We start from the raw sequence: 58,000 nt of genomic DNA on the forward strand, positions 1-58,000 counted from the left end.
AGTGGGGTGCGTTTGGGGGATTAAACTGGAAGTTCTGGGATGGAGCGAGGTGGGTCTTAAGTTCTGGGCCCATAGCTTGGAAGCTCTCTCTCAGCTCTCTTTCTCTGCCTTTGAAGTTTGTCCCGTGATCAGACAACAATGTAGACGGTTTTCCTTTCCGCGATGTGAATCTTCGGAAGGCCATAAGGAATGAGTCTGTGCTCATGGTTGGAAGGAGTTCGATATGTATCGCTCTGGTGGTCATGCATTTGAATACAATACCCCACCGCTTCTCGGTTCCTCTTCCTTTCTTTATATACAACGGGCCAAAACAGTCCATGCCTGTGGAGTGAAAGGGCTTGTCGCCGAGTCGGAGGCGACAGGGAGGTAGGTCAGCCATCCGGGGTATGCTGGGCTGCGCGCGCCACTTTCGGCAGTCTAGACAGGTTCGCTGGAAGCGTCGCACTGCTTCTCTCCCTTGAAGTATCCAATAGCGACGTCTGATCTCCGCGAAGACTCTCTCTGCTCCTGCGTGGTGCACATCCTCGTCGTATTTCTTTATGATCAGCTCTGTGACCTTGTGTCGGCTGTTCAAGACTATCGGGTACTTAACGTCATCCGGTAGGTCGGGGGCTCTCCGCAGACGACCACCCACTCTGATGAGATTATGGGCGTCACTCTCGGGTGCCAGGTGGAGCAGTCTGCTGTCTGATGGGACGGGCTTTCCTCCCTGTAGACAGTCTAGCTCATCGGGGAACGAGTCTCTCTGGGCTCGTTGTAGTAGAAGAAGTTCTGCTTCTTCGTAGTCAGTTGCTGAAATGTCAGTGGTGGGCTGAATCTCTGGGTGGTGCCACAGGAATGTCTTTAGCTGCGCACTCTGTAGGGTGAGGCAATCATCTATGTTGGGGTCTGTGGAGGCAACTGTGCTCAATCCACAGAACATAGGTTTCTTGTTTTCAGCCTCCTCTTTACTCACTTCCCGTGGGCGTAGGCTTGAGGAACTCTGGTCCGTCACTGTAGATGTTGTGACGGGTGAGGTCATCTAGGGACATTCCCCGGGTGATGACGTCAGCTGGGTTGTGTTTGGTGTCCACATACCGCCAGCTTGCTGCTTCTGTTAACTCTTGAATCTCTGTGACTCTGACTCCCACGAAGACCTTGTATCTGCATGAATCAGACTTGATCCATGTGAGTACTGTCGTAGAGTCTGACCACAAGATTGTTCTTTGCACCGGGATGGTGAGTTCACGTTGGATTAGCGTGGCTAGATGCGCTCCTGCTAGGGCTGCGCAGAGCTCTAGACGCGGGATAGATTGTTGCTTTCGTGGGGCTATTCTTGAGCGAGCCAGGATGAAAGCGGTGTGTATCTCTCCTCCCTTCTCTTGGGCACGCAAGTAGGCCACAGATCCATAGGCTACTTCGGAGGCGTCGCTGAAGACGTGTAGATCCATCTTGCATGTCTCTGGCCTCACTGTGGGTGGGAAGTAGCTGCGGCGTATGTTGACGCCTGGGAGTGAGCGGAGTTCCGTCTCCCACTCTCTCCATGTGGAGGCAAGGTGTGCGGGTATTGGGTCGTCCCAGCCCTGGTCCTTGTCCCATAGTGCTCGTACAATCATCTTTGCCCTGGTGGTGTAAGGTAGAATACATCCCAACGGGTCATATTGTCTGGCGAGTGTTCTGTACACACTCCGTCTGGTGGTCGGTATCGCCGTCGACCTTCCCTGCTCCGTGGTCAGGGGTTTGTGTCTATAGTGGAGCGAGTCTGTTTTGAAGCGCCAGACTAGTCCTAGTGTCATTTCTTGGGCTTCTCCTGGGATGGTCGCCATCCAGGTCTCGCTACTGGCTGCCTTGTCCGCGGGGGAGAGGCTGCGCAATACTTGCGGGTCGCTGCTGGCCCACTGCCTGAGATCAAAGCCGCCTTTGATCAGGGAGGCGCGTAGCTTGAGTAGGAGAGCCTCGGCTTCTTCTTGGGTCGAAACGCTTTGTAAACAGTTGTCCACGTAGAAACTGTTCTTCACACTGTGTCGGACCTCTTCATCTGCTGCTGGGTCCTCTGCGACGTGTTTCTGCAGTGCAAATGTAGCACAGCACGGGCTGCATGTGGTTCCGAAGGGGGGGACTTCCCATTGGTAGATGGCTGGGTGCTCATCTCCGATCCTCTCTCTCCATAGGAACCGCAGTAGGGGCTTATCCTCCTCCACTAGTCTCACCTGCAGGAACATCCCTTTGATATCCCCGCTGATAGCCACCTTGTCCTGGCGGAAGCGTAGTAGCACGCCTAGTAGAGAGGGGCCGAGTGTGGGGCCGGGCAAGAGCTCTTTATTCAGATTCTGGGATCCGATCTGGTAGCTGCAGTTAAACACAATGCGATCCTTGCCGTTGTGGTGGACCTTGTGGTGCGGCACGTACCATGATTCGGTCGTCTGATCGGCCTCTTTAATGTCAATCTTCATTACGTGTCTCGCTGTGATTAGCTTCTCAATCTCAGCGCGGTACACACTCTCTTGAGCGGGGTCTTTGGCTAGGCGCCGCTCTGTGTTCAATAGATACCGCTTCGTAGCTTCTTTCGTGGCGTGAAAGGTGGGCATTCCCTCTCGCCTCAGGAGTGGAGTTGCGTATCTCATCACTCCGCCGACTGTGACTCTCTTTGTCCCTTGCTCGAGGAGGTTTATGGCGTAAATGTCTTCTTTAGAACGAATGTCTTTCTTTTCGTTCTTAAAGGGCATTGTCTCTAGTGTCCATAGCCTCTCGACATGCTGCAGGAGAGTGGTGTCTTCTTCTGTCACTCTGGAGTGGAGGCAGCTAGTGGCTGCTGTTCGGTTGAGAGATTTAGCGAGGGGGCCTTGTAATGTCCATCCTAGGCGGGTCTCGACTGCTGCAGGACAGCCTCTGGGTCCTGTATGGACCCGGTCTATCGGGACTATGAGGTCTGCATGGTCGGAGCCTATCAGCAGAGTCGGGGTGGCGCCGTCTATGAGCGGGATAGGTAGTTGACGCAGGTGCACATATTTATCCATCAGTTTGGCGATGGGGTAGGTGTACTGTGATAGTCCTATTTCTTGGCTGGTGAAAGCATTTGTAATCCTATACCGTCTCTCTGGCTGCCCGCTTGCTGCGATAGTGAAGGAGACATTCTCGCCTTTTATCGTCTTTAAATCTCTTCTTATTGTCCGAATCGTCATCTGGTTCTCGCTCCCCCGCAGTCCCAGCTGGGCCGCAGCGGATGCGAGGAGAAGGGTCTTCTCTGACCCGTCATCAAGGACGGCGTAAGTGTCCATGACTTTATCTTGGTGGCTCAATGTTACACGGACTACCTTTAAGAGCACCTGGGCGCCGCTGCTGCTGGCGGGGTCAATGTACATGACACTTGCCTTTGTGCTGCTCGATGGTGCAGGTGCAGGCTTTCTTCTGTTACTGTCGTGTAGGACATCTAGGTGGGCTCCGTCACACCGACTGCACCTCTTCTTTAGGCGGCACTCGGCTGCCATGTGACTGCGCGCACATCGGTAACAGCGCCTGTTGGACTTTATCCATTGACTCACTTCTTCTGCACTCATCTTCTTGAACAGGTCACATTGTGACAGCCAGTGTTCCTTCTCGCAGTACGGGCACACCATCTTCCACTTCTCTTTTCTCGAGGGGGTACTGTGGTTCTTACTGCTCGGTACTGATTCTGATTGGTGCATGACAGTCACTGATCTTCTTCCATCGTTTACTCTCCTAGGTCCCTCTCTGGAGCTTGGTGTGCTCCGCACGAATGTATCCAAGCGTAGGCTGCTGACTTCTCTCGTCAGGAAGTCGGCTAAATCGAGGAGGGATGGTTCGGGACCGTTAGGATCACGGTGGTCTCTTTGCCGCCTAAAGCGCTCTTGTCTGGCGGGCGGCAGCTTCTCTAAAATCCTCTCGACGTTAGAGTTGGCGTATAGCTCGTGCATACCCTTTTCTCGTTGCGCTCCCAGCATCCCTACCAGGGACTGCACTTTTATAGACAGGTCGTCTAGTGAGCGATTGTCTGTTGCTGGGGGTAGGCGGTCAATATGCCTTATCTCTTGGATTACGTAATCCCATATACGTCCATATCTCTGGTCCAGCGCTGCTAGAGCCGCGGTGTATGGGGTCGTAGAGGTGGCATAGGCTAGCGCTATATTGTGCGCTCGGGGTACTTTCAGGTGCTTCAGTAATATTGCATACTTGTGGCGTTCGTCAACGACATCCACCATCATTGTCTCTAAGCACATCCGGAGCTCCGTGTACTGTGCTCGATTCTCATGGGTGAAGTCTGGAAACGTCGGTGTGCCAATGTATGACGCCGTGGATGGCTGGCACATCGGTGAGCGTTGGGAGAGAGGCCTCCTAGGCGAGTATCCTCTTGCGCCTCTCTGTGGGCTGGTACCGGCAGGGTACCATGGCCCGCTGGTCCAGGTGCTGTTCCTCGGGGCTGGTCGTGCGTCATGCTCACCCGTGAATAGAGTCGGGGGTCTGTAGCGCAGCGCCGCAGGGGTATAGCCTGGGCTGTACTGGACCTCCTGGTCCGGTGGAGTACTGTGCTGTCGTCGGGCTTGGTTCTCCTCCTCTCCCTCTTCTTCTTCTGTCAGGTCCTCTAGATCCTGTAGTCGTTTATTTAGCCTCTCCGCAGTGTATGCTGCTCCTTCCTTGTAGCTGGGTCTCGCTTGGACCGGTCGGGGAAGGGGGTCTGCGGGTGGTATAGGCTCTCTCTGGTGGTCAAGTTCAGGGTCGCTTGGTCGGTTAGGGGATGCTGCCCTTGACTGTTGTCTCGACGAGGCCCTTGAACCCCTGGCGGAGGGAGAGGGTGTTGCCTTGGTGATCAGCTGCTCCATTAGCTGCGCTTGTAGTCTGTCGCGCTCGCCCTGTAGTCTGTCGCGCTCGGCTTCGCGCTGGATGAGAGCGATGTCGCGCTCTGCTTCTCTTTGGGCACCGTCAGCGGCGCGCTGGGTGTCGGACCGGTCTCTTGCCATATTCTCTTCCGTCTGAAGGCGTCTCATCTCCAGGCGTATGTGCTCTTCTTCGCTCCGTTGCTGTGTTTGGAGTCGATCGCGTTCGGTAGAGGCTGTCAGGCTGACGAGGAACGCCTGTGACAGCATCCTCTCCGCCTCGCTGGGGGAAGACGCTTGTAGAGGTGAGCCGCTCCTGGCTGTACTCGTTGGGGAGTCCTGGAGCTCTATCTCCTCGGCGCTCTCCTCATCTTGTTCCGTGCCGGGTTCCACCTCTGGAGGGTTGTCTTCCTCCCGGAGCTGGTCGGGGAATACTTCTTCGGTATTGGCGGGGGGTAAAGGCATGTCTGTTCCCTCCTGGTCCCCACCGTGAGCTTGGTCAGTTACATTAGAACCCACTAGGGCCTCTGTGGTCGGGGTAACCTGGTCGTTAAGGTCAGACATAATTTTACTTTCTACTTTTACCGCGTTTACCGTCTGTAGAAGGCTAGGTAGTTGACTGACAGCGTAATCCTCTAAGTACTGAGGTGTCTGTCGTCTGCGCCGCGGGCGTTCTACTTTAGGAGGACCGTTTCGTGGAGTGTTCATCATAGGCCATTTCAATATTAATAACACTATATTAATATTACACTAGTTACCCTCCGGCTCGAAGGACCAATTGTAACTGAGGGGTACAATTCCCTGACTGTATTGATAAGTATGGTATCATTAAACCACTACCGCTTGATGTACTTTAACTTCTGGCCATACAGTACACGATATCTAAGTATGATGAACACTTTCCCACATATGAAATCAGGTCCACACAAATATAACAGTCGAAGGTTTAATATAGCAAAAGGTATATACAACATTCACTTAATTACATTTATGATTTGAATGCACTTGTAAGGCAAATGAGTATTCGTAGGCAAATCAACACTGAATGTCCAATCTCTGGTTACGCAGGAAGCAAGTATACAACCTGGTTCTTTAGGGAACTATAGCGATGGTACTTAAGGATTATAGCGGGATACTAAAGGGGTCCTGCTGGTTGTAAGTCAGTAGGGGGGGGGGGGGTTTGGAGAGCCGTCAGCTGCATCCCATCTGGCCAACGATTCCTGGGGAGAATTCAGGTACAGAACACAGTGCCCGCAGGATCTTGATCCACAGATGAATACACTTGGGCCCTCTTGTAGACGGTAGCTGTAGGCTGTAGGTCCACAACGAAGGAGAAGCGAGGCGGCCTCGGTCTGGGTTGAGCGCCGTCTCACCTGGGCTCCTCTCGGGGGTAATTCCAACACTCACCGGCGTTGGCTGTTATCCGCTCCACAAATCAAAGCACCCAAAGCAAATAGATATTCCATGCCGTATAGGCTCAGCAGTCGTCCGGGTAGGTAATCCAATGTGCAGGTCCCCCTCGGTCCTCGTCTAGAACTCCTCGGATGCAAGCACCACACGTGGTCTGCCCAGCCTGGTTAATCTTCTAGATAACACGAGGAGGCGATGGGGGTGCTACTCACTTTAGAACTCGATACCGCACGATGCACCATACATAATAGACTATTATTAACTTAATAGAAATACGTCCCACTCGACGGTACAGTGCCAAACTATGACAATTCAGCTATGAATTTACACGAGGTCTCAATGCCTATTCTGGGGCCAAATAGGCCATACTGCACCACACGTGGGTCGTGGGTGAGGCTTCACGTCTGTTACTAGGTTGGAGGGTAAAGGACTAATGGACTAAAAGAAAGTTCTACTTTACTTGCGCCATATTTATATGCACGGTGAACAAATAGTACCATTCGTATTTCGGTAGCCGTATTCCTACGCGGAACCGGGGCTAGTTGGGACATGTTCGTCGGCACTATTGAACTTGACTCAAGGGGCTTGTCTGCTGGCGCCAGGTTCTTGTCCAATGAGAGAATGAACTATTATGGGCTGTAGTAGACTAAAGGGATATTCAGTGTATATGTACAAAGAATATACAAGGGATATCAAACGATATACAAATACTATTAAATATATATCCATAAATAAATATATATATTCGGTTTAATCTGATCCTTCACAACAGCCACCGTTGTAAATACCTTCCCCCCCGCCAAAGCACACATTCTAAAGGAGAAGGTATAGAGTCATTTATTATCTTTAAAAAAACAGATGGCGGTTGAAACCAAACCCTTCCCCCACTGGATCATTAGGTCTGAAGGCCAGCTAAGTTAGTATTTCAACTGTTCTTTATGTACTTAGGCCAGGACCCAAAAGGTCATGCAGGAAACCAATTGCTTAAAATAGGTGATTAGATCACAAGTCTAGCTTGAGGGCCCGAGCAGCTGGTCGCCTGCTAGGCACCGGGTACTCCTTGGTTGAGATTTCAATAAAGGAGAAAACTAATTGCCTAAAAGTTTAGAGAAACAATTAACCAGAGAAAAATACATAATTAACTATAAGACTAATCAACTCGGTATAAAACTAAACAAGATACTTAGAGTGTTCTATAAAGCTAAAACAAAGTTAAAGATTACTTTAGAGAATAGAAATATAACCAGTATGATTACAACAAAAGGTTTAACTACAAAGTTACATGGGGACAAAACTCAAGGAAAGACTGTTAGGAACTGTAGTCAAAATAAAGAATAAATCTCTTAATGATAAGGATAAGAAAACCATGACAAAGTACTTTTTATCTGTTAAATCAAGAAGCCACGTATGCTCTATTTCTGTTTAAGGAGAGAGGGCCGTGAGAACTGTAAAACTTCCATATAAGGGGACGAAATGATTGAAATAGTCCCTAGATGTAAATAGGACCGGCCCCTTTAAAGATCCAAAATGGCCGATATCACGTTAAGCCAATAGAAAAAAGTGACGCCCCTAGCTATCGTCACCAGGACGACGCGGGAAAAAGGGGCGGAGATTTGTCTTTATCTACAGACGCTGGAAAGACGATCCTGAGAGAAGAAAAACGAGCGCTCCCAGCTCTGTGCTACAGGATCGCGGAAGACCAGAGTTGCCGGGGGCAACCAGCACAAACAAAGGATCAGTCTCGTGTTGCCAAGGACGACCTGAAACAACCAAACGGGAGAGAGCTGGCACCAGACGATCCGAGAACAGACGATTCAAGATCAGAGACATGAACCAACAGCCAAACCGAAGACGATGATTTTAGATATAGACAGTAAATTCAGTACTTGTTTGATTCATTTAGTTTGTGTTTATTGGAATGAATAAACCCATCAAAACATCTCGTCCGTGCTTCCTTCCTGCAAACGAACCCAAATTGAAACGCAACAAACGCAGAGAGAAGGGTAATTCCACTATACGATCAGAGAGATGTTATACATTATGAATGATACTTCAGCAGGTTAACAGCCCAGGCAACAGGAAGCCTAAAGTAAAGATGTTCCACAATGAATGAATAGGCTACTAACAACAAGGAAGCCTTTTTAGTGTGTGTGTGTGTGTGTGTGTGTGTGTGTGTGTGTGTGTGTGTGTGTGTGTGTGTGTGTGTGTGTGTGTGTGCGCGCGCGCGTGCGTGCGTACGGGCCTTACCTTGGGATAGTGTGTCCTCAATGTAGGGATCAGGGTAGAGGATCTCGTCGGGGCTGTTGAAGGGGAATGCCCCGTGCGCCATGCAGTACAGCACCACCCCCACCTGCCACACAGTGAGCCCCACTGCCGTGTAGGAACTAGGTGGGCGATGCCACTCTGGAGGAATGTACTCACTGGTTCCTGGAGAGAGACAGAGAGAGAAAACAATATGAAGAGAAGCAGAGAGAGAGAGAGAGAGAGAGAGAGAGAGAGAGAGAGGATGGAGGGCTGGGTAGTGAAGGGTCAGAACAGAACAGAACAGTAAGATGGAGGGCTGGGCAGTGAAGGGTCAGAACAGACCAGAACAGTAAGATGGAGGGCTGGGTAGTGAAGGGTCAGAACAGAACAGAACAGTAAGATGGAGGGCTGGGTAGTGAAGGGTCAGAACAGACCAGAACAGTAAGATGGAGGGCTGGGTAGTGAAGGGTCAGAACAGACCAGAACAGTAAGATGGAGGGCTGGGCAGTGAAGGGTCAGAACAGACCAGAACAGTAAGATGGAGGGCTGGGCAGTGAAGGGTCAGACCAGACCAGAACAGTAGGATGGAGGGCTGGGTAGTGAAGGGTCAGACCAGACCAGAACAGTAAGATGGAGGGCTGGGCAGTGAAGGGTCAGACCAGACCAGAACAGTAAGATGGAGGGCTGGGTAGTGAAGGGTCAGAACAGACCAGAACAGTAAGATGGAGGGCTGGGCAGTGAAGGGTCAGACCAGACCAGAACAGTAGGATGGAGGGCTGGGTAGTGAAGGGTCAGAACAGACCAGAACAGTAGGATGGAGGGCTGGGTAGTGAAGGGTCAGAACAGACCAGAACAGTAAGATGGAGGGCTGGGCAGTGAAGGGTCAGACCAGACCAGAACAGTAGGATGGAGGGCTGGGTAGTGAAGGGTCAGAACAGACCAGAACAGTAAGATGGAGGGCTGGGCAGTGAAGGGTCAGAACAGACCAGAACAGTAAGATGGAGGGCTGGGCAGTGAAGGGTCAGAACAGAACAGAACAGTAAGATGGAGGGCTGGGCAGTGAAGGGTCAGAACAGACCAGAACAGTAGGATGGAGGGCTGGGTAGTGAAGGGTCAGAACAGACCAGAACAGTAAGATGGAGGGCTGGGTAGTGAAGGGTCAGAACAGACCAGAACAGTAAGATGGAGGGCTGGGCAGTGAAGGGTCAGAACAGAACAGAACAGTAAGATGGAGGGCTGGGCAGTGAAGGGTCAGAACAGACCAGAACAGTAAGATGGAGGGCTGGGTAGTGAAGGGTCAGAACAGACCAGAACAGTAAGATGGAGGGCTGGGCAGTGAAGGGTCAGAACAGACCAGAACAGTAAGATGGAGGGCTGGGCAGTGAAGGGTCAGACCAGACCAGAACAGTAGGATGGAGGGCTGGGTAGTGAAGGGTCAGACCAGACCAGAACAGTAAGATGGAGGGCTGGGCAGTGAAGGGTCAGACCAGACCAGAACAGTAAGATGGAGGGCTGGGTAGTGAAGGGTCAGAACAGACCAGAACAGTAAGATGGAGGGCTGGGCAGTGAAGGGTCAGACCAGACCAGAACAGTAGGATGGAGGGCTGGGTAGTGAAGGGTCAGAACAGACCAGAACAGTAGGATGGAGGGCTGGGTAGTGAAGGGTCAGAACAGACCAGAACAGTAAGATGGAGGGCTGGGTAGTGAAGGGTCAGACCAGACCAGAACAGTAGGATGGAGGGCTGGGTAGTGAAGGGTCAGAACAGACCAGAACAGTAAGATGGAGGGCTGGGCAGTGAAGGGTCAGAACAGAACAGAACAGTAAGATGGAGGGCTGGGCAGTGAAGGGTCAGAACAGACCAGAACAGTAAGATGGAGGGCTGGGTAGTGAAGGGTCAGAACAGAACAGAACAGTAAGATGGAGGGCTGGGCAGTGAAGGGTCAGACCAGACCAGAACAGTAGGATGGAGGGCTGGGTAGTGAAGGGTCAGAACAGAACAGAACAGTAAGATGGAGGGCTGGGTAGTGAAGGGTCAGACCAGACCAGAACAGTAAGATGGAGGGCTGGGTAGTGAAGGGTCAGACCAGAACAGGGCAGCATACCTTTTAACTCCTCGTACACTCCATCATGCAGGTCGCAGCCACAGCCAAAGTCTATGAGCCTGAGGCGCGGGATGTCAGAACCGGTTTCTACCAGGATGTTATCCAGTTTAATGTCCCGGTGCAGAACTCCTCTAGAGTGGACCTCTATTACAGCCAGAACCAGCTGCCGCAGGAAGACCTGGAACACAGAGAGAGAGAATGTTGATGAAAGAGAGAGAGAGAGAGAGAGAGAGAATGTTGATGAAACAGAGAGAGAATGTTGATGAAACAGAGAGAGAGAGAATGTTGATGAAACAGAGAGAGAATGTTGATGAAACAGAGAGAGAATGTTGATGAAACAGAGAGAGAATGTTGATGAAACAGAGAGAGAGACAATGTTGATGAAACAGAGAGAGAATGTTGACAGAATAGAGAGAGAATGTTGACGAAATATAGAGAGAGAATGTTGACGAAATATAGAGAGATGTTGATGAAATATATAGAGAGAATGTTGATGAAATATATATAGAGAGTGTTAAAGTTAGAGGTTCTATGTAGGATTGCAAGTAAATGTCTAACTGTATATATAACTGTTTCCACTAGAGGGCGCTCTAGGCGGAGCCACTAATGCTGCCACCAGGTGGCGAGTATTTAAGGGGATGTCTCCTCCCCCTCTACCTCTTTCCCCACCTGCCTCTCACGGAGAGGAGAACTCATGTGCTGCTGCTTTACCATGTGAATAATAAACCACGCCAAAGGCTAAAGATAGAAACCATGCCTCTTGACCACATTATTGTCGCCCCATAGCCAGATTCTGTCAACAGGTTATGGGCCCAGATCACGCAGGGGCGAAATAATAAGGGTAGCAAGTTTAGCTGAAGTATAGGCTAGGTTAGCGCCGGGAGCACCGCGTGGCTAGACGCTAGGCCAACAAGAGCTAAAGCTACGCCCACCATCAAACAAGAGGATGGCGACCAAGGGAAGGAGCAAATGGCCCTCATTCAATGGAAAGGCAGAGGACTACAAGCTCTGGGAAGAGCGCATGTTATGCTGCATGCACGGCGTGGGACTGAAGACGACGATCTTGACGGCCCCCACGGCAGACCTGACGGCGGAAAGCACAAGCCCTGGACGACAAGCGTAATGCAGACTCATACTGTGAGTTAGCGCCACTGCTCGACGACACAAGCTTGGGGCTGATATTCCGCGACACTAAAGACAAAGGCAGAGAAAGCCTGGGGGTGTTGAGAGAGCATTATATCGGGCAAGGAAGACCCAGAGTCGTGGCCCTCTACATAACACTAACAGCACTGAAGAAGGGGCACACCGAGACTGTGACTGAATACGTCATCAGAGCTGAGCAGATCATGATGGCATTGAAGAGTGCAGGAGAAGCACCAAGCGATGGGCTAATGATGGCGATGGTGATGAGAGGACTACCGGAGCTGTACAAACCGTTCACACTCCTGGTAACACACGGTTCAGCGGACATGCCGCTGGGAAAGTTCAAACCCAAGTTACGAAACTTCGAGGCCTCAGAATGCAGAGGGAGAAGACCAGGCCCACGGCGGAGCTGGCGTGTTGGCGATGCAGAGAGAAAGGCCATCGGAGAGGCGACTGCACAAAGACTGTCTAGTGTAGCTTCTGCAAATCCACGGGGCACACAGACAGAGCGTGCATGAAGAAACACGACCAGAGCACGGGATACGCGCATGGACAAGATGACGGCCATGGACGAGACGGCGGCTACGGACAAGATGGCGGCTGTGGACAAGATGGCGGCAGCGGACAAGATGGCGGCGACGGTCGACGTGAGACAGATCGAGATGACGCCCGGAGAGTAATGGGACAAGAAGACTTCGCTTTCGGGGCGCGGACAGCGTGCGTCGCCAGGCCGGCGCAGCTGCAGCGGGCCCAGAGAAAGGGACTGATCGTGGACACAGGTGCGTCGTCCCACGTCATCAACGACAGGAGCCGGTTCAAGAACTTTGACAACACTTTCCACCCGGAGAGACACAGCATGGAGCTGGCAGACGGGAAGCGCGCCTATGGGTTGGCGCAAGAGAGAGGAGACGCACAGGTATGCCTCACAGACAGTGGGGGGCGCCGGTGTACAGTGACGTTAAATAACGCTCTCTACGTACCATCGTTCCCACAAGGACTATTCTCTGTAATAGCTGCTACTGCAAACGGTGCCAAAGTATTCTTCGATAAAGGTAAACATTTTCTTGTAGAGCAGGGGTCAGGAACCTTTTTGACTGGGAGAGCCATAAAAGCCAAATATTTCTAAATATATTTCATTGAGAGCCATATAGTATTTTTAACGTATAATAAATTAAATATGTCTTACTTTTAATGCAACTTCTGGTGCTGCATGGTTTTGCTGCATGGTTTTGCTATTATATACACACACACACACACACACACACACATATATAACGGGTACGTCCTAGTACCCGTCACGAAATTCGACCGTGCCTCGAGTGGGAGTCGAACCCCGAGCGTCTGCTCCGGGGCCAGTATAGCAAACCGCTGCGCCAAGAAGGGAATTCCCCCCTAAGCGCTCGGTTTATCTGCCTCTGGGGAGTGAGTTTTACACACTTCTATGTGCCGTAGTCACACTATCGCGGCACATATCCGTTACACATACACAAACACCCATACACAAACACACACTTACACAAACACATATACACACACACACAACACACACACACACACACACAACACAAACCACCTACCTTGGCTTGGAACTCCGGCAGCGTCCCCCCTTCTCTCCAGATGTAATCGACAAGGTTGGTCGACGGGACGGGTCTCTCCAGGACGAGCAGTACCTCCTGCTCCAGGCTGTACCAGTCCAACAGGGCCACGGCTGCGCTCTGTCCCGGCTCCCCTGCCACCCTCAGCAGGAGCTGCACCTCCAGGGGGACCTCATCCATAGTTGAGCCTGTCACCTGGGTGTAGGTGACTCTGTGCTGGGGAATGTGTTTTACCGCCACCTACAGGACAGACACAAAAACACTCTTCTATTGTCTGCAGCACTTAGACAACATAAGGTCAAGCAAACTTTGTGTGTGTGTGTGTGTCAAGTCAAACATGGTAACAAAGGCTGCCAATGAGCAGCCAGGCCTTCTAGTGAAGAGTGGATTACAAGAGCATCCAGTTATGATGATGCTTCTTGAGGTCACTGCAAATGCTGGACAGAAAATTGGAACATTACTAAGGATTTGGATGGTCGACTAGGATTGGCCAAAATTTGCCGTTAGTCGACTATTGGTCGACTTAAAAAAAGAAAAAAAAATATAATATTTTAAAACGTTTTTTTTTTTTTTTTTTTTTACATTTTTTATCATTCCATTTGGGCTGTGGGGGGTGCTTAATGTCTGAAGGAGTTGACTGAAGGCTTCTTGTCCTCTGCAAAAGCATGCAATTGGTCCACTGACGGATACATCTTGATATTGGTCTAGTCTAGTGTGTTCATTAGATGGGTGAAATCCTCTTTCAGTGCCTCTGTGCCTGTTTTCTTAGGCAGTTAGCCTCTGGTATGCGTGCCATTAGCGTTAGCCACGCTTCTAGGCCTCTTTTCTTTTGGAAAAAATGACAAAAAAAATAAAAATTTTAATTTTTTTGTTTTGTTTTTTTTGTTATTATATTCGACTAAGAGGTTGGCCAGTCGACTACGGCTCCTTTCGACCGATTAGTCGACTAATCGATTAATAGGGGTCAGCCCTGGATTAGACAGCATTGCAGATGTGCACAAAAGTGTGACCCCCAAGAGACTGTAGAAACTCTTTCCAGACATATCCCTGGAAGAACTCGCAAGACCCAGAGACATAGATCTTCTCATCAGCCACAGGGAAGGTCGACTAGCACCTCAGAGGATCAGAGTTGTCGGAGACCTCATGCTGTGGGATGGACCACTGGGAAAGACAATCGGAGGAACTCATCCTGATCTCTTTGAGGAGCTCACCATGTCAGCCCACGTGTCCAAAACACACTTTGCAAGGTCAATGAGAGCAGCCGCTGTAAAGTATGAGGAGCTCACCAGAAAGATCCCAGAGCAACTCCCACCAACCAAAGGTGACATCCAGGAGTCAAGGACTTCTTGAGGAACATCATGTACTCCATGATAGCTATGTTGATAACATTCTCACATCCCACAACAACCTTGACCAGCTGAAAACCATCACAGCGAATGTGGAGCGGATCCTGAAAGCTGGAGGTTTCAAGCTCAAACCTTGGGTCTTCTCGAGGCAAAGTGGGAGGAAGGAGTGCATCGACAAGTTGGAGAAAACCATAGTCTTGCCAAACCAAATGCGCAGTGACGACAACAAGGCACTTGGCCGGGGTTACATAGTAGAGGAAGACAAGCTACACGTCATGTCTGCAATCAATTTCTCGAAGAGAAAGCAAAAGGTGCGACTTGGCCAAGACCTCCTGCAAAAGCAAATCAGAACCCAGACACCAAACCCCCTCACATGCAGAGAACGAGGAAGCTATGGCTATCAAAAACTCTTTGCCAATAGGATCGGGGAGATCCAAAGCAATACAAACACCCAGGAATGGTGGTGGATTCCTGCTCCGCAAAACATTACTGATGTTATCACCAGAAGAGCCGGCCCCCAAGACCTAGTTGAAGACTCAGAGTGGCAGAATGGGCCAAAGTTCTTGAGTTTGCCAGAGAAGGATTGGCCAATCAGATCGGCCAAAGAGCTAGCAGCCACTGCCAGGGAAAGCGTCAACAAGCTGCAAAGGAAGGCATTTGTTGCTGTACTGACAAGGGCCAAGGTAAAGGAGCAAGAACCAAAACAAAATCAGAACCAGGTCCAAGCAGAAAAAAGGAGACCAACCCGACTGGTCAAAACTGTCACATGGACCTGGAGGGCAGCGAAAAGGTTCATTGGATGAAGTCCAAGGGCCGTGGACAGCCCAAAGTGGGAGGCTGTCTCACCAGCAAGAGTCATCTCGGGAAGAGAACGAGAGGATGCCTTAAGAGACATTTTCCTTGCTGTGCAAGAGGGCACAACCTTCCCAAGAACCACTACAGAAAGGCTAGTAGTCTACAAGGACCAAGAATCTGGGCTGTTGGTTTGTGGTGGCCGAGTGCAGGCCTTCTGCGGGCCTCCGAGTGCAGGCCTTCGAAGAAGACCAAAAAACAAGCCACCAGACCCCTACTGGCAAAAGAGAAAAGTTCCAAGCCACTATCCTTCACAGGGACGTCCAGCGGCTGGTTGTCTTGCTACCTGCTGAAGAACAGAGTCAAATCAAGTAGTCGCTGTGAAATCTCAACTTGAGCAAGAACCACCAAGTTTGCCTTTGAAGCTGGCGATCTCCCCAATGGTCCATGGAGATATCGAGTGGGAGGTGTCAAGTCAAACTAGATCTCCCAACCTCCTGAACCCACACATGACCCAGTCCTGGCACCCCCCCCCCCTCTCACACACACACACACACACACACACGCACACGCACACGCACACGCACACACACACACACACACACACACACACACACACACACACACACACACACACACACACACACACACACACACACACACAACACACACACACAAACACTAACACACTGTCAGGGCAAAACTGCTCTCACATGGGCTGATTGGTAACCAATTAACTCTCACTGACTGCCACCCCAATCAGGACTCAATCAGCAGCAGCTGGCAGTACTGCTTTTAGCAGATTCACAGTCTGCAGACATTCAACATGGACTGTGCATGTACTCACAACCCGCATAGGCAGCCGGTAAGGATATTTGATTGTGTGTATATATGGGGATGTATTTATGTATGGTTTAACTTAAGTGTTTATTTGGGAATGTATTTATGTATGGTTAAGTATTTACTTTAAAGTATGTTACATTACTAGCCCACATTTAAAGTAGTCAAAAGAGAGTCATTATCTTTGTACATTGCATAGATTTTATAGTGGTATGATGCATAATGGTGGAGTAAGGTAATTAACTTCAACTTCCAATGTGTATTTTATTTCCTGTATTTTTCTGTGTTTTGTTCTAAACGTTTTTTTTACCTAAATTGCTAATTGCCAAATGCAAATAGTAGAACCATATAAAGACCATCTACTGGCAAAAAATGGCTGAAGGAGGTAGTGTAGTATCCTAGGGATATCTGTGTAGCCCATAGCCTACCACAGCACAGCAATGATGCGTGCGTGATGATGTGTTACGTATTCCAGTCATCTGATATGCAGGCGCTGTTCCTTGTGTTGTCATTGCTGCCCGGGACGTGTGAATAAACGGTAACCCAATAAGCAGTCGTCCGATTCTATCATTCCCTATAGACACTAAGAGTGACATTAAGCGGAATATTACATGGTGTCAGAAGCGGGGTCTTTTTCGAACCCATGCCAAGAAAGAGAAAGAGAAAGAAGGACAATATGGAGGCTGCAGCAGTACCAATGCCGACGATGCATTGGGAATCCTCAAACCTACCTGACGCATGGAAAAAATTCCGCCAGCACGTCGAGCTAATGTTTAGCGGCCCGTTCAACGGCAAGACAGAGGAAATCAAATGCAGCTACCTCCTATTATGGATCGGGGAAAAGGGAAGAGACATCTTCAACACCTGGCAGTTGTCCGACGCCGACAGGAAGAAGCTTAAAAGCTACTACGACAAATATGAAGAGTATGTTATGCCAAAGGCGAATCCCATATTTGCAAGGTACAAATTTCAGGAGAAGGTCCAGGGGCCTAGCGAAAGTGTTGACCAGTTTGTTACAGAACTAAGACTGCTCGTGAATGACTGTAATTACCCCAATAGTGAGGAGATGGTTAGAGATAGAATTGTTTTCTCTACAAACTCCGTAAGGGTCCGTGAGAAGCTATTGAGCCACAGGGCAGCGCTAACGTTCGAGAAGGCCATGGACATAGCACGCTCCCACGAGCTAGCCCAGGTGCAGATGAAGCTAATGATTAGCCCAGGGGCTAACGCTAGCCAGGACGTGCACGCGGTCGGCAAGAAGCCGTACGGGGCACGTGCACAGCGCCCAGCCATGGACAAATACAGAAGCAACAGAGAAGACTCGACAGATAACACATGTAGGAACTGTGGAAGAGAGCGCCACACGGAGTCAGAAGACTGCCCAGCTAAAGGTCGCAAATGCAATAAATGCCAGAAATTCAACCATTTTGCAAACGTGTGCAGAAGCCGCACAGACGTGCACGGCAAGAGGAAGGACGTGCACGAGGTATCAGAGGAATGTGCATGTGCGCAACAGGATGACGAATGGTTTGTGGACTCCATCGTAACGGAGCACGCAGACACGAAGCGAGAACAGGCGTTCGCTGAGTTGGAGTCAACAAGCACAAAATAATGTTTAAAATTGACACTGGTGCACAAGCGAACGTAATGCCAACAGCAACCTTCCACCAGATGTACGGAAAAGTGACACTAGGCCCACCATCCAGCCGACTCTCAGGATATGGTGGCCATGCTCTCAAGGTAGAGGGGTCATGCAAACTCACATGCAAGCATAAAGAAAATGTGCAAATGTTGGACTTTGATGTTGTGACCACTAATTCCCCCCCTGTATTGAGTTTAAGAGCATGCCTAGATCTGAACTTAGTAAAAATGATACACATTGTGGATGCACAGGTAGAGGACCCTGTTAACATCAGGCAGGAGTTTGAATGAATGAATGAATGAGAACTTTATTAACAGATTGCAGAATGGGTACAGTACAGTACGGCTCAATACATACAATTGTTAAGGGGATGCAGACCAGAGAAAGACTTTCGTCTTGTTTACATCAGGGTCCCCCATTTTCAATTCATCGTAACATATATGACATACAGATAGACAGTACTGCTACATCTATACATTTATGACATACCAGATTTGCAATTACAGTACTGTTTGTGATACAAAAAGAGTCCAGAAAGAAAAGAGTATATACATTAGGCGTAGAAACCGTACATTGGATTGGGTAGGTGGGGGTGGGGGGGGACTGTACATTGGAGGTGGTTGGGTGGGTGGGGGGGGGGGGGGTTGGGTAGGAGTGGGGGGGGGGGGGGGGGGGGGGGGGGTTGGGTAGGAGGGGTGGGTGGGGGACACTGTACAACTGTACAAACAACACTGTACATTGGATTATTGACAAGACCATACTTGGTAATTTACTGTACATTGGAGGGGGTTGTGTTCGGACATTTACAGGGGCCAGTTTCGAGTTGCAGTCTCCCTTAGGTGTTTTTTGAGAGTGTTTTTGAAAGTGGGTAGTGATTCACATTCCTTTACAGCTTTGGGTAGGGCGTTCCACATTGATGTGGCATAATTGCGAAACGTGTTTAGTCCCTTGTTTGAGCCGAATCTGGGTTTAACATGATTTGTGGAGCTCCCTCTGGTGTTGTGATCGTGGTATTCACTGACCTTTGGGAAGTATTTTGTCATGTACATGGGTACCTTGGTCGTGTAGTGTATCTTGTAGACCAGGCCCATTGCAAGTTGCTGTACTCTGTCGTCTACTCTAAGCCATCCTAGGTTGTCAAAGTGGGCAGGGGTGAGGTGGGTTCTAGGAGTAAGGTCAAGCAGTAGTCTGACCAGTTTGTTTTGAGATGTTTGTAATTTTGTTTTTAGCGCCTTTGAGGTGCTTTGGTACCATGAGGTGCAAGCATAGTCGTAGTACCCTTGAATGAGTGCTCCTGCTAGAGTCTTCAGGGTATTCTTGTTTACCAGTGAGGAGATCCGGTACAAGAATCGTGTTCGTTGGTTGACTTTTTTTATTACATTGGATGCCATTTTGTCACAGGAAAGATGTGTTTCAGGGCATCGGGCTATTCCCAGGCGAATGCAGTATCAGCATAGACCCAGCGGCTACGCCAGTCATATACCCCCCCAGGCGCATTCCATACGCTCTCCGTGGGCGTCTCAAAGAGGAACTGGACAACATGGAGAAGTCAAACGTCATAAAGAAGGTGACAGAACCCACAGAATGGGTCAGCGCCCTCGTCGTTGTGGAAAGACGCGACGGTAGGCTACGAGTGTGTTTGGACCCCCGAGACCTCAACAGGGCGATCCAGAGATCACACTACCCGCTCCCAACATTGGACGACATAACCCCAAGGCTCGCCGGAGCAAAGTACTTCAGTGTACTCGACGCAAGATCGGGCTACTGGGCGATCAAACTGACTGAACAATCATCAAAGTTAACTACTTTCAACACGGTGCACGGAAGATACAGGTTCCTACGGCTCCCATTTGGGATCATCTCAGCGCAGGATGAGTTCCAGAGGCGGATCGATGACACATATGAGGGACTGTCGGGTGTGGCCGCCATCGTGGACGACGTGTTGGTCTACGGCCACACCAGAGCCGAGCATGATGCCAACCTGCGCGCCATGCTACAAAGGACAAGGGAAAGAGGGGTGAAACTCAACCCAGACAAGAGTGTCATCTGTGTGACCGAGGTAAGCTACTTCGGTCACAGACTGACACAGGAAGGCATTCGACCAGACCCAGACAAGGTCAAAGCGATCAGGGAGATGGAGCCGCCAAAGAACAAGGCTGAGCTGGAAACGATCTTAGGAATGGTCACATACCTCTCAAAGTTTGCTCCAGGACTGTCCGACGTGAACGCGCCACTGCGCCAACTCGTGAAGGAAAGCAGTGAATTCCAGTGGGACCCTGTGCACGACCAAGCGTTCCAACAGATGAAAGAGCTCATAACCCGTGAGCCGGGCCCCGTCCTGGAACCCACACGTTGGGGAATATGCAGAGCCCGGGTGCTCGTCGCGTCAACAGCAACTTCCGATTGGCTGACTGGCTGCAGAAGAATGGCAACGCCCACGTCGACCCCGCGACTCTGGACGTCGGAAGGGAGGGCGGCGGCCTCTGTGACGGACAGGTGTTTGAACGGACAGAAGGAGGCCCTCTTGAGGGGAACTCCTCTGCCCTTCTCTCCACTACCAGCACACAGTTCACCACCACCTCATCCCCAAGGCTACCAGTACAGTGCCCAGTAATGCTCTGCACAAAACGGGCACACTGTGGGGCTGCGTGATCCTTTGCCAAATGAACGAGTATCTTAGTGACGTTATCCATGATAATATAATGATCGACTTCTTTCGGTAAATGACAACCACTTTTGCTTGTCATTTCATATGGCCAGCTGCTGCATGATAGCTACTGCGTTTGGAAACCTTGTGGAAACCTTGTTAATGATGGGACATCCATTCTCATTTATTGTCAATAGGCTACATAATACAACCTTCTCCTGCCTGAAAGTGTTTAAATGTTTGACTTTCAATACAAGTCAACTTTCTATCATTGAACTGATCCCAACCCAGGTGTATCTGACTTACAGGTAGCTTGTCCTCTTTGCGATAGCCGGCAAACACGGTTCCAAAGGCTCCTTGCCCCAGAGACTCCTGTTCCTCATACTGGAGCTCAAAAGCCGCTTTGACCTGCTTTGACCATTCCTCCTCTTCCTCCTCCTCATCATCTGTCACCACAAGATGGAGCCAGGGGTGCAGCAACAGCTCCTCTAGGGTCAGTCGGTCTGCAGGGTCTTTAGAAAGACATCTCCGCAACATATGGTTGCGTCCTGGAGGGCGAGAGAGAGCTAGAGAGAGAGAGAGAGAGAGAGAGAGAGAGAGATTTTGGTGAAAATCTTTGCTGTGTGTAATATGTCTGCATTTACATGTTAAGCTCTTATCTAGAGCAACTATAAGTGCTTAAGTGCTCCAGTAAAGTTTGCACAAATGCCAGTATTGGCAACATAGCAAGTAGGCAGAGAAAGCAGCACTAATAGCAGGTTAACAGCCTGAGAACAGGAAGCCTAAAATAAAGATGTTCCACAATGAATGAATAGGCTACTAACAACAAGGACGCTTTTTGCGTGTGTGTGTGTGTGCGTGTGTGTGTGTGTGTGTGTGCGTGTGTGCGTGTGTGTGTGTGAGCGTGTGTGTGTGTGTGTGTGTGTGTGAGCGTGTGTGTGTGTGTGTGTGCGTGTGTGTGTGTGTGTGTGTGTGTGTGTGTGAGCGTGTGTGTGTGTGTGTGTGTGTGTGTGTGTGTGTGTGTGTGCGCCTTACCAATGTAGGGATCCAGGTTGAGGATCTCTTGGATGCTCCTGAAGGGGAGGTCACCATATAGCATGCAGTACAGCACCACCCCCAACTGCCACACTGTGAGCTCCACTGCCTTGTAGGCCTTAGTGAGATGCCACTCTGGAGGAGTGAACAGTCTGGTTCCTGGAGAGAGACAGAGAAAGAAAACAATATGAAGAGAAGAAGAAGAGAGAGAGACAGAGAGAGAGACAGACAGAGAGAGAATCAATATGGAGAGAGATAGAGAGACTACACTTCTTAACAACCTGCCCCCTATACCAAGACATCAGAGACATGCTTCCCACAAATTGCAAACACCCAAAGAGACTTTGAAATCATTGGCAAATAACTCAAAACTCCCATACCTACTGGGAGAAATACAACAATGTGCAAACACAGCAGCGAGATTTGTGAGCTGCTGTGACAAGAAAAGGACATCCAATGGAATGCAACCACCATAAAGACTGTCAATAACACTAAAAAATCCTTCTGTACTACATGTAAACGTATGTTTCCCATGTCAATAAAGCAATAAAGAGATGGAGAGACAAAGGGCTGGGTAGTGAAGGGTCAGAACAGACCAGAACAGTAAGATGGAGGGCTGGGTAGTGAAGGGTCAGAACAGACCAGAACAGTAAGATGGAGGGCTGGGTAGTGAAGGGTCAGAACAGACCAGAACAGTAGGATGGAGGGCTGGGCAGTGAAGGGTCAGAACAGAACAGAACAGTAGGATGGAGGGCTGGGCAGTGAAGGGTCAGACCAGACCAGAACAGTAAGATGGAGGGCTGGGCAGTGAAGGGTCAGAACAGACCAGAACAGTAGGATGGAGGGCTGGGTAGTGAAGGGTCAGAACAGAACAGAACAGTAGGATGGAGGGCTGGGCAGTGAAGGGTCAGACCAGACCAGAACAGTAGGATGGAGGGCTGGGTAGTGAAGGGTCAGACCAGACCAGAACAGTAGGATGGAGGGCTGGGCAGTGAAGGGTCAGACCAGAACAGGGCAGCATACCTTTTAACTCCTCGTACACTCCATCATGCAGGTCGCAGCCACAGCCAAAGTCTATGAGCCTGAGGCGCGGGACGTCAGAACCGGTTTCTACCAGGATGTTCTCAGGTCTAATGTCCCGGTGCAGAACTCCTCTAGAGTGGACCTCTATTACAGCCAGAACCAGCTGCCTCATGAGGACCTGGAACACAGAGAGAGAATGTTGATGAAACAGAGAGAGAGAGAGAGAGAGAATGTTGATGAAACAGAGAGAGAGAGAATGTTGATGAAATAGAGAGAGAGAATGTTGATGAAACAGAGAGAGAGAATGTTGATGAAACAGAGAGAGAATGTTGATGAAATAGAGAGAGAATGTTGATGAAACAGAGAGAGAGAGAATGTTGATGAAATAGAGAGAGAGAGAGAATGTTGATGAAACAGAGAGAGAGAATGTTGATGAAACATAGAGAGAGAGAATGTTGATGAAACAGAGAGAGAGAATGTTGATGAAACATAGAGACACACACACACACTTAAACAAACACACATACACACACAAACACATGTGGTATCCTTGACTGGCATTTCATAATAAATGTGTGTATAATTAGAAAAACCATAATGCGAAAGTCTGGTGAGCCCCTATGAAACCCCCGCTGTTGTTGAACTGTATTTAGGAGACAGTCATTTCAAACCCCCACACTAGCAAATGTGGTCAACTACTAGAACAAAGGAACTCGAAAGTCACACCCCACAGAAGGAACAGTCACTCACCCCACTAAAAGAGATACTCAATTGTTAGCAGATTTCAGAGACCAGATAACCAGCTCTGATAGAATGTTAAGACTGAAACTCATTTTAAAAGGTAACTGACTTATTAGATTTAAATGTCATTTAGAATGTCAATCTGGTTATGAAGGTAATGGAGGGTCAGTTCACTCTGGTTGTAAAGCTTGCTAGAACCTAAACCATTAGAACTATTAATTCAGTATACTTTATATAGGGAATCTGGTATTAAAATATGGACAACTCCACATTGGGTAAATGCTGAATATATATGTAACTCATTACATTAAAGCTACAAATTAGAAAAGGTTGTAGTGTTCAACTGCCAAAACCAAAGAAAAGAGAACTGCAAATCCATTCTCTCTGGGGGGAAGAATATGCCAACTCATCAATAAGCCACAGCACGACGAGGGCCACAGGACCCCCTGGGGCTGCAGGAACCAGCCCATACACGATGAGGAGATATTTGGGGCAGACAGCCCCCACAGAAGAACCTCCTGTTTTTAGAAATCAAGAAACCTAATTGGAACAACTCCATATTTAGAGCTAATTGTGATTGGTTAGAAGGCCGTCTAGAAATTATGTCATATAGCCTATAAATATTGGATCAGTAAGGTTAGTTGACAGGCCAGACACCCACACCAGGGGGGGTCTGCATCTCGCTACCACCCACCCACAGACTGTACTGCTCTTGCCACGATGTAAGTAAACCAGATAGTCACTGTTGGTGATGTTTAGTTTAAAGCGAAGGTCCCTAGTTTGGACCAGGTGATGATTACTGGTTTATGTACATACTGGGTTTGATGCAAACCTTTGTACTACATGTTTTGATGTAATATGAAATTATCCCTGTATGTAAAACAACTTTCTAATTCACTCTGAGCCCTTTGGCAATAAATCATATGAGTTTTAAACTATAGCTCTGTTGTCTGGTTGCACAGCTTATTTCTCTACTGGCTATATTTGAAGTCAGATGAGGAGACCATTCTATCATTATGATCTTTCTTCCTTTCCAGATAGCAACCTCATTGTACTGTAATAATCCTTGGGTATGTGCTTAGAATATACCACAAACACACATACACAAACACACACACAACACAAACCACCTACCTTGGCTTGGAGCTCCGACAGCGTCCCCCCTTCTCTACTGGTGATGTAAATGTAATGGTAGAGGGTGGTGGACGGGACGGGTCTCTCCAGGACGAGCAGTACCTCCTGCTCTAGGCGGTACCAGTCCAACAGGGCCACGGCTGCACTCTGTCCCGGCTCCTCTGCCACCCTCAGCAGGAGCTGCACCTCCAGGGGGAACTCATCCATTGTTGAGCCTGTCACCTGGGTGTAGGTGACTCTGTGCTTGGGGATGTGTTTTATCGCCACCTACAGGACAGACACAAAAACACTCTTTGATTGATTGATTGAAAACTTTATTAACAGATTGCAGAATGGGTACAGTACGTACAGCTCAATACATACAATTGTTAAGGGGATGCAGACCAGAGAAAGACTTTCGTCTTGTTTACATCAGGGTCCCCCATTTTCAATTCATCATAACATATATGACATACACAACATACAGATAGACAGTACTGCTACATCTATACATTTATAACATACCAGATTTGCAAATACAGTACTGTTTGTGATACAAAAAGAGTCCAGAAAAGAGAGTATATACATTTGACGTAGAAACTGTACATTGGAGGAGGTTGGGTAGGTGGGGTGGGGTTGGGTGGGTTGGGGGGGGGTGGGGGGAACTGTACATTGGAGGTGGTTGGGTGGGTGGGTGGGGGTTGGGGGGGGGGTTGGGTAGGGGGTGGGTGGGGGACACTGTACACTGTACATTGGAATATTGACAAAGCCATACTTGGTAATTTACTGTACATTGGAGGGGGTTGGGTTAGGACATTTGCAGGGGCCAGTTTCAAATTGCAGTCTCCCGTCTTCTATTGTCTGCAACACTTAGAGACATAATGTCAAGCAAATGTTCTATGTGTGTGTGTGTGTGTCAATTATTTATTGTCAATAGGCTACATAATTCAACCTTCTCGTGCCTGAAAGTGTTTACATTTTTTACTTTGAATACAAATCAACTTTCTATCATTGAACTGATCCTAACCCAGGTGTATCTGACTCACAGGTAGCTTGTCCTCTTTGCGATAGCCGGCCAACACGTTTCCAAAGCCTCCGTCCCCGAGAAACTCCTGTTCCTCATACCGGAGCTCAAAAGCCGCTTTGACCTGCTTTGACAATTCCTCCTCCTCCTCCTCTTCTTCCTCCTCCTGTGTGTGTATGTCATTGGTGCCTAGAGAAAGAGGAGAATCATAAACACGATGAGTTTTGATGCATGTGACACATCGTTTCCAGGCAGGAGTTACAGCTACGTTGTGAATCAGGAGATGTTACAGATGTTAGTGGATTTTAGTAACATACTCAATTATAACTATAATGACAAACCATTCTCTCAGTGAGACAAAGATAATAAATGTATGAGAAAGGTCATGCAAAAATGGACAAATACTATTGAATGAATTGTTTTCTATATTGTATCTATCATTGTGGATGCAAAATACAATGCCACTTATAGGGCTACATTTTCGGGGGACGAATTAATATCAATTTATGGAAGGATTCTGCAATCATATTATCAGAATAATAAAATGTATGATGTTATTTAGGTTGTGTTATAAATTATGGTAGCATCATACTATCAGAATAATAACATGTATGATGTTATTTAGGTTGTGTTATAAATTATGGTAGCATCATACTATCAGAATAATAACATGTATGATGTTATTTAGGTTGTATTATAATGGTAGCATCATACTATCAGAATAATAACATGTATGATGTTGTTATTTAGGTTGTATTATAATGGTAGTATCATACTATCAGAATCATAACATGTATGATGTTATTTAGGTTGTATTATAATGGTAGCATCATACTATCAGAATCATAACATGTATGATGTTATTTAGGTTGTATTATAATGGTAGCATCATACTATCAGAATCATAACATGTATGATGTTATTTAGGTTGTATTATAATGGTAGCATCATACTATCAGAATCATAACATGTATGATGTTATTTAGGTTGTATTATAATGGTAGCATCATACTATCAGAATCATAACATGTATGATGTTATTTAGGTTGTATTATAATGGTAGCATCATACTATCAGAATCATAACATGTATGATGTTATTTAGGTTGTATTATAATGGTAGCATCATACTATCAGAATCATAACATGTATGATGTTATTTAGGTTGTATTATAATGGTAGCATCTTACTATCAGAATCATAACATGTATGATGTTATTTAGGTTGTATTATAATGGGGCATCTTACCACTGATGGATGGATGGATGCCAAGATGAGGTTCTGGCTCCTCCTCCTCCTCCTTCTTCTTCTCCTCCTCCTTTAAAGATGAGAAAAAGTTATAATAATAATAAAAACAAAAAACAAATATTCACTGTGAATATTAGCAACGAAAAACAAACAGACATGAAACGCCCTCTCACGTCCCAGTGGGGCGTGACTATTGATCAAATTGTTTACACTGCCTGTGTTGTCTTTTACTACCTGTATACTGTGTTGTTTTACTACCTGTACCCCTCCCCCCCTCCCCCCCATGCTGCTATGATGCCTGAATTTCCCCAAGGGGATCAATAAAGGAATATCTTATCTTATCTTATCTTATACTCACAGAAAGAGTAACGCTGACTGTGCCTAGCATTACAGCTAACCTTGTGCACCCTGTGCTCTAAACCAGGGGTTCCCAAACTTGTCAGGCTGCGACAATTTAAAAAAAAAAAGATTTATAAATGGAAATGTATGGTTGAAACATGCAAACGTTCAAACGCACACACACTAATAAGCATTGGAGGTGAAGTATCAGGTAATCGTACAGGCTAATATGACTATGATAGATGTGTTACAAATTGGTCCGAAAACGGACCGGAGCCGAGGCAGCTGTAAAAACAGCCCCAAAGGAACAGAGCAGATGGGTTTGTTGATAAAAGGGCCGTAAATAACAAAGCTTTAGTAGAATACAGTCGACTGTGACCAAAACCAGCAGGTCGTAGCACGACAGTGGTATCTTGTGGCAGCCTAACAATAGCTTGCATTTTTGCATACCAAACAGCTGAAACTCAGGGCCTGGGAACCTATATTTCACTACAGGATCTTACCAAGACGTGTCAGTACTTTCAGAGGCTCTGCCCAAAAAGGACAGAGAGCGGTTTGACTAAAAGCCATATCTAGTTAAAATTAAACAATAACAATGCTAATAAATAGTAGGACTGTTAGCTTGTCTATCTGAATGGAAAAATATCAAACACTTGGTTCACACTAAAACCATAACTGAATTATTAAGTAGATAATTTAGTATAATTTGATTCAGTAAATAAAACGAGCTGAAACATTACTCCAGTACTGTTTCATAATTTCCAAAATGCTGTTATATTCCAACTGCTTAACAAGTGTATGTTAATCAATCAAAGACAAAACAGTTACATTAACTTAGAGGGTTTTTCCTTTTCTGATACATTCCAGAGAGGGCTTCGAAATACTGGTTGGCTGGGTAACATCCTTTGAACTGTTTTTAGCTCAAATCAACAGTAGAAATATTAAGGAAAGAGTCTATACATTGGTGTTTAAAAGTTGGAAACTAATCTCTTAATTCTAATTTGAAAGCATTAATCCAAAAGGCTTTAATTGGAAGAAAACTATTCTCCTAGAGGGAGGTTCTCCTTTCTGACTCACAGGCCAGACACGGCCTCAGGCTTGTTCTGGTTGGCTGAGGGTGTGTGTCCATCTTGATGACACGACTAGCAGGGGGGCGGGCCTGGGAGGTTTAAATGCCCGCGCCCGGGAGATGGAGGACACACACAATGCAGACGAGACGAGAGGAAGATGAAAATGATGAAGAGAATGACCAGAACTGAACGGAGATAAAGGCTCTCCACTTCTCCATGCCAATGATGACTGCGACTATGCAAATGCCAAGGAAGACCAACCTGCTGAAATAATGATTTTGTAACACTGGAAACCATCCAGAGAAAGAGTGTGTATTATGATATTTCAGAGAGCTTTTAAGACGACCACCTTCAGGGAATCTTTAAATAAAAGCTCGACAGAATACCACTCCAACTTGCTCGTGTGGACTCCAGATTCTTCTGCACAATACACCTGCACCAGACCGGTGGTCTAAACCAGACACGTAGCCACAGAAGAGCAGAGTGCTGACCAAAATACACCACAGAGGCTTTTAACCAGGGCTGGACTGGGGAAATCATTCAGGCCAGGAAATATAGTGCGAAATATAGCCCCAGTCAGGCCACTTTTTAAGCGGGGGTCTGGGGGTCCCCCACCAGGACATTTTGTTACAAAGACTTAATTTCCAGCATTCTGGTGTAGGCATTTTTTTTATTTGTACTCTTTAAATCTTTCAAATCAAATCAAGCAAATCTTTCCTGTGACAAAATGGCATCCAATGTAATAAAAAAGTCAACCAACGAACTCGATTCTTGTACCGGATCTCCTCTCTGGTAAACAAGAATACCCTGAAGACTCTGGCAGGAGCACTCATTCAGGGGTACTACGACTATGCTTGCACCTCATGGTACCAAAGCACCTCAAAGGCACTAAAAACAAAATTACAAACATCTCAAAACTAACTGGTCAGACTACTGCTTGACCTTACTCCTAGAACCCACCTCACCCCTGCCCACTTTGACAACCTAGGATGGCTTAGAGTAGATGACAGAGTACAGCAACTTGCAATGGGCCTCGTTTACAAGATACACTACACCACCAAGGTACCCATGTACATGTCAAAATACTTCCCAAAGGTCAGTGAATACCACGATCACAACACCAGAGGGAGCTCCACAAATCATGTTAAACCCAGATTCGGCTCAAACAAGGGACTAAACACGTTTCGCAATTATGCCACATCAATGTGGAACACCCTACCCATAGCCGTAAAGGAATGTGAATCACTACCCACTTTCAAAACCACTCTCAAAGAACACCTACGGGAGGCTGCAATTCGAAACTGGCCCCTGTAAATGTCATAACCCAACCCCCTCCAATGTACAGTAAATGACCAAGTATGGTTTTGTCAATATTCCAATGTACAGTTTTGCTTGTAGAGTGTGTCCCCCACCCACCCACCCCTCCTACCCAACCCCTCCCCCCCCACCCCACCCACCCAACCCTCCAATGTACAGTCCCCCCCCCCACCCACTTAACCCCACCCCACCTACCCAACCTCCTCCAATGTACAGTTTCTACGTCAAATGTATATACTCTCTTTTCTGGACTCTTTTTGTATCACAAACAGTACTGTATTTGCAAATCTGGTATGTCATAAATGTATAGATGTAGCAGTACTGTCTATCTGTATGTTGTGTATGTCATATATGTTATGATGAATTGAAAATGGGGGACCCTGATGTAAACAAGATGAAAGTCTTTCTCTGGTCTGCATCCCCTTAACAATTGTGTGTATTGAGCTGTACTGTACTGTACCCATTCTGCAATCTGTTAATAAAGTTTTCAATCAATCAATCAATCAATCAAATGCCAGTGTTTGTGATGGCATCACAAATTATTGTAAAAAAATAGGCTAGCATTTTTTTTTTAACTTTTTTATTATTATTATTATTTTTTTTTATCATCTGGCTCGCGACCCCCACTTTGGGAACCCCTGCTCTAAACAAGCCCCCCGTCAGAGCTATAATTATTAGTTACAAAAAGCAGGAACAAAATACCTGGCTCTCCTCTCCTACTCCTTCTCCTTCCTCGTCCTCAAAGGCGTTGTAATATTTCTTCCCATTGGCCACCTCCTGGTGCTCCTTCTGGAAAAAATAAATCTGAATTGGCATGATTTATCATGGAAGCCTCTGTAATTTAGACCACGTCGCCGCTACAGCACATACCGGAGAGAGAGAGGCGAACTGCCTAAGAAAACGGGCACAGAGGCACGGAAAGAGGATTTCACCATCTAATGAACACACTAGAGGAGACAAATATCAAGAGGGGTAGTCGGAGACAGGCCTAGTATTATTCACACTGGTGTAAAACTGATGCATACACTGAGATTGTAATGGTAACTGAACTGGAACCTGGGTGCACCACTAGTACTGACCTGGTATCAGATATTAAAGTGATGTTGAAACCAAGATATTTTGCCAAAAGAAAGAACGTGTATCTTGTGGTTTACCACCTCAAACTGGATATCAGTAATGGGTACCTCTGGAGACGAGGTCAGTTCAACTGCAGCTCAGGGCGGTCCATGATATATATAACAGAGCACCAGAGTATCTCAAAGACCCCTTCCAGAGGAGCGCTGATACTCATGCATACACACTAGAGCTAGCATTGCTGACCTGTACGCATCTATTCTTTTACCAACGGATTTCCAGTTCCGCGTTCGCGTTCCGCGATCTGATTGGCCACTGACGTTTCTGGTGCGATCTGATTGGCCACTGACGTTTCTGGTCATGTGACATGTGCGCCCTTATCGCGTGATGTGCCCATTTCTGCCTCGAACAGCCTGCAAACTACCTAGCGCCTAGTTTATCACTGGTTAAGCTTAGGCGACTCTTTCGAAGTTGGTTAAGGTTAGAGTTTGGAATCAGGGCAGGTGTTCTATCGCCCTGCTCTAAGACAAACTCTAACCTTAACCAACTTCGAACGAGGGCCTAAACTTAACCGGTGAGAGAACTAGGCGTCACACGATTGGCTCGACCAGAAACGTCAGTGGCCAATCAGAGCGCAGAACGCGAACGCGGAACTGGAAATCCGTTGGTAAAAGTATTCAGGCGACCTGTACTTGCCCCAAGCAGATTGGCAGATTGTATAGCTCTGGATTGGTACAGGTGTGATCTGTAGGTGGTGTCAGCATCCATACTTACTTAGGATTATTAAACTACCAACCTTTGGCCGGAAGAAAGACCTGCACCGCTTCCACAGAGGCTTCCTCTCGGAGGTCCAGGCAGTTTTGACACTGGTGGCAAAAACAAACACAAAGTCAGTCTTAAGTTGATGACAGATGTGGAAGTAAATGATACTGATGAAGGCCGGATGGCTGAAAACGTTTTGTGTCCTTTAAACAACTTGTAGAATAAAAAACAACGATATTCCGAGTGCGGTCCCTACCTCCCTTTTTTGCAGATGTGGAAGTAAAGACATAAATAGAAGATGTCATAGTACAGCTTTTTGCAAAGAATCTATTACAAATATCTCAAGGATTGTGTCAAGTGAAAATAAAATGTTATTGCATCAAATAATATATGAAAGATAACATGTTAAGTGTTTTGTGTTTTGTGTAAGATGCTGTGGTTCTCAGTAAGATGCTCTGGTTCGTCAGTGTTAGTGGCAACGATAGCTTGTAAAGATGGGGGCTATATACAAGGTAGGCAGGAAGTGACATCATTGCAGGTGAGCCTGGAATTGCTAGTCAACTTTGACCGTAGGAACTCAAAAGTAAGGACATTATAATCTAATATGTTATAATGTGAAGTAAAATTAAATACAAATAAAAACCAGAAACAAAATAAACCGTCTTAACTATAGCTAATAGGGCTAAATAAATGAGCAAATTACAATAATTGCAAACACAATTCACTAAGAAAAGAAAAACAAGGAAAAACATTTCCCCCATTCGTCAAAATAAAGGTCACTTATTATAGGAAACAGGATAACACGTCCTCCTCATTCATTCCCTTTGGTTCTATACAATTAAACAAATGAATATAGTAACATTCGCGTTGTAATAGCAGTTCTGTATCGTATAGCTCTCGCTCGGCGTCACTCTCTGCACTGTCCTCGCACACGTGCACACGCACTGAATAAAGACCACAATGTACCTTTAATCCCAATATTTGTCTGACCACACCCCTATCAGCTTACCCATATAAGCAGGGGTGGGGCCACCCACTCGCCTCCTTCTCGCTTTCACCACAAGGAAGTGCCTCGGTAGATCCCCACACTTGAAGTGATGTGATGGTAGGAGAAGAGTTGGAAAGCAAGGATACGTTGACATCATATCTTTATTTTCTCTCTCACTATTTTCGAGAAAATACGGCGATATTGTCTTCGTACTGGAGTGTCTGGAAGATGATGATCATTCTAAAAATCCTCCACCGGTTTTCGTATTGGGAGTTCGCGCCGCTACATGCTTTTCCAACTGCAGTCCTTGCTGTGTGCTGGTTGCGGTAAAGGCACAGCTGGGCTGTAGGACGCGCCGCTGTTGTGAGAAGCGGTGGGTTCCAGGTTTGGTGAGTTATGTTTTGCTGGCAGGCTCCACTTGTCTGTTAGTGCTATGGGGGCTAATTGACAATGTTTATGAAAACCGGCCCCAGGCTAGGGTCCTTTGTTCAGCCTCTTAGGCGACAGAAGACCTTGGTCTGAAGCCCATTATAGTTTTAACTAGTGGGCCACGACCATTAACACTGGTGATCCCTGTGTTTTCTGGACGAGTGGATATCTCTCTGTCACCGTGTTAAGGCCCCATCTTTCATATCCAAATGAGAGTATTCCCTCACGAGGAGATATGGGCATAGATGTTCGATAGCGGAAGATCTGTGTTCAAGTCAGCTACACAGGCCAGTTGGGTATTGTGCTGGCTCCGTCGTGTGTTGGTGAAATCACCGTTGTAAAACTGTGTTAACATCTTGTTTCTCTTTTCTCTTAAAAAGTGTTAAGTACGAGTCATAAGCCTAGGTCAGATTGATTATCCCATAACTCATTGGTCCGCATCCCAGCTTCAAGCAGCGTCCTGCGAAGTTTGGGACGTCTAGGACTCAATGTGTCTATAAACTTCAGGGCTTAAACCCAGCCGACCCAGGCTCACACACAGGCACCCCCCCGTCCCCCCCAGTCATACAGTTGATTGATTGGAGTTGCGGAGTTTACTTTTATTTATTCTATTTTGCTTTAATCTACTTGGTTGGCCGTATTACCACTGTATGGCATTACTTGATAATAACAGTTATACAGAACCCACCTTTAGTCCTTAATGCATAATCATATTTCTCCTTTTACTCCGTCTGGGGAAAGCCACACTCATGAGGTTTTTTACATCATAAATCAGGCACATTACTGGTAAAGTTACAATGCAAAAAAACATCTCCATGCTTACCAGTCGTTTTGGGAAGAATAGAAGCAAGCGTTGTTTCCAAAAGAAGATTGTTTCTATTTTTTAACAGTAGAAGATTACATTAAAGGTTCAGTTTCATTTTTATAAGTACACAGGTTTCAGCTTACAATATATCATGTTTCAGTCATCTCCTCAAAATCTCTCAAAAAAGTCAGGCTCTTGAATGGGCAACAGTCCTTTTTATATTGATATTGTATCATATTTCCGATTGGTCTAAACACAGTGATGTCACAGGGATGTCATTTTCGTTTAGCAAACCAAAATACAATACATAATCCGTATGGACTCCTCCTTCTTTGTACTAGCGTTACTTTTAGTTACCTAGTGGTTTTTTTAAGTAAGAGAAAGTCCCTTATTTCTTCAGAACAAACAACTGCTTTGTCTGTGGTGACCACGTGATATGGTACCAGGCACGAGGCCATCCATAGGATCTCTTATCAAGACTCCTTAGAGATGCCCCCCAGAAAACAGTTTTACACATTATTTTTAGTATTATTCTCTACTGACAGTTAATTATAAGCATGCCATTATGAAAACTTTTACTGTACACATTAAACATTTAATTGTTATATAGTTTTTAAGATTCCTTCTATAGTTTCAGGACTCCCTGTTTCTCAACCCTCAACCTTTAATTCCCTTCCCTTCTGTAAGGGTTAACATTTACAGCTTTCTCTCCTCTGCTGAGGGCCACATTCCCCAGGTTGACTCCCCATCGCGGGCCTTGCTCTTCACAGACAACAGGCACCTTTTCTGCAGACATTAAAGGCTCATTTCCATTTTTATAAGTAGAGCCATCATTTCACTATCCTCCAGAGTTCAGTTTTTTAAAGTCTATAAAAGAGTATACTGGTCATATAGGAACGAATCAGGATGTCAATTTCCAAAAGTGTCACTTGTTGTTCTGTGGCACTTCAGGAGGGTTTCAGAACGGCGGCCTGTCTGAGTGTTATATCATTGTGTACAAGTTCAGGTGATAGCTGCTTAGCTTACGGTTAGCCAGTCAGCTGTTAGCTGCGGCGTTAGCCTGCTGTGATCACTGCGTGGCCTACATAGGTTAGGCCTACTGTTAGCCAGTCAGCTGTTAGCTGCGGCGCTAGCCTGCTGTGATCACTAGGAAACGTTAGCTTGCTGCTATCGGCCAAGGCCCAGCGCGGGGTAGCTCCGGCTCCTCGCGCGCCGCCGCAAGCTCCCCTCTGGTCGCGTGCGCCGTTCGCTCGGCGTCTCGCGGGCAGGGGCAGTAGCGACCGACGGTTGGAGCGGCCGTTAGCTTAATGCTACTCTGTTGAACGTGCTTTGATTATAACATGTTTTAAACACTCTTGACTACGACGTCATCTTTGACAGAGGATGTTCGTCGAACCTGCCCTGGGCCAGGATGGCAAAGCCTGCGTCAACAAAGGGGACCGTAGCGACGGGATGGAGCGGCGACGCTGCCCAGATCGAACAACACAGGACGGCTGTGTTTTCTACGGTGTCTTGAGACTGCACTTCGTTGATCTACGCTCCGGGTAGGCCAGGTCTGACCAGACCTTGTACACTTCTTCTGGCTTTCCCTTCTAAATGTTTTGTAAATAACGATGTTTTCCAAAACGAGTGTTACTGCACTACATTTAGGATACAACGCGAGTTGTGTGTGAATTGTCTTGTCAGGTCTAGGTATTTAGCTTCTCCGTGCAAATCGGGTTGTTGTTTCAGATGTGAAAATGATCTGGTTTGTTGTGTTGAGAAACATCATGTGTGTTTATATGTACCGTGTACTCACAACTAAGGGGGTTAACTAACCTATAAAGCTATGCTTAGTGACAAATGAGTAAAGAATATTCTTTTCTCAGCCTGTAATGACAATGAACAGTGTGTTCACATATTAACAGGTTTTCCTGTTTTAACTGGCCGTATTAAGGGTAAAGTAGGAGGATTGTGTTTCCCCCCGGTTCCCTGGGGACTTCTTCATCCTCCTATCAGACATGTTGTTGCACTACATTGTGTCTTTGTGTGGTAGGGATGCGATGTAACCCTTAGCTTGATTGCTGAGGTTGTGCTAAGACTGCTGGAGAAACTTTATTTTCCTAAAAGAAAAGATTGTTTGGTCGCTTTCGTGTGTGCTTAGCAAGGCCTGTGGCCGATACTAATCGAGAATTATGTATTCTCTCATTATGAAAAACGGCGTTCCTCTGTAGAGTGTTTTTGCCATTTTTTGTAGGTGATGATGGGTTGTGTGTGTCATGTGACCTACAACTGGGTTGGACTGGCCACAGAAGCACATGTGTAAGTTTGGTACCGGGGCTCTTGAAGAGCCCTCTCTATTCTGTGTTTTTTTCCTTAGTAAAAATCAGATAGCAGGTTAGCTCATGCGCTGTGTGAAGCTGTCAGATGCTTCATAGAGCTGACTATGACTGTGTCATACTCTCTTTTTGTCATTACATCGTATCATGGGTGTGGGGTCGTAAAGGGGTGAACTGGTAACCTTTCCTCTCCCTCTTTTTTCTGTTGGTCAGGGGTACACCCCCTGTCCTTCAAGGTTCCTGTCACGTTGCGGTCCCGCACGTTACGGGGTGAGGGGGGGGGGGGGGGGGGGGGGGAGTTTCATGGTCCCACGGCCTGGAATATTGGGCGTGTGCACCGCAGAAATTCCCCCGCCATAGAGTACGTCACCGTGCGCGTCTCTGTTGGTAGGACTTCCGTGTGCTGTTCAGGTCCATGTGATGGATCTGTTTCGGGGGGTGGTCAGGGTTCCTCCTCACCAAGCTCCTATTCGGGCATTCTGTGAGTCGGGATTCCTCCTTGTGAGGGAGCCTCCTTCAGAGTACAGAGCCTCCTCCTCAGATTGTCAAGGTGAGTGGACCCTCTAGAAGGAGTCCTACTCTATTGTGTATGTATTCGATTCAATTCGATTATTGAGTGTGTATGGGTTCAGTGCCTCCTCCCCGGAGAGCCCTAAATCCAATTTTTTACATGGCTCAAGGTGCAATATATTTTTTTCAATCTGTACAGCTCGCGTGGGAAGTCTCTCTGGGGATTCCCGTCTCCTTCCTATGGGAGGGTGGTGGGATGTAAAAATCTGATTTTTTTTTACCCCCGGCTGTGTAGACTGGGATACATACTGTTGGTGCTTCCTTCTTTTCTACTAAAAAGAGTTGGAGTTAGGAAGTGTCACACCCCTCTTGTCGTTCCCCATGGCGCCTTGGGGATTCAATGACAGGTCTAAATAGCCTGTTCATTGATGTGGGTGTGTCCCGACGCACGTATAGTGCTAGCTCGGGGTGTTCTGTAAACAGGCGACTGACTGGCACGCCTTGAGGTTAAAACGGCGTTTTTATAAAGCAACTGGGATGGAGGTTTTTCCTCTTCCGACGACCAAATCCAACGACCTGGTTTTTTGTCATCGACGGATTCTCGTTCATGTCTGGGGGATGATGACGGAATGGATCTGAACATATGTAGAGGGGTCTCACGCCCTGGGGGTGGGCCACCGGGCGCGGTTCGCCCGAACGTCTGGGTGGCGCCTTCTTTTCATGTTTAAGATCAACACGCATATCTGCCCCTTCTCCTGGAGTAGGCATGTCGGCGTGGTTAGGGCACGGGACTGGTTCTGGTCACGCTGGTCCGGATCAGTTGAACCCGTTGTCCGCCGGGGATGCAGATCTGCTGTTCTGGTACCCTGAGGGACCTGGGCTTTTTTCAGGGGGAAAAATGCCAGGTCGGTCCGGGTGTCACAGGGTTAAGCGCTATGGAGACCCTGGTTGGGTACGTTTTTTACTCAGCACTGTCGTAATGGCTTACGGCCATGCCAACCTGTACACGCTCGATCTCGTCAGATCTCGGCCGCTACACAGGTTGGTCCTGGTTAGTACTTGGTTGGGAGACCGCCTGGGAATACCAAGTACGGTGTGCTTAGGGGCTGGTTCTCCATTCTTTTTCGCTCCTCTCTCACGCATGGCGAAGAGGGGCCTGTTGGGGTGGTCTTTGACCTCCTCTGGTGACCCTGTGCTTCCCGTATCGCCGGGCCCGGTCCGAAGTAATGTTTTGTCGACCCGTAGGCCTGGGTTAACCCTTTTTTGAAAAACTGAAACACTTGTACTGCGGTCTCAAGCGAACGCCGGTGGTCTCGCGAGAGGTTAAGCGTTGGGCCGTGACGTCAGAGGAGTCACTCCAAGCTGCACTTGAATGCACAGACTGGAGTGTATTCCGTGATAACACAGCCAATATTAACGAATACACTGAAACGGTGCTTGACTATGTCTGTACTCTGGTAGAAGAAACAATCCCCTCCACCACAATTAAAATCTACCCAAATCAAAAGCCCTGGGTAGACAAATCCGTCTGTGAGGCTCTGAAAGTGCGCACATCAGCATACAACACCGGGCTGGAGACAGGCAACATGGAAGAACACAAGATGGCAAGATACAACATCAGGAGAGCAGTAAAAGAGGCTAAACGGCGTTACAGGGATAAAGTTGAACTTCAGTTCGAACAGGCTGACTCTAGAGGCATGTGGCAGGGCCTCAGAACAATGACAGATTACAAAGGCACCTCCCTCAAACTGAACAATGACATCTCCTTAGCAAATGATCTCAATTCCTTCTATGCGAGGTTTGAGGCTGTGAATAAAAACACCAGCCTACAAACCACGGCAATGGGGGGGGGGGGGGGTCTGCTGATGGAGACTCAGTGTTCAGGGTAACAGAGCATGAGGTGAGACGGATCTTTAAAAAAGTGAATATCAGGAAGGCAGCAGGACCGGACGCCTGTAACTGTTCCGCAACTGTAAGTTACTTCCGGGGTAGGCCTGATTGGCCCCGACAGGCACGTGACGCGCAACTTTCTCTGCCGCGCGGCACGCTCCGCGGAGCGGAGCGGCAGAGCTTGCGGAATTATGTAACCGCCCTAATTCGCCATGATTTTCATTCGGCGCTTCAGCTCACCTGGCAGAGCAGCGGTCCTGCGGTCCTGCGGTCCGTTGTTGACGAGTTCGAATCCCATCAAATTTTTTTTTTTAACGTGATTTTTTTTTTTCTTGTATTCTTTCGCCGGTTAAGGTTAGGCATGGTTAAGGTTAAGGTTAGGCATTGTTTCGGAGTTGGTTAAGGTTAGAACGGTTAAGTTTAGGCGCTGTTAAGGAGCTGGTTAAGGTTAGAGTTTGTCTTAGAGAATGGCAATATTCTTTCTATGGTTAAGGTTAGGCATGGTTAAGGTTAAGGTTAAGGTTAGGCATTGTTTCGGAGTTGGTTAAGGTTAGAACGGTTAAGTTTAGGCGCTGTTAAGGAGCTGGTTAAGGTTAGAGTTTGTGTTAGAGAATGGCAATAGACAGCCTATTTCCGCGTGACAGCGTCCTGAGTTTGCCGCGTCACGTGCCTGTCGGGGCTAATCAGGCCTACCCCGGAAGTAACTTACAGTTGCGGAACCGGTACAGGCGGACCGGACGGCATCCCCGGCCGCGTCTTAAAAGTCTGTGCCGACCAACTGGCCCCGGTATTCACTGACATCTTCAACCTGTCCTTGGAACAGGCTGTCATCCCCACCTGTCTGAAGAAGTCCACCATCATCCCTGTACCCAAAAAATCTACGCCCGCTTGCCTCAACGACTACCGCCCTGTAGCCCTCACCTCCATAGCCATGAAGTGCTTTGAGAAGCTAGTGAAGGGCTACATCTGTTCCTCCCTCCCCATCAACCTGGACCCTCTGCAATTTGCATATCGCCCCAACAGGTCCACGGAGGACGCCATAGCCCATGTGCTGCACACAGCAGCATCACACCTGGACAAGAGGCAGGGGAACTATGTGAGAATGCTGTTCATCGACTACAGCTCAGCATTCAACACCATAGTCCCCTCCAAACTCATAGCCAAGCTCAGGGACCTGGGCTTGAACTATGACCTCTGCCAGTGGGTCTTGGACTTCCTGACGGGCAGACCCCAGGTGGTAAGAGCAGGCAACTGCACCTCCTCATCCATCACGCTCAACATAGGGGCCCCCCAGGGCTGTGTTCTGAGCCCCCTCCTCTACTCCCTGTACACACATGACTGCGTAGCACAGCCGACCAACAACACCATCATCAAATTTGCTGATGACACAGTAGTGGTGGGCCTGATCTCTGCCAACGACGAAAGGGCCTACCTGGAAGAGGTAGAGAACCTGTCACAGTGGTGTCAGGAGAACTGCCTCTCCCTGAACGTCAGCAAAACAAAAGAGATGATTGTGGACTTCAGGAGGTCGGGGGTCAAGGACTACAGCCCCCTCAGCATCGACGGGGCACCGGTTGAGAGTGAACAGTTTCAAGTACCTCGGAGCCCACATATCCGAGGATTTGACATGGACCACACACATTGACAGTGTTGTGAAGAAGGCACGACAACGCCTCTACTTCCTCAGGCGCCTAAGGAAGTTCCAAGTCAGTCAGAAGATCCTTAGGAACTTCTACTCATGTACAATAGAGAGCATCCTGACTGGCAACATCACCTCCTGGTTTGGGAATAGCACTGCACAAGACCGTAGCAGACTACAAAGAGTGACACGTTCAGCCGAACGCACAATTGGAGGGGGGCTTCCCACCCTCCAGAACATTTACAACAAGCGGTGCAAGGGGAAGGCTAAGAGAATTATTAAGGACTCGAGCCACCCGAACAACTGCCTCTTTGAACTGCTGCGGTCAGGCAAGCGATACCGGAGTCTTAAGGCGAGCACAGAAAGACTCAGAAGAAGCTTCTATCCCCAGGCCATCAGGCTGCTAAACGAACAATAAACACTATGCAACAACCATCAAATGCACACAGCACACACACCCACACGCACACACTCACTTAAACAAACAACACACTGCAGCACCCACTCTCCACACTTTAGATCACACAAACACACTTTATATTTATTGATAAAGGATTTGCACTACAACTCGTACACCTACTGTAAATTGTACCTAAATTGCACCTCATCCTATTTCTGCCTTGCACTATATAGTATTGTATATTAGTACACTACACAGTATTGTATATTATATGGTAACTCAGTTACGTCTACTCTGCATCGAACATTGTACATATGTCTATACTGAACACTGTGACCTCATTTTTTTTACTTCTAATTTACATGCTATACTATGTTATTTTATTTCATACTTATCTTGTCTTGCACAGTCTCTGGAGCGTAACAGTAAGAAGCATTTTGTATAAAAGTATTCTGTACTTCTGTATGACAACTATTAAAGAAACTTGAGAAACTTGGAGTTTTTTCTTGAGGGGTTATAGGAACAACCACCGCATTGGGTAACACCAAGGTGGTTGATTCCCTGGTGTGTTGGAGCAGTGTCAACTCCCGGGTTCACCGTTTGAGGGTGCCCCTGCACGTTCATGACGTCTGCCAATCGTGTCAGCCTTCTCTGCCTCAACCCCTCTGGGTGGGTTTTTTTTAAATGGAGGCTTGGTCATGCAACACCGCCAGCTTACGCTCCTTCCGCCGGGGCGGCTGTGTTCAGCTGTCCCCTCTGGCGCCTGTCTCGTCGGCAGTCTCCAGGCTAGGGTTAATAGCCTGTTGCCTGGTTTTTTCCCCGGTGCGCTGCCTGCTTCCGTTGGTTAACTTTTTTTTTGTGTGCTTACGGCCATGCTTACTGCCTGTTCTGCAGGGTCAGTGTGCCAGGCGGTGTACTATTGGGGGGACAGGGCCCGCTTGGCTGAGGGGCCTTTGTCCAAATACGCTGACGATGTGGGGGGCGGGGTCACTAAGTGCCCACCTGGTGGGGTCTTGATGCTGGCATCATGGACTTTTCCGGGCCCCCGTTCCAGGGGGTCCAGTCCCTTTGGTGGGTCTGGGTCTTCCTTCGCGCTCCGCTGCTACGGCCTTGCCACGGGGTTGGGTTTGCCCTTGACCCCGTGATTCTGGGGGCAGTAACGAGGTTGTTTCCTCCGTTCGTTCCCGGGTGGCATGCGGGTTGTGCGTGTGTGTAGTCGTGGGGTCAAGCCACGGCTGCTCACCCTGTGCGTTGAGTTGCTTGAGTGCCTCTTCGCACGGTCGGGTCCGTCGCCCTCCCGTGAAGCCCCCAATAGGGGGGGTGCCCTCCATTAGGGTGGGTTGGGGGGGCTCGGCCCTCCCTGTTCTGATGGTTGTGGGGGGCTTTCAGCGGGGTGTATTTGTCGGCCGATGGCTCTCGCTCGGCCTCCCTTGTGCAGAGAGTGACGCCGAGCGAGAGCTATACGATACAGAACGTTAGGTTATGACTATAACCAAGTTCTGTTAGTATAGCGACGCTCGGCGTCCGACGCCGCTGCAGCCCTTGATCTCGCCTTGTGGTGAAAGCTTGGGAAGGAGGCGAGTGGGTGGCCCCACCCCTGCTTATATGGGTAAGCTGATAGGGGTGTGGTCAGACAAATATTGGGATTAAAGGTACATTGTGGTCTTTATTCAGTGCGTGTGCACGTGTGCGAGGACAGTGCAGAGAGTGACGCCGATAACCTAACGTTTATGCCTGTCTCCCCCTCTAGAGGGCCTGTTGACTAGCTCGAGTCCCATATATTTCAGATCATTGACAGAATGATTGCATTTGGAAAAATGGCGAGCTACTGATGACTTGACATCTAGATTTCTGACTGAACATTTGTGTTCACTGATTCTAGATTTAAAAGCTCTAGTTGTTTTACCCACATAAGAAAAATTGCAAGGACATTTCAACAGATACACTCGATTTGAGGAATTACAAGTAATTCGCCCTTTGACAGGTATCCGCTTGCCTGTTTTAGGGTGTGCATAGAATCTATCTTTAATCATGCCTTGACATTGTACACAGGCCTGACAGGGAAAATTACCGTCAGGGATGTTGGACATAAAATGTGAGGGTTTCCTTATGGGAAGATCAGTTTTGACTAAAAGATTGGAAAGGTTAGCTTGTCGTTTGTAGAAATAATTGGGCGGCTGCTGAAACGCTGCCCTGGTAAGGGGATCTGACTGTAAAATGTGCCAATATTTATGCCTCTAACTCATGGAATGTCCTTCAACTCTCTCTGAAATTGGAGGTTCTCCCTTCCCTTGGTCTGTTTAAACGTAGGATTTCAGACCATTGTGTGACTACCTGTAATTTCTTTTTTATCAACATTTTCTCCTCCCTTTTTCTGTATTTTTCTCCCATCCCAATTTAGTTGTTACGCCAATCCACACCCCCCCCCCCCCCCCTTCCTGGTCGTTGCGCGCATTTCCCCCCCACTTGCCGGTCTAGGGAGGGTTGAAGCCTATCACATGTCTCCTCCGATACATGTGGAGGCAGCCAGCCGCTTCTTTTTCACCTGACAGCGAGGACTCTCACTGGGGGAGTGTAACGCATGGGAGGATCACACTACCTCACCCAGATCCCTTCCTCGCTGAGCAGGCGCAACGACCGGCCTGTAGGAGTCGCTGTTTACAACGACCAGGACCCACCCCACCGGCTTCCCACCCGCTGACACTGCCAATTGTGTCAGTATAGACGGCCGACCAAGCTGGAGGTACCGCGGCAGCTGGATTCGATCCCACTGTCTCTGCGGTGGTAGGCAGATGCTTAGTCCGCTGCGCTACCCGGCCGCCATATTTTTTAATTATTTTAAAAGTTTTTTTTTTTTTTTTTTTTTTTTTACTCTGGTGTTTACATTTCTGTGAATATTGTTTGTATTATGTACTGTTTACATTTTGTACAATCGTCGTTTCTGTAAATGAGGGAAACCTCAGATGCTTACGATTTTAAATAAAGGTTGAAATGAAAAAAAGAAGATGGTAAGATGCTCTGGGTCTGGGTAAGATCATGGTAATATGGTAAGATGGTAGGGGTCTGTTAATGGTAAGATGGTGGTATGGGCTGGTCAGGGACAACTTATTATTAAACAATTACAAGCTGGTCCTACTGAAGCCACATACAGAAAATGTGATGTACTTAAAAGCCATTCAGAATAAAATGGGTTGAAGTTATAGAGAAGGCATAGACTAGAGAAGTCTTCTTACCTCTCTTGTGGCGTCTTCTGGCCTTTTGGATTCTTTCGCTGGCAGAAAGACTTCCACCAAGGCTTCTCTGAGATATTGTCCTCTTCCTGAAAGGCCTTCCTTCTCTCCTCCACCTTATACCTCTCCTTGAACATGATGCCCCAGGGATCCTGGAGACCACAGAAAGTCTGTTAAGTAACTTTATATTATAGATAGGAGTGATAACCTGGCTTAACTGCTTGTTTGTTTTATTGCAAACTTTCTATGGTTTATCTTTTTTTATTAGAAGAATTTATGCAAATGTAAACAGTAATAATAATATATAATATAAGTAATACTCTCCATTTTGGTAGCATATTTTCCAGATAGTTATAAAAAATAAAATAAAAATGGAAAGTAAATTTAACACCCTCATTCGTAGTAAGACCACCACAGTGCCATCTCCCAGCCATACAGTACGTGGTCAGGGGGGGGGGGGGGGGGGCACTCAATAGCCTGATGGCCTGTGGGTAGAAACTGTTTGTCAGTCTCGTAGTTCTGGCTTTCAGACTCCTATATCGCCTGCCTAATGGCAGGAGGTTGAAGAGTCTGTGTTGGGGGCTTGCATTCAGCGTCAAAAAATTATAATAGTAATATAATAGATAATAAAATTAGCTTTAGCAGGTTAAGACTAGCCAGCCGGCTGTAACAAGCAAATTGGCCGCTGCACACCATAATAGCAACAATCATATTATATTATTATTACCAATATCAACATCGTTAACAGTATGATGATAATAAGAACAATAACAATAATTTTTTACATCTTCCATTACATAGGTAATCCCAATGCAATTCATTACGAAAAGTGGTGGCTCCCCTGGTAGTAGTCTAATAAAAATAAAACAAATAATAATAATAACAGTAAGTTATTGCAAACTTTCTGACTTAAGGTTGATATTTGCATGTTGTACAGTAGTTTGTGTAGGTAATATAACCATTTTATCGATCTTCTGCATAAATACAATTGAAGGTTTTATACGACGGTTGGTTAGCTTAAGTGGTGCCTTGATATAATAAGACCGTTGGTCGGCTTTTTCGAGCTGATTGTTTTCTCATTAGGCCTGGTGGTAATGTCTTAATTTTGTACAACACTGAATGCATTACATTTAAACTATTGAAAACAAAGTCTTACCTTTGCAGGATCTTGGCAGTTTGGACGGTGCCCAGAAAGCCGGAGAAATTCTCAAAATACCAATAAAAACGTGAGCTCAAAGCAGCAGTAAATCTTCAAAAGAGTTGAAAACAACCGAATAATCAAGAGCAGTAAAACCAACAGTCTACACGCAAGATTACACAAGTGTGTACTGACCAAGCACAACTATCTTGGAACATTCTAAAGTTCTTGTTATGGTTTGTAACCGACCCCAATCGCACAACACAAGACAGGTATGAGAGTAAGCCAAGAACTGGGCATTTATTGAATAACAAAGAAAAACGGCACTGTCCCTTTAAGGGAGAACACAATTACTGGAATAACAAGAAGGGAAAGGTACAGTGCTTTTAAGAGGCGAGCTGGCTAAGGGGAAGGCTAAGGGAAGGCTAACGGAAGGGCTAACGGAACAGGGCCGGGGCAAGGGACAAGGAAGGAAACAGGGAGGACTAGGAGGACTGGACAGGGAGGACTAGGAGGACTAGAGAAAAACAGGGTAAGGCCTTGGAACAGGGCGAGGGCTGGAGCTGCATACTGGGACAGAGAAAACAGGGTAAGGCCTTGGAACACAAGCATTAATGAAATGTTGCTGCTCTGCAGCTTCTCCCGGGATGGTTCGTCTGAGGAAGCAGACGGTGGACGTCAGAACCGCTCTGCAGATCTCTCTCGGCAGATCTCCGAGGGTGGTAACCGGGACCGAGAGGGAGAGAGGGAGCGGGTTAGCTCAGAGTTCAGTTGGGAACAGAGCAGGTGACAGGAGAGGTGACTTGTCCCAAAAACAGAGTAATCCAAGTGACAGAATCTTCGGTGTATATACACACTGTGAGTGAAGTCCCAAAATACAAATCCAAGTGAATAATAACTTCGGTGAGTATACACACAGTGAGCGATGTTAAGGCCAAAGATTATCCCAATGAACTATCCAAAAAGCTGACGCTGGGTGAGTGACAGTCTGACAAAAAGCTGGATATCTTCAGTGTCATTAAACACACGAAAAACGAATAGGATCAAAGACAGTCATAAAAACTCACCCAGGCGCTGTGCGTAAAGAGAGTTGGATCAAAACGGGGCGAGCGTGTCGCCACGGGGAAACGGGTTGTCCAAGCGGAGGTCTGAGTGGTGCGCGACTGCTTGGAGTACGCGCCGGTACGAAGGGCGCATCTGGCGCGGAGGTCTGAGTGGTGCGCGACTGCTTGGAGTGCGCGCCGGTACGGAGGGCGCATCTGGCGCGGAGGTCTGAGGGGTGCGCGTCTGCTTGGAGTACGCGCCGGTACGGAGGACGCATCTGGAGTGCGTCTGAATGCGCGTCTGGGGTGAAGAGCGCGTCTGCGCGGAAGAGCGCGCCGGCTCGGAGAGACGCATCCTCCCGTAGAGTATTAGGAAGCGATGCGCGTCTGGAGTGAAGAACGCGTCTGCTGCGCGGAGGTCTGGATGCGCGTCTGGGCGTCTGCTGCGCGGAGGTCTGGATGCGCGTCAGGACGTCTGCTGCGCGGAGGTCTGAAGTGGAACACTGGGATACCTCCCGTGGAAGTTTAGAGAGCGCAGTCCAGTGACTCCCTCAGGCAACGGCGACAGGAGGCGAAGGCTGGAGCGCATCTCACGCCGGAGATGAAAACAGCATAAACAGACAGAGGACCTCCCGAAGGAGTCTTGGTGATAGAGAATATGATACGGAATGATAACGGCACGACCCGACAGGAACTGAGGGGAGAGCGAGGTACTTGAAGCCCACAGGGGAACTAATTAGAATGCACCTCAGGTGCGTGAAGGTAATTGATACTTGAAACTAGGAGTGTGTGTTCGGCACAAGACCAATCAAACACATAATGACAGGTAGTCCAAGGGTGTGGCTGCTGAGAGCAAACGAGAGTAACGAACGCGAGGGTGGGGGCTAGTGAGATGAGGAGAATGCAATTGATTAACAGAAAACTAAAGGAAACAGAGCGAGTAGGCTTAAAGGAACAGAGCGAGTAGGCTTAAGGAACAGAGCGAGTAGGTGAGCAAAGGACAAAACCTCACAGTACCCCCCCCCTCCACGGGAGCCACCCGGCGACCCAAAAATACAGACAGAGTGGCAGGGGACAAAACAAGGCAAAAAACAAAAAGTACTGGGCCAAGCCAGCAGGGGAAGCCACAACAAAAGTGGGGCTAGCAAAAGAACAGGGTAGCCGAGGGGTAACTAGGGTAGCTGAGGGGTAACCATGGTAGCTGAGGGGCAACTGGAGGAGCTGAGGGGTAACCAGAGGAGCTGAGGGGCAACCAGAGGAGCTGAGGGGTAACTAGAGGAGCAGAGGGGTAACCATGGTAGCTGAGGGGTAACCAGAGGAGCAGAGGGGTAACCATGGTAGCTGAGGGGTAACCAGAGGAGCAGAGGGGTAACTAGAGGAGCTGAGGGGTAACAGCCAAGGGCACTGAAAGCTACAGGGCCTATGCTAGCTGTACTGCTACATCAACATAGAGGCTGCGCTAGCTGCCGGAGCTAGGCTAGCAGACAGGGCTGGAACAGGGGCACTGGAGAGGGGAACAGGGAAGGGGCTAGCAGAGGGAAAGGGTAGCTGCCAGGGCACTGATAGCTACAGGGCCTATGCTAGCTGTACTGCTACATTAACATAGAGGCTGCGCTAGCTGCCGGAGCTAGGCTAGCAGACAGAGCTGGAACAGGGGCATCGGAGAGGGGAACAGGGAAGGGGCTAGCAGAGGGAAAGGGTAGCTGCCAGGGCAGAGCTACAGGGCCTATGCTAGCTGTACTGCTACATTAACATAGAGGCTGCGCTAGCCGCCGGAGCTAGGCTGGCAGACAGGGCTGGACCAGCATGAGAGAACAAGCTAGCTGGAAGGACAGTCCTAGCTGTGGGGAACTGACCTTGCTAGCTGAAGGGGCAGTCCTAGCAGAGGGAGCAAACTGACCTTGCTAGCTGAAGGGGCAGTCCTAGCAGTGGGAGAAAAACTGACACTGCTAGCTGAAAGGGCAGACCTAGCAGTGGGAAAACTGACCCTGCTAGCTGAAAGGGCAGTCGTAGCAGAGGGAGCAAACTGACCTTGCTAGCTGAAGGGGCAGTCCTAGCAGTGGGAGAAAAACTGACACTGCTAGCTGAAAGGGCAGTCCTAGCAGTGGGAAAACTGACCCTGCTAGCTGAAAGGGCAGTCCTAGCAGTGGGAAAACCGACCCTGCTAGCTGAAAGGGCAGTCCTAGCAGTGGGAAAAAACTGACCTTGCTAGCTGAAAGGGCAGTCCTAGCAGTGGGAGAAAAACTGACCCTGCTAGCTGAAAGGGCAGTCCTAGCAGTGGGAAAAACTGACCTTGCTAGCTGAAAGGGCAGTCCTAGCAGTGGGGAAACAACTGACCCTGCTAGCTGAAAGGGCAGTCCTAGCAGTGGGAAAACTGACCTTGCTAGCTGAAAGGGCAGTCCTAGCAGTGGGAGAAAACTGACCTTGCTAGCTGAAAAGGCAGTCCTAGCAGTGGGAAAAACTGACCTTGCTAGCTGAAAGGGCAGTCCTAGCAGTGGGAAAAACTGACCTTGCTAGCTGAAAGGGCAGTCCTAGCAGTGGGAAAACTGACCTTGCTAGCTGAAAGGGCAGTCCTAGCAGTGGGAAAGCTACACAAAAAGTGGAGGCCATGCAGAGGGACCGGGTTAGCTGCCTGGGCATGGCTAGCTACAGGGCCTATGCTAGCTGCAAGGGCTGCATTAACATAGAGGCTGTGCTAACAGCCGGGGCTAAGCTAGCAGACTGGGGCCATGCAGAGGGACTGGGTTAGCTGCCTGGGCATGGCTAGCTACAGGGCCCATGCCAGCAGCAAGGGCTGCATTAACATAGAGGCTGTGCTAGCAGCCGGGGCTAAGCTAGCAGACTGGGGCCATGCAGAGGGACTGGGTTAGCTGCCTGGGCATGGCTAGCTACAGGGCCTATGCCAGCAGCAAGGGCTGCATTAACATAGAGGCTGTGCTAGCAGCCGGGGCTAAGCTAGCAGACCGGGGCCCTGCTGAGGGACTGGGTTAGCTGCCTGGGCATGGCTAGCTACAGGGCCTATGCCAGCAGCAAGGGCTGCATTAACATAGAGGCTGTGCTAGCAGCCGGGGCAAAGCTAGCAGACAGGGGCCATGCTGGTAGTAGAGGCCTAACAAGCTGCAGGGGAGCCAACAGGGCTAACAGGGAAGCTAACAGGGCTAACAGGGGAGCTAACAGGGCTAACAAGGGAGCTAACAGGGGAACAGGGGAGACTAACAGGCTAAACAGGGGAGCACTAAACAAGCTAACAGGGGAGTAACAAAAAAAAAAGGCAAACTCAACCACACCGTCTGTGCTGGCTGGGGTCGTCGATTGGTCGGGTCGTACTGTTATGGTTTGTAACCAACCCCAATCGCACAACACAAGACAGGTATGAGAGTAAGCCAAGAACTGGGCATTTATTGAATAACAAAGAAAAACGGCACTGTCCCTTTAAGGGAGAACACAATTACTGGAATAACAAGAAGGGAAAGGTACAGTGCCTTTAAGAGGCGAGCTGGCTAAGGGGAAGGCTAAGGGAAGGCTAACGGAAGGGCTAACGGAACAGGGCCGGGGCAAGGGACAAGGAAGGAAACAGGGAGGACTAGGAGGACTGAACAGGGAGGACTAGGAGGACTAGAGAAAAACAGGGTAAGGCCTTGGAACAGGGCGAGGGCTGGAGCTGCATACTGGGACAGAGAAAACAGGGTAAGGCCTTGGAACACAAGCATTAATGAAATGTTGCTGCTCTGCAGCTTCTCCCGGGATGGTTCGTCTGAGGAAGCAGACGGTGGACGTCAGAACCGCTCTGCAGATCTCTCTCGGCAGATCTCCGAGGGTGGTAACCGGGACCGAGAGGGAGAGAGGGAGCGGGTTAGCTCAGAGTTCAGTTGGGAACAGAGCAGGTGACAGGAGAGGTGACTTGTCCCAAAAACAGAGTAATCCAAGTGACAGAATCTTCGGTGTATATACACACTGTGAGTGAAGTCCCAAAATACAAATCCAAGTGAATAATAACTTCGGTGAGTATACACACAGTGAGCGATGTTAAGGCCAAAGATTATCCCAATGAACTATCCAAAAAGCTGACGCTGGGTGAGTGACAGTCTGACAAAAAGCTGGATATCTTCAGTGTCATTAAACACACGAAAAACGAATAGGATCAAAGACAGTCATAAAAACTCACCCAGGCGCTGTGCGTAAAGAGAGTTGGATCAAAACGGGGCGAGCGCGTCGCCACGGGGAAACGGGTTGTCCAAGCGGAGGTCTGAGAGGTGCGCGACTGCTTGGAGTACGCGCCGGTACGAAGGGCGCATCTGGCGCGGAGGTCTGAGTGGTGCGCGACTGCTTGGAGTGCGCGCCGGTACGGAGGGCGCATCTGGCGCGGAGGTCTGAGGGGTGCGCGTCTGCTTGGAGTACGCGCCGGTACGGAGGACGCATCTGGAGTGCGTCTGAATGCGCGTCTGGGGTGAAGAGCGCGTCTGCGCGGAAGAGCGCGCCGGCTCGGAGAGACGCATCCTCCCGTAGAGTATTAGGAAGCGATGCGCGTCTGGAGTGAAGAGCGCGTCTGCTGCGCGGAGGTCTGGATGCGCGTCTGGGCGTCTGCTGCGCGGAGGTCTGGATGCGCGTCTGGACGTCTGCTGCGCGGAGGTCTGAAGTGGAACACCGGGATACCTCCCGTGGAAGTTTAGAGAGCGCAGTCCAGTGACTCCCTCAGGCAACGGCGACAGGAGGCGAAGGCTGGAGCGCATCTCACGCCGGAGATGAAAACAGCATAAACAGACAGAGGACCTCCCGAAGGAGTCTTGGTGATAGAGAATATGATACGGAATGATAACGGCACGACCCGACAGGAACTGAGGGGAGAGCGAGGTACTTAAAGCCCACAGGGGAACTAATTAGAATGCACCTCAGGTGCGTGAAGGTAATTGATACTTGAAACTAGGAGTGTGTGTTCGGCACAAGACCAATCAAACACATAATGACAGGTAGTCCAAGGGTGTGGCTGCTGAGAGCAAACGAGAGTAACGAACGCGAAGGTGGGGGCTAGTGAGGTGAGGAGAATGCAATTGATTAACAGAAAACTAAAGGAAACAGAGCGAGTAGGCTTAAAGGAACAGAGCGAGTAGGCTTAAGGAACAGAGCGAGTAGGTGAGCAAAGGACAAAACCTCACAGTTCTAAAATTCTAAATTAAACAATTCCAAGAGGAGTAATTTGACTGGGTAGGGAGATCCCCTTTCATTGGTCTATGCTTAAGCCCTGCCCTGTTTTTGTATCTTCTTAACATACCATAATAATAATAATAATAATTTAAAGAATAATTTAAGGAATAAATAAATAAAATAAGACGAGACAAATTAAATCAAATAAATTATAATAAAATATCTTAAAATATATTAATAACATATCTGTTGGTGACAACACGGGTTGTTATGGTCACGTCATTCACTAAGGGGTCACGTGGTGTTTTAGTATGAGTAAAAGTCAGCTGTTCACCGGCGGGTTTCAGGTATTGAAATGAATATTTTTTTTCAAACTAAATCCTCAATTTGAATAAAGTGATTAATCTGATTAAATTAGTCTTTTTTCTTTTATTAAATCAACTTCCCAGCCCCCTGTCAACTGTCGAATGATGTCAACTGTCAACCTGAATTAACATTCAGTATTCAATACAATATACATTATTTTTGGATGTATACAACACTGTATCATCTTTACGCAGACGATACAGTGTTGTATACTTCCAAAAATAATGTAGCACAGATTCAATCAGCCTTACAATCTGACTTTAAGACACTACAGAAATGGCTTGCTGAAAATAAACTAATACTAAACAAAACCAAATCGTACTTCATGATTTTTGGTACTCGGAAAAAAATGAAGGCAACCGAATCTAAGGCATGCGTTATCTTATGTGTCGATAATACACCTCTGCAAAAAGCTGAACGCATCAAGTATTTGGGAGTATGGCATGACCCCGAACTCTCATTCAATTTCCATATTACCTCTACTGTTATTAAAATGAATCGCAGCATTGGAGCCCTTTATAGAGCTAGACATTGTTTTTCATTCACTGTTAGAAAGAAACTTGCAGAACAACTTATTTTGCCATTAATGGACTATGCTGATGTTGTCTATCAAGCTGCTTCCAAAACCCATTTATCACCTCTAAATGTGGCTTACAATAGACTATGCAGATTTGTTCTTGACTGTCCGTTCACAACCCACCATTGTACTATGTATCAAACCTTAGACTGGCCTTCTCCTACTTTAAGAAGACAGAGACATTGGCTGCAATTGATTTTCAAATGTATCCATTCTGACTATCCTGCTTATCTGAAACAGTTGATGGTCCCTTTTTCTTGCACTTATCGTCTACAGTATTTTTTCACAGTTTCTCCATTTTCAAAAGAAATGGCCAAAAAATCTTTCATGTTCAAAGCCCCTTCGGACTGAAACAACCTTCCGGTGATCATTCGGTCCATATCTTCATTTTACCTCTTTAAAAATGCTCTTTGTTCTAATTTTATGGTCAAGTGTACATGCTTCCTTGGTGGGGCTCCTGCGCTGGTGAGGGGACGTGGGGCACAGCCGTCCTCTACGCGGGTGTTACGAGTTAGCTAGTTGGCTCTACTCCTATTTTTAGGCAGGGGGGGCCGATTGGGTGATTTGGGGCGCTCGTTGGGCGGGTTGACTGCTCCTCTTCTCCTGCCAGTCCTGGAGCTCAATATCTATTACATCCTGTATTCTACTCACCCTCTGAATGTTTTGTTGGGCCTTTCTCGCGGCGGCTGCCTGGCGGTGTCATCGCGGGGTTAAGCATATTTGTTTGCCCTGCGGCGGCACGGTCATGTGACTGCCGTGGAGTGGGCCTCTTATGATGGAGATTGAGACATATCCTCTTATCCTCTTATAATGAGACATATCCTCTTACAATGTGTACTTGTTCTGTTGTGTTTTTGTATGTGTCCTTTAAGTTTCAAGTTTCAAGTTTCAAGTTTCTTTAATAGTTGTCATACAGAAGTACAGAATACTTTTATACAAAATGCTTCTTACTGTTGCGCTCCAGAGACTGTGCAAGACAAGATAAGTATGAAATAAAATAACATAGTAAAATTAGAAGTAAAAAAATTAGGTCACAGTGTTCAGTTTAGACATATGTACAATGTTCGATGCAGAATAGACGTAGTTACCATACAATATACAATACTGTGCAGTGTACTAATATACAATACTATATTATGCAAGGCAGAAATGGAGAAATGGGACGAGGTGCAATTTAGGTACAATTCACAGTAGGTGTACGAGTTGTAGTGCAAATCCTTTATCAATAAATATAAAGTGTAAGTGTGTTTACTGGCCCTCTAAAGTGTGGAGAGTGGGCGCTGCAGTGTGTTGTTTGTTTGAGTGAGTGTGTGCGTGTGGGTGTGTGTGCTGTGTGCATTTGATGGTTGTTGCATAGTGATTATTGTTCGTTTAGCAGCCTGATGGCCTGGGGATAGAAGCTTCTTCTGAGTCTTTCTGTGCTCGCTTTAAGACTCCGGTATCGCTTGCCTGACCGCAGCAGTTCAAAGAGGCAGTTGTTCGGGTGGCTCGAGTCCTTAATAATTCTCTTAGCCTTCCCCTTGCACCGCTTGTTGTAAATGTTCTGGAGGGTGGGAAGCCCCCCTCAAATTGTGCGTTCGGCTGAACGTGTCACTCTTTGTAGTCTGCTACGGTCTTGTGCAGTGCTATTCCCAAACCAGGAGGTGATGTTGCCGGTCAGGATGCTCTCTATTGTACATGAGTAGAAGTTCCTAAGGATCTTCTGACTGACTTGGAACTTCCTTAGGCGCCTGAGGAAGTAGAGGCGTTGTCGTGCCTTCTTCACAACACTGTCAATGTGTGTGGTCCATGTCAAGTCCTCGGATATGTGGGCTCCGAGGTACTTGAAACTGTTCACTCTCTCAACCGGTGCCCCGTCGATGCTGAGGGGGCTGTAGTCCTTGACCCCCGACCTCCTGAAGTCCACAATCATCTCTTTTGTTTTGCTGACGTTCAGGGAGAGGCAGTTCTCCTGACACCACTGTGACAGGTTCTCTACCTCTTCCAGGTAGGCCCTTTCGTCGTTGGCAGAGATCAGGCCCACCACTACTGTGTCATCAGCAAATTTGATGATGGTGTTGTTGTTCCGCTGTGCTACGCAGTCATGTGTGTACAGGGAGTAGAGGAGGGGGCTCAGAACACAGCCCTGGGGGGCCCCTATGTTGAGCGTGATGGATGAGGAGGTGCAGTTGCCGGCTCTTACCACCTGGGGTCTGCCCGTCAGGAAGTCCAAGACCCACTGGCAGAGGTCATAGTTCAAGCCCAGGTCCCTGAGCTTGGCTATGAGTTTGGAGGGGACTATGGTATTGAATGCTGAGCTGTAGTCGATGAACAGCATTCTCACATAGTTCCCCTGCCTCTTGTCCAGGTGTGATGCTGCTGTGTGCAGCACATGGGCTATGGCGTCCTCCGTGGACCTGTTGGGGCGATATGCAAATTGCAGAGGGTCCAGGTTGATGGGGAGGGAGGAACAGATGTAGCCCTTCACTAGCTTCTCAAAGCACTTCATGGCTATGGAGGTGAGGGCTACAGGGCGGTAGTCGTTGAGGCAAGCGGGCGTAGATTTTTTGGGTACAGGGATGATGGTGGACTTCTTCAGACAGGTGGGGATGACAGCCTGTTCCAAGGACAGGTTGAAGATGTCAGTGAATACCGGGGCCAGTTGGTCGGCACAGACTTTTAGGACGCGGCCGGGGATGCCGTCCGGTCCTGCTGCCTTCCTGATATTCACTTTTTTAAAGATCCGTCTCACCTCATGCTCTGTTACCCTGAACACTGAGTCTCCATCAGCAGACCCCCCCCCCCCCCCCATTGCCGTGGTTTGTAGGCTGGTGTTGTTATTCACAGCCTCAAACCTCGCATAGAAGGAATTGAGATCATTTGCTAAGGAGATGTCACTGTTCAGTTTGAGGGGGGTGCCTTTGTAGTCTGTCATTGTTCTGAGGCCCTGCCACATGCCTCTAGAGTCAGCCTGTTCAAACTGAAGTTCAACTTTATCCCTGTAACGCCGTTTTGCCTCTATTACTACTCTCCTGACGTTGTATCTTGCCATCTTGTGTTCTTCCATGTTGCCTGTCACCAGCCCGGTGTTGTATGCTGATGTGCGCACTTTCAGAGCCTCACGGACGGATTTGTCTACCCAGGGCTTTTGATTTGGGTAGATTTGAATTTTGGTGGAGGGGATTGTTTCTTCTACCAGAGTACAGACATAGTCAATCACCGTTTCGGTGTATTCGTTAATATTGGCTGTGTTATCACGGAATACACTCCAGTCTGTGCATCCAAGTGCAGCTTGGAGTGACTCCTCTGACGTCACGGCCCAACGCTTAACCTCTCGCGAGACCACCGGCGTTCGCTTGAGACTTTGTTTGTACTTTGGCAAAAGAAATATGGCGGCGTGATCGCTTTTACCGAATGGACTAAGAGCCTGTGACTTGTACCCATTCTTAAATATTTTTTATATTTTTTTATTTTATTTGTTGTTGTTGTTGTTGTGTGTATGATATGTCATGTGTTCTGATTCTGAATTACATTGCACAAAATGTGGGACCCTCTCGAAAACGAGATACTGTATCTCAATGTGGTTTTCCCAATAAAATAATTTCAATATATAATGTCTGATTCAATATTAACATTCACTATTCAATATGGTCTGATTCAAACATTCAGTATTCAAGTAGAACGGCTAACACTCACCTCTCCACAGCTAAACGGTCGGGAAGGCACCTTGGTTGAGAAATGCAGGTTTCAGTCTGTGTGTTGTAGGACAGACAGTCTATCTATCCTGTCTCAAGATGCACAATGAGATCTGGAGAGAACTGTTGAATATATATAGAACACAAATGTCTATTATGACATCATACTGTGACATCACAAATGTTCTAGAATGTGCTTTTTATGACATCATACTGTGCCATAATAAATGTTCTAGAATGTTATATTATGACATCATACTGTGACATCACAAACGGAACATGTTTGAGTTTCATTTGAATAATATAAATAATAATGTTTGGTAAGGCTGTCCCCGAAGCCTGTTTTTGGGAATCAAACTTCGTCAACTTTTATTATTTCGAACCTTCGTTTTTAATTAAAAAAGTTATTTTTTTAATTTTTTTAAGTGAGGTGTCCTCGGGGGTTCTAGAAATCGGGGCGCAGCTCGGCTGTGGTTAACGCGCCGTTAGGAAGCTGCCTCCATCCCTCTTCGTCCAGCAACCTCTCTCTCTCCAGCCTGTCTCTCAGTTTCCTCCTGTTGTCTCGGAGGGTTTTCATCCTCTCCTGCTCCACCTCAGAGCTGGGAGCCAGGCCCCTGCTCCAGCCTCCTGTGACTCCTGCTCCACCTCAGAGCTGGGAGCCAGGCCCCTGCTCCAGCCTCCTGTGACTCCTGCTCCACCTCAGAGCTGGGAGCCAGGCCCCTGCTCCACCCTCCTGTGACTCCTGCTCCACTCACCTCACAGCTGGGAGCCAGGCCCCTGCTCCACCCTCCTGTGACTCCTGCTCCACCTCAGAGCTGGGAGCCAGGCCCCTGCTCCAGCCTCCTGTGACTCCTGCTCCACCTCAGAGCTGGGAGCCAGGCCCCTGCTCCAGCCTCCTCCTGTGACTCCTGCTCCACCTCAGAGCTGGGAGCCAGGCCCCTGCTCCACCCTCCTGTGACTCCTGCTCCACTCACCTCACAGCTGGGAGCCAGGCCCCTGCTCCACCCTCCTGTGACTCCTGCTCCACCTCAGAGCTGGGAGCCAGGCCCCTGCTCCAGCCTCCTGTGACTCCTGCTCCACCTCAGAGCTGGGAGCCAGGCCCCTGCTCCAGCCTCCTCCTGTGACTCCTGCTCCACCTCAGAGCTGGGAGCCAGGCCCCTGCTCCAGCCTCCTGTGACTCCTGCTCCACCTCAGAGCTGGGAGCCAGGCCCCTGCTCCAGCCTCCTCCTGTGACTCCTGCTCCACCTCAGAGCTGGGAGCCAGGCCCCTGCTCCAGCCTCCTCCTGTGACTCCTGCTCCACCTCAGAGCTGGGAGCCAGGCCCCTGCTCCAGCCTCCTGTGACTCCTGCTCCACCTCAGAGCTGGGAGCCAGGCCCCTGCTCCAGCCTCCTCCTGTGACTCCCACTCACCTGTAGTTCCTTCTTGTTCACTTCCTTCTGAAGACCCATGAACGCAGCGCGCTCCATAGACAGCTCAGCCACCACGGCCATCATCATACGTCGAGTCGGCTGTTTATCACGACGCTGTAGCTCATTTTTCTTCTGGCCGTACTGCAGTCCCTTCTCAGCTTGGCTCCTGATTCGCTGAGACAGTCTGTCCACTGTTTTTTTTTTTTTTTTTACAACTTACCTGAGTGAAAATGCCGTGAACACACCGCCATGTTTTCTTTGACTTTTGTTTAACTCTGTGTTAATAAATAGATACAAAATACAAATACAATACCACTTCCGGGTCTCGCTCCTTGTTTTCATTTCATCTCTCAGACGCTGTTGGGTTTTATAACAGCAGCGAGTAGATGTTTTGTCATCGCGCGGTTAAACTCGAGGGATCTTATTGACGCAGTATAATAATAATGGGAGGAAAGAAGAAGAAATCGGTGGCCGCTGTCGCCGCTGCTTCCGTGGCCCCGGTAACGCCAGGCGGTGCACCGGTGGCGGGGGGGGGGGGGGGGGCGGCGTGGCGGCAGTGGTCTTTTATGAAGTTAATAGATATCATATCCGACATCGCCGTGTACACGTCTATCAGCCTGTCGCGTATTTCTCCCATAACACGCGTTCGTTCGGTTTAGTAAATGTTTCCACATTTAATGGGGGTGTTTCATTACCGTATAATATGGTTAATTACGGGCGGTTCTATATGCAAATACTTAAAATCGTGCACGAGCGCGGAGCAGTAGAACAAGTGGCATTTATCAACACGGACTACTTGCAGGTGTGTGTAGGACCTGTGTACGCACGTGTGATAAATCCCGATTTTTCTGTGCGTAGAGACATTCTAAATTCTGTGCGTAGGAACGGAAATAGAACACTTTCTATGCATTGTTGATAAATGAGGGCCCAGGACTGTTGTATTCTGTAAGTGTGGGCAAGTTCCATTTCATTGCTAGAGATCAATGATTTGTTTTTGTTTTATATTGTTTGTATTTACATGTTCGAAATAAAGATTTCAAATAAAATCAAACCTACAGTTTTGGCAAATAATAATAAGAAATGTATCAAAAATGTTTTGTTAACTAAGTACATTTTTTTCATTT

The 58,000-nt window shown here is 48.0% G+C and overlaps 1 protein-coding gene across 1 annotated transcript; it reads right to left on the reverse strand.

Moving 5' to 3' along the window:
* Window positions 1-8,468: 8,468 nt before the first annotated feature.
* On the reverse strand, window positions 8,469-17,024 carry LOC311248281 (serine/threonine-protein kinase pim-2-like; the record flags this gene model as incomplete). The annotated part of the gene is made up of 4 exons (XM_084339190.1): window positions 8,469-8,648; window positions 10,569-10,746; window positions 13,289-13,546; window positions 17,016-17,024. Coding segments are annotated over 4 exons (625 nt in total), but the record flags the coding sequence as incomplete, so codon positions are not given.
* Window positions 17,025-58,000: the final 40,976 nt, after the last annotated feature.

The sequence above is a fragment of the Notolepis coatsorum genome (assembly GCF_963971535.1).
Source record: "Notolepis coatsorum genome assembly, contig: SCAFFOLD_469, whole genome shotgun sequence".
Taxonomy (NCBI): domain Eukaryota; kingdom Metazoa; phylum Chordata; class Actinopteri; order Aulopiformes; family Paralepididae; genus Notolepis; species Notolepis coatsorum.